Source organism: Lepus europaeus, chromosome 10 (assembly GCF_033115175.1).
Source record: "Lepus europaeus isolate LE1 chromosome 10, mLepTim1.pri, whole genome shotgun sequence".
Taxonomy (NCBI): domain Eukaryota; kingdom Metazoa; phylum Chordata; class Mammalia; order Lagomorpha; family Leporidae; genus Lepus; species Lepus europaeus.
The window spans coordinates 47082230-47154318 of record NC_084836.1 but is presented as its reverse complement, the minus strand read 5'-3'; the positions used below and the strand labels follow the sequence as shown (position 1 = coordinate 47154318).

General features: G+C 37.3%; 1 pseudogene; it reads left to right on the top strand.

Moving 5' to 3' along the window:
• Positions 1-26307: 26307 nt before the first annotated feature.
• Positions 26308-27008, top strand: LOC133767629 (small ribosomal subunit protein eS6-like; annotated as a pseudogene).
• The last annotated feature ends 45081 nt before the right edge of the window (positions 27009-72089 follow it).

Sequence of the window (72089 nt, the reverse complement as noted above, 5' to 3'; positions counted from 1 at the left end):
TGAGACAATCATATGGTTTTTCTTCTGCAGTCTGTTAATGTAGTGTATTACGTTGATTGTTTTGCGAATGTTGAACCATCCCTGCATACCGGGGATAAATCCCACTTGGTCTGGGTGGATGATCTTTCTGATGTGTTGTTGCATTCCATTGGCCAGAATTTTATTGAGTATTTTTGCATCTATGTTCATCAGGGATATTGGTCTGTAATTCTCTTTCAATGTTGCATCTTTTTCTGGCTTAGGAATTAAGGTGATGGTGGCTTCATAGAAAGAATTTGGGAGGATTCCCTCTTTTTCGATTGCTCTGAATAGTTTGAGAAGAATTGGAGTTAGTTCTTCTCTAAATGTCTGGTAGAACTCAGCAGTGAATCCATCTGGCCCTGGGCTTTTCTTTTTGGGAAGGCCTTTATTACTGTTTCAATTTCTGTGTCAGTTATGGGTCTGTTTAGGTTTCCTATGTCTTCCTGGCTCAATTTAGGTAGGTTGTATGTGTCCAAGAATCTGTCCATTTCTGATAGACTTCCCTGTTTGCTGGCATACAAGTCCTTGTAGTAATTTCTGATGATTCTTTTTATTTCTGCGGCATCTCTTGTTACGTTTCCCTTTTCATCTCTGATCCTATTGATTTGGGTCTTTTCTCTTCTTTTTTTAGTTAGTTGGGCCAATTGGGTGTCAATTTTGTTTATTTTTTCAAAAAACCAGCTCCTCGTTTGGCTGATTTTTTGTAATTTTTTTTGGATTCAATCCTGTTGATTTCTTCTTTGATTTTAATTATTTCTCTTCTCCTACTGGGTTTGGGTTTGGTTTGCTGCAGATTTTCTAGATCCTTGAGATGACTTGAAAGCTCATCTATTTGGTGCCTTTCCAATTTCTTGATGTAGGCACCTATTGATATAAACTTTCCTCTTAACACTGCTTTTGTTGTATCCCATAGGTTTTGGTATGTTGTGCTGTTATCCTCATTTACTTCCAGAAAATTTTTGATTTCTCTTTTAATTTCTTCTATGACCCATTGTTCATTCAGGAGCATGTTGTTCAATCTCCATGTGTTTGCACGTGCTCTAGGGATTCCTGAGTTGCTAATTTCCAATTTCATTCCTTTGTGGTCTGAGAAGCTGCATGGTATGATTCTAATTCTTTTGAATTTGCTGAGACTTGCTTTATGGCCTAGTATGTGGTCAATCCTAGAGAAGGTTCCATGTACTCCTGAGAAGAATGTAAAGTCCTTAGATGTAGGATGAAATGTTCTGTAGATATCTGTTAGATCCATTTGGGCTATAGTGTCATTTAAATCTACTGTCTCCTTGTTGATCTTCTGTCCTGTTGATCTGTCTATCTCTGAGAGTGGTGTATTGATGTCCCCCAGTACTATTGTGTTGGGGTCTAAGTCTCCCTTTAAGTCCCTTAACAAGTCTTTTAAATAAGCTGGTGCCCTGTAATTAGGTGCATATACATTGATAATCGTTATATCTTCCTGTTGAATGGATCCCTTAATCATTATATAGTGCCCCTCTTTGTCTCTCCTAACAGTTTTTGTGGTAAAGTTTATGTTGTCCGATATTAAGATGGCTACGCCCGCTCTTTTTTCATTTCTGTTGGCATGGTATATCTTTTTCCAGCCTTTCACTTTCAGCCTGTATGGATCATTGTTGGATAGATGGGTTTCTTGTAAGCAGCAAAAAGATGGGTTTTGTTCCTTAACCCAATCAGCCAATCGGTGTCTTTTAACTGGACAGTTCAATCCATTAACATTCAATGTGACTCTTGAGAAGGAGTAACTTTTCCCTGCCATTTGCCAAAGATACTTTCTAATATATGGTTTGAGATTCCTGTGTTCATTTTGTGTGAGGTTTCCTTCCTTTATCTTCTTTCATATTGGTGACCGTGTTTCTGTGTTTCTGTATGTAACACATCTTTAAGCATCTTTTGCAGGGCTGGACGAGTGGCGACAAATTCTTTCAATTTCTGTTTGCTGTGAAAGGTCTTTATTTCACCTTCATTCATAAATGAGAGCTTTGCAGGATATAATATTCTGGGTTGGCAGTTTTTCTCTCTTAGTACCTGGGCTATGTCTCGCCATTCTCTCCTAGCTTGTAGGGTTTCTGAAGAGAAGTCAGCTGTGAGTCTAATTGGAGATCCTCTGAGAGTAATCTGGCATTTCTCTCTTGCACATTTTAGGATCTTTTCTTTATGTTTCACTGTGGTGAGTTTGATTACGACGTGTCGTGGTGAGGATCTCTTTTGGTCATGTTTATTAGGGGTTCTATGAGCTTCCTGTACTATGATGTCTCTGTCCTTCTCCAAACCTGGGAAATTTTCTGCTAGTATCTCACTAAAAAGGCCTTCTAATCCTTTCTCCCTCTCCATGCCTTCAGGAACTCCTAGGACCTGAATGTTCGGTTTTTTAATAGTATCCTGTAGATTCCCGACAATATTTTTTAGATTTCTAATTTCCTCTTCTTTTCTTTGGTTTGCCTGTTTCCTTTCCTGTTCTCTGTCTTCTAATTCCGGTATTCTCTCTTCTGCTTCACCCATTCTGTTTTTAAGGCTTTCTAATGTGTTTGTCATTTGATCTATTGAATTCTTCATTTCATTATGGTTTCTCGTCACTATCACAGTTTCTTGTTCCACTAGTTGTTTCATTTCATTTTGATTCCTCCTTAACATTTCATTTTCGCGAGAGAGGTTTTCTATCTTGTCCATTAAGGATTTCTGTAGTTCAAGAATTTGTTTTTGAGAGCTTCTTAATGATCTTACCAATTTTTTGAGATCCGCTTCTTGCATTTCTTCGATCTCATCATCTTCATAATCTTGGATTGGGGTGCCTTTTTCATTTGGGGGCATGAGAGTGTCTTCCTTGCTCTTGTTACCTTGGTTTCTATGTTTGTTTGGCATCTTGGAGGTGTGGCCAAAGAGCTCTGTTTGGTTCTTCAGTGTTGCCTAGGCTAAAGAGTTTGTTTTTCTTATGTAAAGTGGTCCCTGCTCTTTGTCTTTCTGGCGTTTGTAAGGAGAGTGCAGAGAGGCTAGTGTCCCAGCTGGTTCCCCCCCCCCCCCCCTTTTTTTTTTCTCTTTCAGTCAGCCTGGTGTAGTTCCCCCTCCCCCCCGCGTGAGCTCAGACCATGGTCTAACCTTCGCGGCCAATGTCTCGGGTTACCTGTGCTTCCAGCGCCGGGGCTCAAATTCTGTGGGTGGGCTTCTGTAGCTGGGTTCGCTGTTTTCCCAACTCTAGTGGCCCCCGTGTCCATGGCGCGGCTCAGTGCGGGTCGGGTCGGGTCGGCGTGGCACAGTTGGGCGCTGCTAGGTGCGGCTCAGGGCAGCTCTGTGCGGCGTGCAGCTCGGCAGGGCTGGGCTCGGCGCAGTGCGGCGCGGCGGGGCAGTGGGCCACTTTACTCTCCTCGTAGGTCCTCCGTGTCACATCCACTAGATCTGGAAGAGTTTCCTCTGCAGTTTTTTCCTCTGAGTCTCTTCTTAAGGGTACAGTAACTCCACCCTTGTTAAAATTTCTTTTCCCAAACTGTTGTGTGCGCCCTCACTCTTCCGCCATCTTGGCTCCCCCCCAAACTCCAAATCTTACAAGAAATAAATTTCTGAATTTGAACCATGCAATCTATGATATTTTAATAGGAGCTCAAGGGGATTAAGATTTGGATGCTGAAAGAGGTTCTTGTGTAACAAATGTCTAAAATGGTGGTAGCAGCTTTGGAACAGAGTATTGGCTAGAGGCTGGAAGAGTTTTGAGGCGTATGCTAGGACTATGGACCTAAGAGGATATTCTGCTGAGATCTCAGAATGGGAAAGTCAAATTTGGTTACCAAATGCCTAGATTTCTTTGTGGATGGTAGAACTTGAGAACAACGAAGAATTTAGCAGAGGAACTTTCTAAGCAAAACACTGAAGGTATGTATAGCTTATATTCTTTTTCTGTTTATAGTAATATGAGAGGAGACAGATGAACTGATAAAAGAAATTGTTAGGCATAAATAAAGAATCTTGAGATATGGAAAACTTTCCATTTATGTATGTTATAAAAATGAGAAAGTTTCTCTGAAATTTAAGTAATGTTCGTTTGATAAAGAGATCTTAAGTTTGACTCATGGACTTAGCTATTTCAGCAGAAGTCATGAATGGAGTTGGGATTTTGCTAGCACAAACATTGCCAGCTGGGACTTAAGAGCACAGCAAAATAAAGTAAGTTATCAGAATTCTGGATCTAAGAGACTAGAATTTAGAGCCATTTGGCTACAAAAGTGTGAACTATACTTCAAGGAAAGGGAAGAATGAACCCAAAGGTAGTTCAGAGATCATCAGGGCTGCTTTCTTAGTTTCAGAAGTAGTCATTCTATTTTAAGAGAAAAGATGACTTCCAGCCATGGTTGTGGTGATGGGGATCCCTGAAGCCTTGGAGGTGCAACTGGAGGCATTGTCACCACTCATCAGAGCCAGAGGGCAGAACTGCAACCCCTGTGGATCTGGATGACGTAAATTCAATGAAATCAGGTTACTGTCATCCTTTGAGATTCAATTGGGGGCTGATCCTGCGGTGCAGCAGGTTACGCTGTCACCTGTGATGCTCGTATCATATATGGGCATCAGTTTGAGTACAGGTTCTCTACTTACACAGCTCCCTTTTAATGTGCCTGGGAAAACAGCAGAAGATGGACTAAGTACCCTGCACCCACGTGGGTACTCTGCACCTGGGTGAAGTTCCTGGCCTCTGCCTGGCCCAGCTCCAGCTGTTGCAGCCATTTGGGGAGTGTACCGGTAGATGGAAGATCTCTCTCTCTCTTTCTCTCTCTCTCTCTGACATGTGAGGACACAAGAGAGCAACTGTCTGCAAATCAGGAAAAGAAACCTCATGAGAAACTAAATCCTGCCAGAACTTAGATTTTAGACTTTTCGGTATCCAGAACTATCAGAAAAATGTTTCTTGTTTAGACAACAATTCTGTTTTGTCATAACACTGGAGCTAACACACTGATTGAAAACAACAATATTTATTAGTAAGCAGATTAAATAAAATGTTATATATTACTGACATAGTAAGTCTTATATTTGATATGAGTAACAAATATGAATATATTGATGCATATAACATACAGATTGAAGCACAGAGCTTTAAAAGCATCAGGCAACTTGATAATCAAATGACTAATTAAGAATAAAACCAAGTCATTTGACTTCTCCTGGAAACCTCTATTCATCCTCCAGTCTTCAACTTTCATCACATCTTCTTGAATGAAGTACAGGTATAACCACACACTAATTTAGATAAGCCTATTTTGTGCTGTTTTTAAAAACAGAACTTAATATTTAATTTGCATTTTGGTTTAGCAGTGTTAAGTCCTATCATTTTGGAATCTTATGAGAATAGAAACCTCTCTCTTCTTTGTCTCTCATTTTCAAGTAGGATAAAGGTAGCCATTGCTCACTAAATTTCAATAAATACTTGTTGAATAGATGAACGTTTGACATGGGTTTCAAATATTTCATTGAAATATATTCAGGGATTTGGAATTGTTGAGAAAACCTATCATTTATATGTGATGGTTAGTTTCGTGACTCAACTTGACAGGGTCAAATCCAAGTTAAACTTTATTTTTGAGTGTATCTGTAAGGTTGTTTATGGAAAAGATTATTATTTCAATCAGTAGACTGAGTAAAGCCAATGACAGGACCTACTGCAGCCCTAGGCTATATGGGACCACTGTTATATATGCAGTCTGTTGTTGATGGAGCAGTAATCACATGGCACAAATTAAATTTGTTTTAAATAAAAGAAAATGCTTGCATAAATGAAAATACCTGCAGTTACACTAGCAGTTGAAACAATTTAATAAGATACAAGCATATTAACACAATACAACATGGAGATATTAAGATATTATGATAAAGAAGTAAAAGTTAATGAAGCTGGTGGCAAGACTGATTGTAGAATGGAAATATACATGTTCTAATTCATTACCTTACTATATATATGTGCAAAAAGTCAATACTGATTAAATGCTTTTTATAAAAGAATATTTTAAAAATATTTTCGGGGCAGAGAGACAGAGAGAAAGAGACAGATAGGCAGAAATATAACTTCTATCAGCTGGTTCATTCCCTAAAGTTTCAAGTAGCTGGGGGTCCTGCCACAAATATGGAGACCTGGATTGAGTTTTCAGCTCCTAGCTCCCAATTTGGATTTCTCAGCTGTACTGAGGAGTAAGTGATAGAATGCATACCAAGTACTTAGCAGTGAACCTGGCAAACCGATAGTAAGTAATCCAAAAGTATTGACGAAAGCAATAGAAATAATATTATTATCATCAAATATTTTTATATATGTAGGTAAAGAAAGGAAGCAGAGAGCAATGGAAAAATGCAAATTGTTAGACTAGTATTGGAAATCATTTCTTTAAAAAATAGTACAATAATGTAATTTAAAACTCTTACATTAAAAAAATCAACTCTGTTGCAATGAAATTTTAGAGCAAGGACTTATCCCATCTCATACTACATGCCTTTCAAAATTGATTTGCATGCACACACAGATATAACACATACATACATAAAAATAAAGGCACTACAAGTTTCTGTTTATACAGAGTGTGTACCATTTTTTCAATCAGCTTCTTTGAGAAACCCAATTTCTAACCTACAAAGTTGAATTTTTCTATATTATGAAAAAAATGTATAAAAGAAGCTATTGTAATGACATGAAAAGCAGATACAAGAGTGTATCTCCAAGAAGCTTGTCATCTTGTAGAAAACCAAGTGTGAAATAACTGGCACTGAAAATGATGTAGGTGACACCATATACAAAACAATTTCTTTAGCCAGCTACTTTTCCTGGCTTGTAATATCACCAAAAGAAATAAATCAAATAAGTGATTCAGGGTACTAATATCTTTGTTGATTTTCGACACTTCACAAAATTCTTATGGGTTATTGTGAAAATAACAAATCTAGGGCCGGCACTGTGGTGTAACAGATTGAGCAGACATCTGCAACACAGACAGTATGAAGTTCCTGGTTCCTGGCTTCGGTCTGGTCCAGCCCCAGCTGCTGCAGCCATTTAGGGAGTGAACCAGTAGATGGAAGACCTATGCCTCCTATCTCTGTAACTCTGCCTTTCAAATAAATAAAATAAATCTTAAAGAAAATAATAAATCTAACATATTTACCTGGTAAGTTTGCTATACAAGTATTTCAACAAAAGGGATTCAAATTGTAATGTGATTTTAACCTCACAACCTATCTGAAGGTGGCTATATCGGTAATGCTACATATTAGGCAAAAAAAATCTAATTATAAGTTGTATGTGATGTGATTTTAATTCTAAAGCAAGAACACTTTCCTAACAATATACTGCCTACACATATAGGAAAAAGAGGCAAATGGAAAATTTGTGTAAGAAACAACAACAGCGAGGAGTTGTTTCTGCATAAAAGAATAAAAAAAATGTTTTTTGAAATGAACAAAATATCCCATGCTATCTTCAAAACATGTCATTTTGTGGCCGGTGCACTGGGTTAACGTCCTGGCCTGAAGCGCCGGCATCCTATATGGGTACTGGTTCGCGACCCGGCTGCTCTACTTCCAATCCAGCTCTCTGCTATTGCCTGGGAAAGCAGTAGAAGATGGCCCAAGTTCTTGAGCCCCTGCACCCACGTGGGAAAACCAGAGGAAGCTCCTGGCTCCTGGCTTCGGATCGGCGCAGCTCTGGCCATTGTAGCCAATTGGGGAGTGAACCATCGGATGGAAGACCTCTCTCTCTCTCTCTCTCTCTGTCTCTGCCTCTCCTCTCTATGTAACTCTGAGCTTCAAATAAATAAATAAATCTTTAAAAAAATGTCATTTTTCCCTTATGAATTAATCAGTATCCAATATAACTATTTTAGAAGAGATGCAAAGAAACCTCTCTTGGACATACAAAGAAGTTACCTTTGGTTTATTCACTGATATGCAAAGAGGATTGATTATTTTGAATATGAGTCAGTTTATTTTAGTCAGTGGACATTACTACCCATGAATAATGGCTTTGATGTGCATTTTTTGAAAATTGACTCTTTTCATTTGTTGTGTATTTGTGTGCCACATTCTTCCTAAGCCACATATCACTGTGCTCTCTTTCAGTACTTTTGAACTTGCTGATGTAGATTCATTTTTAATATTAATCATATATCCTTTTATTGTAACATTCATAGATTAGAAAATAAGAATTCTTATAATTCTAGAATAGAGAAATGAACAAAAATTTACCCATTGCACATTGTCAAACATTTCTTTTTCTTACAGCTCTAGTTGCAATTATACTTGCATTTATTTATTCTTTTTATTTTTTTAAGATTTGTTTATTTATTTGAAAGTCAGTTACACAGAGAGAGAAGGAGAGGCAGAGAGAGAGGTCTTCCATCAGTTGATTCATTCCCCAATTGGCCACAAGGACCATAGCTACACAGATCTGGAGCCAGGAGCCAGGAGATTCTTCCAGGTGCAGGGGACAAGGACTTGGGCCATCTTCTACTGCTTTCCAAGGCCATAACAGAGAGCTGGTTTGGAAGTGGAGCGGCTGGCACTAGAACTGGTGCCCATATGGGATGCCGGCACTGCAGCTGGTAGCTTCATCCACTATGCCACAGTACCAGCCTCTTATTTATTCTTTAAATAAATATTTATTGAACTGTGTGATTTGGGTATTTTTCTGGCCACTTTGGATAAAGCAGTGAAAAATCTTCACTCTCACAGAAATACATTTTATTTGGGGTAGTAAGCTAAAAAATAAATGAATAGACATAATGCATTGCTTGTTGAAAGTTGAATGATGTGATGAATGATGAGCAAGGGAGAAACAAGACCACTGGAGAGATGGGAGGACTGCAAGTTGCCAATGGCATGAGAGAAGACCTCTCTGAATGAGTCACAGAATGAAATAGAAAGTGAAGAAGTGATATCCATAGCTATGAAAAACAAAGGCCAAGAGATAAATCTATTAGGTAACTAGAGGTGAGGAAGTAGAGAAAATCTGATGGGGATGACAGTGGAGATGTAACAGGTGTCTGGATCAAATAAATTGTGAATTTTCTACATTCTGACTTAATTCTGAATATCTTGGGAACCATTGGAGAGTTGTGATCTGACATATGCTTACAGAAACACCCTGAATCCTTTTGAATATAAACTCAAAGAGAGCAAAAAGCAAAGAGAACAAAGAGCAAAAGCAGGGCAACCCGTGAGAGGCCTCTGCAATTATCTACACACACCCATAATAGCAAAGTTTATTAAAAATGTATGACTTAGGTAAATTTAATTTTCTTATACAAAGTTCATGTGCTTAGTTTTAAATCTCCTAAATCTTGAAGTCTTTGCATGAATATCAGTAACTTTCTTTCCTTATTTCACAGAGACAACCACTTTTTAAATCTATAAGTCACTTCCATCCCCTTTATATGTTGTTCCTTAGTTCTAAATAACATAGCTTTCATGAAAATATTTCTGGTCATGGATACTATACTGTCATTCTTCCATGGAAAATGAAGACTTAGGCTTCTCCCTATCCCTTCCCTACAGGCTAACAATCCACACATATTTAAAAACAATAGTTTTTGCTTTTTGTTTTGACATATAGTACCCTTTTTTGGTACTACATAGTTTTGACATACAGTACCCATTAGACCATTAATTAGCCCATTCTATCAATATAGTAAGTTTTGCGTAAGTGAATATTCAACATTTGTGTAATTGTGTTTCTGTCATAATTATTTTCTGTCCCAGCATGGAATACACTATGATTCAGTTTAATCCACTTTCTTATAACCTCTTATTGTCTTCTCAAAGTTTACAATTTTCTAGTATGCTTAGCTTTTTATGGACTTGCCAATTATTTGTTCCCCAAATCTTAAGAGAAGTAGAACTCTTATTTTTTTGTTTCTTTTTCATTTACAATATTATTCTAGTTTTTTGAGTTGTTGTGGGTTTATTATAACACTAACATACTTTCTGCATTTCCGGGAGTAGGTGTTTTCAAGGAAATGCTTTTGATTTTGGAAACTATTTGGGTAACTAGCTGTTAGGGCACCCATTTTTCACTTTGGAGTACTTGGTTGTATTTCCAGATCTGGTTATTGGATGTAGCTCCCTATTAGTGCAGGCCATGGGACAAGGTAATGGCTCATGTAATTAGTCTCCTGACACCCTTATGGAAGACCTGGATGGTGTTCCCAGGTTCTGACCCTGGGCCCTGCTCACCCCTTGTCACTGGGGGCATTTGGGTGGTCAAACAACAAAAGAAAACTCCTAGCCCACCTCCCCATTTCAAACCAATAAATAAAATTTTTAAATATTTCTGAATTTGATAGTCTGGTAGGTTTGTAATCACTGTTGGTCTGTGTTACAGTTTTTATTTCCTTGCGCCTTAATATGTTACATTGAGATGGCATTTAAGTGTTCACTGTGGTTATAAGTATGGCCAGAACCAACTTTCTGAATAAACACATGTTAGACACACACAAACACACATACATATACAAAGTACCATTTTCTTATATCTTTAATAATGTATGTGGGGTGAATTTGGTTATATACAGAGCTAATAAAGCAAATACTCATTTTAAAAAGTGAAATTAGTTATTATTTCTTACTGTTATATCACAAGTCATACAGGATTTCAAAGTAAAGAAATGCTACTTTTAAATTAAAAAATAAATTCTGTGCAATAATGGCATTACTATATTTTAATACTTAATGATCAAAACTTTCTTTTTTCCTTTTCCTGTTCCTTTTTGTTTTCTCTTTCCTTCCTTTCTAGCTCTGTCACATGCTATGTGTGCTTCTGGTAACGTGTATGCAGTACTTTACATGTAACTATTTAACTACAAGGTTGGCAGGTGGGACTTGTAGTGTTTAGCAGTTTCTGTGGTAAATCAATCCAGCTGTAGCTGGTATCAAGCTATCAACCTTAAATCACTTTGGAAAACAGAGTTGTGAAGAAATGAATAAAACTGACACTTGTGAGCAAATGAGAGGCAGTTCTGTAACAGTTATCATGCCAGATAGCTTTTAGATGTTTTCTAGTTTGTTGTTTGTATCTTATCTTTTGAAGTTTTTACTTTTATTTAAGAATTTCATTGTTCTCAGGCACAAAGAATTTTTTTTATTTTTTATCTGCTTTTGTGTATAAAAACTTCTTTTATCTTGCCTCTACTATTATGTAGCTCACTCATTCATATATTCTTCCAGCACTGTTATATCCAGCTGCAACTTACTGAGATACGAGGTATGGTGTATTTAACTTTATATCTTTAAATATTACTATCCCATCAACATTTACTGAATAATTCTTCATCTAAGAATTTAAAATATTGTTTATTTATACCTAATTTTTATGTTAATTGGACTATTCTGTGTTTTATTTCTCTGTTTACTTATTCTTGCATTGGCACTGGACTATTTTAAAATCTTGAGGTTTAAAGCATAATTTACTATCTAGTTATAATGTATCCTGTGTTATCTTTCTTTTCTGAATTATCTTTACTATTCTAACTACATTTTTTCTAATGATATTATATTTTCCAATGATACCGTATTTCCATTCATAGTCATGAAAGCCTGCATAATGTATTCATCCTTTTATGTGTCTTTGTAGAATTATATACCTCTAATTATATATATTCTAGACATAATTGGTTAGCTAGCTATCCCAGACATTATATTATTTCATTGCTACTTCAATTTTTTTCTATTTATTTTGTCTTATTATTATATATGAGTTTTAGGTATAATTCATAGTATAGACAGGAATAAGTTTCCAAAAATTTGTTCTTAAAATATTAAAACAAGTTAACTTTTTAGCTAATTTACTTCATTATTTCTCAGTATGAAATACTATCATTTGTAAATAATTGTCACTTTTTCCTTCTCTTTTTTAACTTTTTTTTCTTCTTATTTTTCTGATGTTACTGCATTGGTAAGAACATCATTGAAAAATATTTAATATTGTGAATAAGAAGGCACATCTACATTCAATACTTGTATTTACTGATTCATTGATTTATTCATCCTATTCAATTAGCTTTAAGTGCATACTGTATCCTTGAAAATGACATTTAGGTTTCACTATTGTGATGACCAATTTTTTGTACCAAATTAAAGATTGCCCAGTTCGTTGAGTAAAACACTACATCTAACTGTGTCTGTAACCATGTCTCTGCAAAACAGCATCTGGGTCAGAAGACTCAGTAGAGGAGACTCTTCCCCCTCACCTATTGGATTGTGAATCATAATATCCTGTGAGGTCTCAGACAGAACAAATCAGGCAGAAAGAGGATGAATTCTCTCTGTCCTTGAGCTCTGGAATCTATTTTCTCTGGATCTTGAACTATGGACTTCCTGGTTCTCAAACATTCAAATTCAGAAGAGATTACCCCGTTGGTTCTCCTAGTACTCCAGCTTGTAGATAGCAGATCCTGGAGGATTTCTCAACCTCCGTAATCACATAAGCCAGTTCCCGTTATAAACATTCTCTTCAGGGCAGGCGCTTGGAAGAGGGGTTAAGATGCTGGTTGGGATGCCGGCATCACTTATTGGAGTGCCTGAGTACAAGTGCTAGCTTCGCTCTTGATTGTAGCTTCCTGCTAATGTGCACACTTCTACCTTTTGTTTTCATGAGTTCAATATTTTAGATTCCACATATAAATGACAACATGCAGTATTTTGTTTGTTTTTTTTTCACTTAACATAATGTACTCCAAGTTTATCCATGTTGTTGCAAGTGGCAGGATTTCTTTTTTTCCAAAGGTGAATAACATTTCATTTATATATATATATTTACATATAATACATATGTTTATTTGTAATACATTTACAAGTGTCACATTGTCTTTATGTATTGATTCATTGATGAGCCATTAGCCTCCCCTACCATATCTTGGCCATTATAATAAGAAGAAATAACATGGTTCAAATAGCTTTTCAAGCTATTGATTTCACTTCTGTTGGATATTTACCCAAACATGAGATAGTAGGATCACATGGTAGGTAGATATTTTTTAACTTTTTCATTATTGTTATTATTGATATTATTTAATATCATTATTGATATTTGATAATTTGATCAATATTATATATTGATAATAATTATCAGTATTATTCTGCATAATGAATGTAGCAATTTACACTCCACTTGACAGGGTACAAAGGCTCCCTTCCCTCCTTTGTACTTGCCAACACTTGCTATTTTTTGTTGTTTTGATAACAGCTAGTTTAAGAGCTGTGAGTTGATATCTCCTTATAGTTTTTGTTTTTAATTTCCTTAGTTTTTTTTAAAAGATTTATTTATTTATTTGAAAGTCAGTTACACAGAGAGAGAAGGAGAAGCAGAGAGAGAGAGAGGTCCTCCATCCGTTAGTTCACTCCCCAATTGGCCGCAACTGCGGGAGCTGTGCTGATCTGAAGCCAGAATCCAGGAGCTTCTTCTGGGTCTCCCATGCAGGTGCAGGGCCCCAAGCACTTGGGCCATCTTCTACTGCTTTCCCAGGCCATAGCAGAGAGCTGGATGGAAAGTGGAGCAGCTGGGACTCGAACCAGCACCCATATGGGATGACAGTACTGCAGGTGGAAGCTTTATCCACTACAACACAGCATCGGCTCCTCCCTAGTTATTTCTGATGATTACCTTCTCATGTCCATCTCATCCATTTGCATGTCGTCTTCTGAGAAATGCCTAGTCAAGTCCTAAGCCCAATTTTTAATTGTCTTTTTTTTAAACTATTGAGTTTTTGGAAATTTTTTTCGGATTTTGGAAATGAACCATTAATAATTTTTATAATTATTGTGGATTAATACCAAATTTTGGAAGATTCATCATTACTTAAGATTTCAATTTTCCCTCAATTTTTGATATCTTTCTTTAAATAAACATTTTAAAAATTTTATTTATTTATTTTGAAAGAATGATACAGAGAAGAAGAGGCAGAGAGGGAGAACCCTTTCATCCACTTATTCACTTCCCAAAAGCCCACGACAGCTGAGGCTGAGCAAGGTTGAAGCCAGGATCCTGGAACCCAGTCAGGGAGGGGTGTCTCAGTTGAGGTCCCAGGACCCAAGCACTTAAGCTATTATCTGCTGCCTTTCAAATCACCTTAGCAGGAATGCTGGATCAAAAACAGAGTATCCTGACATCAGTTGTAGGCATCCCTAGTGCCTACACTTGCCCCCAGTTTTTGCTGTCTTAAAAAGTTTTGAATCAAGGATTTGTACACATATTTAGCAAGTGTATTCTATTAGTGCCTTATGATAACTTTATATAAATGAGATGGCTGATTACAAAATAAACACATTTTAATTGGGAATATATGGGGCCAAACTGCAATCCAGAGAGATTATATCAATTTAAAGACTGAATGGTGCAATTAATACTAGGTGATACTTCCTATTGAGAAACAGTTGCCCTCATCTAATTTTATAATCAATCCCTTTTTTTAAAATTCTAATTGTGATACATGATACCCTATAATTTATTTTTAAATTTATTTATTTTTATTAATTTTTGACAGGCAGAGTTAGACAGTGAGAGAGAGAGATAGAGAGAAAGGTCTTCCTTTTCCCGTTGGTTCACCTCCCAAGTGGCTGTTATGGCTGGCGCTGCGCCCATCCAAAGCCAGGAGCCAGGTGCTTCTCTTGGTCTCCCATGCGGGTGCAGGGCCCAAGGACCTGGGCCATCCTCCACTGCACTCCCGGGCCATAGCAGAGAGCTGGCCTGGAAGAGGGGCAACCGGGACAGAATCCGGCACCCCGACCGACCGGGACTAGAACTCGGTGTGCCTGTGCTGCAGGTGGAGGATTATCCTAGTGAGCTGCGGTGCCGGCCACAATCAATCTCTTTTTATGTAATATTTGATTCTGATTAAGTTTATAGTATAGATCGTTTTAACTTTTTAGGATGTTATTAATATTCTAGTTTCTGTACAGTTGGAAAGAAAATGAGCTTCACAATGCAAAACAAAATTGATAGACAAGTACCTAAAATTTTCCTTTAAAAACTTATATACTGTCTCAAACTAAGGAAGAATATTCCTCAACACTGGTGATTTCAAAACTGGAGAGACACATATCTGTTTGATTAGAAATGCAACTTACTTTATATATCAACATAGTTTGGGAAAGGATGATTTTAATTTTTCATGTAACACCAAAATTCTATCATTAAAACTATTTAGAAATGTATAGCTTACCATGATGAATTTTGATGTGGTGAAAATGTCATTCTTTATTCAATGTGTGGATGACTCTTCTCAGGCATTATGTGTGCATTTCATTCGTAGCCTCTCATTTCCCCTTTTTGTGATTTGGTTAGAGAAGAAAGGCGACCTGAACTTTAGTTATTTTCAAGTTTATTATTGTGACTTTTAACATGCAACAGACTAGTATGATTGTATACTACTTTTAAAGAGAAAAACAGATTCTTTCCTGAATAAATCATGGTCAAAAAATATGACAAGAAAATATGAGCATCTCATAAATGAACTGTGATAAATCATGTTTCAACTATGAAGGAGACAAACAGTGTCATCCTCGCCTTTTCCTAGTCAAGTACAGCACTTATTTCATGAGAAAAGTAATTATCTCGGTGACATTAAAGGCCCATTTTAATAATATTACAAGTCTTCTTTAGGTCTTTTCCAGTTATGTTCCATTTGCAGCATTTTTTACATTCATGCACTGAAATAGAACTTAACTTTAGATAGCATATGATGCACATTTCATTTTATGTTGTCCTTGAGAATATGCAAAGACATAGCAATAGAAGTGTTGATGGACCTCTATTCAAACTAACTCCTAGACCAGCTTTCAATTAACTTCTGAATTTACTTCTCAAGTATTTATTCTCAAGAATAATATGTATTTACTTCCATATTTATTCTCAAGAATACTTTTGGACTTGCATGCATTTCTATATGCGATTGTTTTACAATATTTTGGTACAAAAATTAGTTCTTTATTTAAATTTCTTTTTTTTGAAAGATTTATTTTATTTACTTGAAAGACAGAGTTACAGAGAGAGGTAGAGACAGAGAGAGAGTTCTTCCTTCTGCTGGTTCACTCCCCAAATGGCTGCAATGGCCAGAGCTGCGCCGATCCGAAGCCAGGAGCCAGGAGCTTCTCCCTGGTCTCCCATGTGGGTGCAGGGGTCCAAGGATTTCAGCTGTCTTCCACTGCTATCCCAGGCCACAGCCAAGAGCAGGATTGGAAGAGGAGCAGCCGGGACTAGAACCGGCGCCCATATGGGATGCCGGCGCTACAGGCCAGAGCATTAACCCGCTGCACCACAGCACCGGCCCCTCTTTATTTAAATTTCCAGAATTATTATTTCAATGTGACAATTTATGCTTATTCTGTCTGAAACAAAAAGTAGAACCAAAAGAAAAAATTCACTACTGCTACACAAATAGTCAGCTTCACTTCAAAAATGAAGGGGGATTTTAGATTTTGCTTTGTGAATATACTGTGTTGTATTTCCATCATGAACCTATCCCTTATCTGTCCAGTTTTCTACAGGTTTCACCAATATTCTACAAACTGATGCTGAAGCTACACACTATACCTAAGCCAGAGTGGACTCTGCCAGGTCACAAGTAATTCAAGTTGTTCATGAATGAGTCTTGCTAAGAACAATTACTGTAATCATGATTTTTTAAAAATTTATTGGTCTTTAAAGACTTGCACAAATAAAATATAACATAAAAGTCAGAATCCAGGTACCACAAAACATTACTGTAAATTGATTGATGAATGTCAATAATTCAGTGAGTATTTAAGATAAAACATTTCATAAAAAACTTGAAATTCTCTGAATTTCTATAGCTTATGTATGAAAGAAATTTGATGTTTCTTTAATTTGACAATAATCCTAAGGGTTCTGTGATATTACTAATTTTGAGTGATAAAACTGAGATAAATTGTCTCAAAGTATTAATATTAATTTGTTTTGGCCGGCGCTGTGGCTTAACAGGCTAATCCTCCGCCTTGTGGCGCCAGCACACCAGGTTCTAGTCCCGGTTGGGGTGCCGGATTCTATCCCGGTTGCCCCTCTTCCAGGCCAGCTCTCTGCTATGGCCCGGGAAGGCAGTGGAGGATGGCCCAAGTGCTTGGGCCCTGCACCCGCATGGGAGACCAGGAAAAAGCACCTGGCTCCTGGCTTCGGATCAGTGCGATGCGCTGGCCGCAGCGGCCATTGGAGGGTGAACCAGTGGCAAAAAGGAAGACCTTTTTCTCTGTCTCTCTCTCACTATCCACTCTGCCTGTCAAAAAAAAAAAAAGATTAAAAAATATTAATTTGGAAGGAGCGGCAAGATGGCAGAATAGGCAGGGAGCACACTATTAGTCTGGGGGAGAGACAGTTTAATATAAGTGGAGATACTGCAGGGACAAGGAAGAGTAGGGGATGAAACAGCAGAGGAAACTCTTCCGGAACTGGTGATTCACAGTGTACCTGCATGGAGAGTGTGGGAGCCCAAGTTCGGGACACCAGCGGCAGACTCAACACACCAGCGCTGGAACACGAGGTGAGCCGAACCTCAATAGCCCGAGACACCAGCGGGCAAGCGGAAAGAGGAGGCTAGAGGGAACGAGGCTTGAAACTCCGTGGGGAAAATTTCACCAGGCTAACTAGAAGAGAGAGAGGAAAAAAATAAAAAAAGTGACCGATACGGACACAAGTTTCTCTCTCTCCGCTCACCTCTCAAAGGCGAGCAAGACAGAGCAGGCGCCATTTTGGACATACGTCATAAGCAGGGCGACCTCAGGTCTGCACCAGCCCTCAGCCTAGCAGAAAAACCTGACTCTGGGGGGAGGGGTGAAATAAGAGGAGATTAGCATCTAACTTGGCAACCCAGTGGGAGACTGCAGGAGAATTGGAGCCCACACTGAGGGCAGCACAGATTCCCTGTGTGGTCCTTGGGAAAGAGCTTCTGATCTCTGGCTCCTGTGGGTATATCTTTTGCCTGCTAACTACCTCCAATTACATTCAGCTGTGCAGAATTACTTCCCTTTTAAATCAAAAAAAGAAAGAGAGATTTACCACACCTAACCTGAGAGTGTCATCTTTGACACACCCTCAACCCTGAGGAACCAAACAGAGCTCTCAGGCCAGACTCATCTCAAGCCTCTAAGGCTCCACTGAAAGCAGACAGTCCACTTAATATAGAGCCATAGTGTAACAAGAAAAAAAACCACAGTGAAGAAACCAAATATCTCCAACATGCCAAACAACAAACGCAAAAACCAAGCTAACAAGAACAAGAAAGACACTATGACGCCCCCAAATGAAAAAGACACCCCAATTCAAGATTATGAAGTTGATGAGATTGAAGAAATGCAAGAAGCAGATCTCAAAAAATTGATAAGAACATTAAGAAGTTCTCAAAAACAAATTCTTGAACTACAGAAATCCTTAGTGGACAAGATAGAAAATCTCTCTCGTGAAAATGAAATATTAAGGAGGAATCAAAATGAAATGAAACAACTAGTGAAACAAGAAACTGTGATAGTGATGAGAAATCATAATGAAATGAAGAATTCAATAGATCAAATGACAAACACATTAGAGAGCCTTAAAAACAGAATGGGCGAAGTAGAAGAGAGAATATCAGACTTAGAAGACAGAGAACAGGAAAGGAAACAGGCAAACCAAAGAAAAGAAGAAGAAATTAGAAATCTAAAAAATATTGTTGGGAATCTACAGGATACTATTAAAAAACCCAACATTTGGGTTCTAGGAGTTCCTGAAGGCATGGAGAGGGAGAAAGGATTAGAAGGCATATTCAGTGAGATACTAGCAGAAAATTTCCCAGGTTTGGAGAAGGACAGAGACATCTTAGTACAGGAAGCTTATAGAACCCCTAATAAACATGACCAAAAGAGATCCTCACCACGACATGTTGTAATCAAACTCACCACAGTGAAACATAAAGAAAAGATCCTAAAATGTGCAAGAGAGAAATGTCAGATTACTCTCAGAGGATCTCTAATTAGACTCACAGCAGACTTCTCATCAGAAACCCTATAAGCTAGAAGGGAATGGCGAGACATAGCCCAGGTACTAAGAGAGAAAAACTGCCAGCCCAGAATACTATATCCTGCAAAGCTCTCATTTGTGAATGAAGGTGAAATGAAGACTTTTCATAGCAAACAGAAACTGAAAGAATTTGTTGCCACTCATCCTGCCCTGCAAAAGATGCTTAAAGATGTGTTACACACAGAAACACAGAAACATGGTCACCAATATGAAAGAAGGTAAAGGAAGGAAACCTCACAGCAAAAGATCACAGGAAGCTCAATTTCTCTTTGACATAGAATTAAACTCTTGATGCTCTGTTAAATCAATGTGTTAAAGTAATCTATTATGTTCTCTTGATGTCTGTTAAATTCTAATTGTTCAAAAACAGCTGAATTTTTATTAAGAGCTATGGGTTATTTAAATATGTGCTCATTTTCAAAGATTTGAATAATCACCTTGTAACAATGATCAGATTTGGTCTATGTTATGTCATGATTTTAAGGAATCTTATTTCAACCAGATATTTTGGATTTTGAGCCTTTTTGGCATTCTTGACAGGCATTCAAAAAATCAAAGTTTCAAACAATCTGGTCTCTAAAATTTCCAGTAATTCCTGGACTTTGGTTTTTCCAGTTTGGGCCCAACTGAAAAAATCGAAGGACCTATGTCTCTCATCTTATAGAGACACCAACTAATCAGTCTATTTGGATTATATTAGAAGGACTGTCAAGATGTGATGTGGTACCAGACTTTAAGTTTCTATAATGGAAAATGCTATTAATACAAATGTTTGAGAATTAAAAAGTCTAATGATCTTGTGTTACTAGACATGATAGTTATCTTAATGAGAAAGCCCCAGAGGCCTAAAGGGTTAAATACTTGTAAAATCCTACAGGTGCTTTCAAAAATACTGTGAAGTAAGCAAGTGCCTCTTGTTGGTTGATGAGTTTATAAGTTTAAACATGGCGACTTAAAGTCTTTTGTCATCCACAGTTATAGATGATGTGCTGCTCATAAAACTAAAGCGTTGTTGGTTCTGTGTTTAGCTGTCCTCCTATAGGTTCCTGTGGACTTTTTCCAGCCACTTTTATTGTATTCAGTACTTTGGGATGGCTCTGTAAACAGATGAAGCCAATAATGTATTAACAGTACCAACTGAGAGAAAGTATGGTTAACTGAGGTTACTAAAAACAAAAAGCAATTCAAATCAATTGGCAATCTACAAAAAGAGTTAAAGATTTTAAAAGCTATTATTCAAATTGATATATTGGTCTATTATGCTATGTTATATATGTGTACATATTGTATGTCCACATGGGGAAATTTTATTAAGAGTTTTATTTTAAATGGCTTATAGATAAGATTGTCCATAAATTTAAGCTGCTAAAATCAATCAAAGATACATTTTAATTTGTGTGACCTGAATCTGTGTATCATATGTTTTAAACGTGTTGGTAGAAAGAAACTAAAAACATTTTAGATGGTTGTGCTTAAGTTTACTGGTTAAACAAACTGCACCATGTTAGATATTTAAGAGGTGTTTCCAAATATATGATTCCTAAAATTTATAGAAGGCATTAGACCCTCTGGTAAATGTTTTCTTAAGTTGTTATCTAATGGTTGAAACTGTTTGCTAAGTATTCATGTAATATTGCTATTGTCAGCAAGCAATCTAGGACTTGCTCCCTCATTTCTCTATTCTAAGCCCAACTTGTTCTTTCATTTCTCTATTCTCTTCAAGGTAGGAAACTAATTCTATTATGAAGGAATCTGTAGGACGCACAATTTAATCTTCAGACCTTATAAAAGAGATGGCTAACATTTTTCTGTAATAGCATAGCCAAAATAAGAACTTAAATAATAATCTCATAGCTAGATTCACTTCGCCATCAGCGAAGTATACAGTAAGTAGAAAAAACCTCCCTTTCAGACCAAAGGGAAAGAAAGTTTTAAAGTGAGAATATAATTTTCCTCATGGGCATTGTCTACCTTAGAAAAACTACTACAGAACATGCCTGTGACTATAGACTTGTAGTTCAGGTCACTGAAGATTAGAGATGGGACTTGGGCACTCCCTTGACTTGCATCCCCTGGTCTGCTTTAACACAAACCAGGAGGAAAAGAAAGCTAGGCATCAGAAGCAATGGGTGGCAGGCCTATTAATGGCTGATCTGTACAGTGATCTGCCCTCAAGGAGACCCAACAGGCCAGTCCACTGCAGTGGCATTCAAAGTGGTAAGCCTGGGCTTCAGCAGAAGTCAGCTTGTGAAGAGCCCTGGCAGCTCTGCCAAGAGTTGGATCACTGGAAATGGACCTGCCCTGGAGTCGAAGGATGCCCAGGTCAGAGCCACAGATCTTATTGGCTCTAAGCTGAAAAGCCCTTCACTCAGCCCAACTTCCAAAGTGACCACTGCAGCTGAGGGGATGGTCAAGTAGGGTCAGCAACATTGCAGGCAGAACTGTAAATTTCTTGTTAGAGATGCCCCCTGCCTTTACCTGGCCAGCTCTCCTCCCAGGCCAGCCAAGTAATGAAAGTCAACAGAGTGCCTTCCCCTAGGAGGTTCACACCTCCCTTAGGATGTACCCCATGTGAAGAGATAGATAGGTCTGGGCCTCTTAACTTACAAGGCCTAAAGCCCACCAGATTATTATCAAGCCCCTTCTATCAGGTTCTATTTGCCTCTCAATCAGAAAAATTACTTGTAGCTTAGACAGCACCTTTCTTAGCTCCTCTAATAATGACTCTGTCCTTTGTTCTAGGCCCTGTCTAATGTACTTGGGCCTCATTCCTTTGTAATCATAACCTCTACTCTACCACCAATGGCTCTACTCCCAACCTGTGTGTACTGATGGTCCTCTTCCCCACTTAATGCTGTATAATTGTTCAAACCTGGTAAATGCCACTCTTAGGATCATTGGTTACTATCCTCACTCTGTCTTTTATGACCTTGTCTAAATATGATCAGAGTCGGCAAACTTGGAAGGCTTCCATAGCCTTGGCAACTCATGACGACAGCCTAGGATGGTTACTGGCGCCCTAAACTAGAGTGTCAATTTGTTGGGTCAACAACAGGAGCCACTGTGCACTTGCTCCTCATGTGGGATCTCTGTCCTTAATGTGCTTTACATTTTGATTTAATGCTATAACTAGTACTCAAACAGTATGTTTCACTTTGTGTTTCTATGTGGGTGCAAACTGTTGAAATCTTTATACTAAATTGATCTTCTGTATATAAAGAGAATTGAAAATGTATCTTGATGCAAGTGGAAGGGGAGAGGGAGCGGGAGAGGGGAGGGTTGCGGGTGGGAGGGACATTATGGGAGGGGGAAGCCATTGTAATCCATAAGCTGTACACTGGAAATTTATATTCATTAAATAAAAGTTAAAAAAAAAGCAGCTAAAAAATTAATTTGTTTTGGCCAATTTTTCTAACAGAAAAGCTTAATTACTTTTAAGAAACGATATCACAAAATTGCTGTCAAATGAGACATATTTCAAAGGTAAATCAGCTAATGATTATAAAAATCAGTGATGAGGCCAGTGCTGTGCCATAGCAGATTAAGCTTCTGGTGTCCCTATGTGTACCAGTTTCTATCTAGCTCCCTGCTGATGGCCTGGGAAAGCAGTAGAAGATGGTTCAAGTGCTTTGATTCACACAGAATACCTAGAAGAAGCTCCTGTCTCCTGGCTTCAGATCTGCCCAGCTGTTCCTGTTGCAGCCATTTGGGAAATGAATTAGTGGATAGAAGACCTCTGTTTATGTCTCTTCCTCTCTCTATCTCTGCCTCTCAAATAAATAAACAAAAATTTTTAAAAAACAGTGATAATATAAGAGTTTGTAAATACTGTGAATTTACCATTCTATATTTTGAGATTATACGGTGACTAAAATGTTTTGACATTCTCCTCATCTTGACAAAACTTTAGAGAGGCTTCTTCCTGAATATAGGCTCTTGACCTCCAATTTCTTAGAGCCTTTACTTTAGAAAATCTGCAGTTGTGACCTCCGAATCAACCCTTAAGTCTCCCTGGTCTGGCTGAAAGGCCTGTGAGAGCATTTCAGGAATGGCAATCCAAGACACTGTGGCAAAAAATATCCTACATGAATGATCTCTCTGAATGAGACCCAAGGGGGAAAGAAGGGACCATCAAAGAAGGATGTACTTTTCTCTGAAGGGAGGAGAGAATTTCCACTTTGCTAATGGCCTTGTCCAAATACTGATGGAGTCTGTGGCCACAAAAGGCTTCCATCGCCTTGGCAGCTCAGGCAAGAGCCTCAGGTGATCACTGATGTAATAAATAAGAGTGTAATTGTTAAATAAACAACAGAAGATGGCTGGCACCGCAGCTCATTAGCTAATCCTCCACCAGCAGTGCCAGCACACTGGGTTCTAGTCCTGGTTGGGGTGCCGGATTCTGTCTCGGTTGCTCCTCTTCCAGTCCAGCTCTCTGCTGTGGCCTGGGAGGGAAGTGGAGGATGGTCCAAGTGCTTGGGCCCTGCACCTGCATGGGAGACCAGGAGGAAGTTCCTGGCTCCTGGCTTTGGATCAGCACAGCGTGCTGGCCATAGCGGCTATTTGGGGGTGAACCAACAGAAGGAAGACCTTTCTCTCTGTCTCTCTCTCTCTGTCTAACTCTGCCTGTCTAAATAAATAAATAAATAAATAAACAACAGAAGTCACTGTGTACTTACTCCCCATGTAGGACTTCTGTCGTTAATGACTTGTACTGTGAGAATTAACTGCAAAACTTGTTCTCAAAATGTACTTTATATGTTGTATATGTGTGTGGGTGCAAGCTGTTCAAATCTTTACTTAGCATAGAGTTAGTCTTCTGTATATAAAGTTAAACTAAAAATGAACCATAATGAAAAATTGGATGGGATAGGGAGTAGGAGGTGGGACAGGAGTTGCAGTGGGAGGGTGGGTATGAGGGAAAGAACCACTATATTCCTAAAGTTGTATTCATTAAATAAAAATGCATTCATTAAATAAAAGCTTTACAAAAAAAGGGGAAATCTGCAGTTGTAAATTCTTTCTCTACTCCTTTTAGAGGTAAACTACCCCCAGAAATGTCTTTCTCAAGGACCTGGGAACTATTTCTTTGAAAGAAACACAGGCACCCTTTCTCTCTCAGCCTCTGCAGAGGGTAAGAGCCTAACTTCTAAAAGCAACAATTAGCAAACACAGATGACCCCATTACATTAATCAAACCCCAAGTCTTACAACAATTTCTCCTTAATTCTGCTGTTGGTTCTAACAGAGTTGTGTTCAGTCACTCCCGTTTTGCAATATTCTTGTCCCATGGTAATAATCTTAGTCTTTCTTGTCATTTTTAACAAATGTTTAGTTTATGATTATTTTCTGTGAATCACACCCTTCAAGTTTTCAAAATGTGTCATTTCTTGCAATTGTGTTCTCTTCACAACTAGTCACCTTTGTACCTAATTTGTATTTGTACTTTTTTTTTTTAAAAAAAGAATAATGTGCTTCAGTTTTGTCAGCTCCAGACTCCAAAAAACTAGATTCCTCTTTCTTTCCTCTTGATTATCAGCCTAATATCAAGTATCAGAGAATATATTTGAGGGCTGGCATTGCAGTGCAGCATCCCATATGAACATTGGCTCAAGTCCTGGCTGCTCTATTTCTGAGCAAGATCCTGGTTAAGGCTACTAAAAGATGTTTGTCTCCATCTCTCTCTCCCCCTTCAACTCCGCCTTTCAACTAAATAAAATAATTCTTCAATGCCTTTATTCAACATCCACTCAAGTTTTTTTTACATATTCATTTACTAAAGTACAACCAATTTACAGAAGATTAATTTTCCTCATTTGTGGAAATATTCTATGATCCTTCAACTGGAATTATGTCTTATGTCTTTTTCCTCCTAAGCTTCCTACTGTTGCTACTATTTTAGTAATAAAAGTTTATCAGTCTACCAATTAATAGAACTATTTCTACGGTTACCCACTTTTATAGTAGAGACTTAAAGTTTTAGACTGCAACACACTTATGTTCTTTTAATCACCTCATTACCTAAAACAGTAGATGTAAAAATATATGTGGAATTAAATTGCTGCAACACGCATTTCTTTGATTTAATTTGAAATTTGATTTTCATCAAAGAAATACTGAAGACTCTCCCAAGATAATAAGCTATTTGAGAGCAAAAGTCATAATAGAGGAAAGAATATTCATGAAATCTTGTCATGTATCTTAGGGAGATAACCTTCCTGACGGGTCAAAATTGAGTTATATTTTTTCTCTTTCTTTGAAGATTTCCATGACATTGGATAGCCAGAGATAAACTTATTTATTTCTTGGTATGTTGAATATTCTCTTAACTCTATGATTTCCCTACAAACTAGGAATTTATGAGGTGATAGGCACTGTTCTTACTGGCTTCTTCTTCCTCAAGCGTGGTATAGGACTTTTCACATAATGAGGTACCTGAAAATACTTAAGGAGAAAAAGGAAAAGGTGAAAGAAGGGAGGAGGGAAATAAGAAGAAAAAAGGATGAGAGTATGAGAGAGAGAGAGAGAAAGGTAGTAACCAAAAGTAATCAGATTTGTCCTCATCTTTGTGAGATTCTAATGCAGTGATCTCTTTTTTGGTAGCAATGTCTCCCATTAGAAGACCAAGAACCAGCTGCACAGAATACTTAGTTTTGCCACCAATTAAGATGCCAAAAAAAATGTAAGCACTAATGAAGACTATGAATCATTTCCCTTTTCAATGTAAATTACACAGCAATCAGCATAAACGAGTGTAATGTAAGACCTATAAAGAAGTTGCCTCAAAAACCCTACAAACCTTTTCCTCCCACGCCCTTCAGTTGCATGTATACTACTCCAAATGTTTTCTTTGTAAACTGAAGCACTCCTCTTTAGCAAGGACACATTATAAGCAAACACAATTTGCCTACTCACAAATGCATTTGCAAACCTCTTTTTCCTATTATTTACATGTGTTCTTTTCTAGTGCAAAAATGTACTTATTGTAATAAAAATTATTAATAAAATACATATTTATTTTATAAAATTTAAAAGAACAAAAAGTAAACTAAACTAGTCCAAAAGTTCAGCTGAGAAAATCCTCACACAGGATTCTTTTATGATTACGCCGAAGTACCGGCAGTGGAGACGTAGAGAAACAGAATCATGATGTGTACCGATTTTATTTTTCACATACTGATGGCATATTATAATGGGTTAGAAATGAACGGTGGACTCTTTTCCCTGCTGCCTCCGAGGTGACAAGCTGCATCAAAATGAAGCTGAATATCCCCTTCCAGTCTGGCTGCCGGAAACTCATTAAAGTGGATGATGAATGCAAGCTTTGGACTTTTTATGAGAAGCATAGGGCCACAGAAGTTGCTGCTGAAGCTCTGGGTGAAGAATGAAAGGCTTATGTGCTCTGACTCAGTGGTGGGAATGACAAACAAGGGTTTCCCATGAAGCGAGGTGTCCTGAGCCAAGGCGAGGGTCCGCCTCCAGCTGAGTAAGGGGAACTGGAGAAAGAAAGCACAGATCTGTTCTGGGCTGCATTGTCGATGCTGATTTGAGTGTTCTCAACTTGATTATTGTAAAAACATGAAGAGAAAGCTATTCCTAGATTGACTGATACCATGGTGCCTCGTAGCCAGGGTCCTAAAAGAGCACAATTCGCAAACATTTCAATCTATCTAAAGAAGATGATGTACGCCAGTATGTTGTAAGAAAGCCCTTAATCAAAGAAGGTAAGAAACCTAGGACCAAAGCACCCAAGATTCCAAGTGTCCTCAACACAAACGCCAGGCATATTGTTCTGAAGAAACAGCGTACTAAGAACAAGGAAGAGGCTGCAGAATATAACGCACTTTTGGCCAAGAGAATGAAGGAGGCCAAAGGAAAATGGCAGGAACAGATTGCCAAGAGATACGGGCTGTCTCTGAGCACGTCTGCTTCAACATCTGAGTCCAGCCGAAAATAAGGTTTAATAACAACAAATAAATAACTGGGTTTCAGATCTCCAATACATAAGTGAATAAATAAATAAATCAGGGAATGGTAGAATTAGAATCAAGGTTAGCTGTCTTAATCTGCTTGGACAGCTATAACAAAACGTAGGTCAAGTGGCTTAAACAATAGTCATTCAAGTTTGGATTCTGGGAAGGCTGAGATGATAGGCACTGGCCTTGTTGAGAGCCTCTTTCTGGTCTGCAGAAGTTTGCCCACCTTCTCATTGCCGATTCATGTGGCAGAGAGAGATCTGCTGTCTGTCTTATCGTAGGAAACTGATCTCTGCATGTAAACTCTACCTTCACGATCTCAGCCAAACCCAATTCCCTGCCAAAAGTCCCACCTCCAGACCCCATTGCATGGGGTTTAGGGTTTGAACACATAAACTGCAGGGAGGGAAAGACAAGTATTCCTCCATTACAATGGTCCTTGCATAGATGGCCACTGCACTTGTAGGCAGTTTCTTTATGGAAAGGAACAAGTTTGGGAACATGTCAAGCGTTCCATTTTTGGGGATGCGAGTGTCTAATATTCAAGGAGCCTATGATATATTGCAGTCAATATGTCACTTGACACTCTTAGGAAAACAATCAAAGCTGGTCTTTTAAAATTGGTTGAAAGCCGGTGAGTTTTGGCTCAAATGCTTGGCTCCCTCCTGGATTGAGTTCTTGGGTCCTGGTTTTGGTGTAGCCCCGCCCAGCTATTACAGGCATTTGGGCAGTGAATCAGCAGGTGGAAGATATCTCTAGCTTCTGTCTCTCTGCATTTCAATAAAATTAAAATAAATTTTTATACTTTTTAAATGATAGGAGCTAATACAAGACAATATTTTGTATTTGAACCTGCTCAAATTTCAGAATTTGGCATCTTAAACACAAGGAAGCTATCTTTCATTTAGCTACTTTTTTTTTTAAAGCATCTTTTTCCCATCTGACAGTCATTTCACTTTGAATGCTAATGTCCCTTTCTGGCTTTTCTAAAATATTGTAATTTAAATATTGAGAGAATGTGTGTAATATTCAAGAATTGAGTATATAGCTGAGTTTCTGGAGAGATATTTTTCCCTCGATACTTGAGAGCTTATTTCATATTTGTGGAATAACTGGCTTTTATGGAGCTACATATTTCTTCATGTGAGATAATAGATTATATATATAATATATATACACACATATATATTTATATATATACACACACATCCATATATATATGTATTTCTTCCAAAGAAATAAATTCCACAGGAATATACTGTTATCTGGTGTCTGAAGAGAGGGGCTAAATTTAAATAAATAGCCGTTTGTCAAATATAATGGTTGTTTATTTGTAATCAGATTCACATATCAATATCAATATACTTATTGCACATCAAATGGCAGACTAAGTCTCATGAAGCTGTGGGAACTTCCTATACTTCAGAGTGTCCATTATTATAGACTGTTGAGACATTTGTATAACAAAGTGTTTTCCATTTTTGATTTCTCAACTATCTCTAATTTTGGATTATTTGGTGATGTCATAGCCCAGTGTCTGTGATATCTGAATTGATTACTGAGGAAAAACACCATGGTGAGAGTGTGCATACGAAACTGGAGGAACAGCCTGCTGATTACACAGAAGAGAATTTCTATTTACATGCAAATATCTTTGTAATCAGCAGTGAGAGGAAAGGAAACGTAAGAGAATCTAAAGCATTTAGTTTTGTAAGAGTTCCAACTTTCCCTAGACCCTACCTCAGAAGACATTCCCTGATATTAATGACATAGCTTAGCTCATCTAACACAATTTTATATTTTTTGAAAAAATACATATTAATGAATCTTCTCTCAGTTCTTAGTGAAGCTCTTATATTTTTGGATTATCTCTGGTTACATATTTTCTAGTCAATATTATAGTTTTAGATAAAGCTTTTTTAGAATGAATGCTTAAAGTCTTACCTTTGTTCTCTTAAAAGGGAAAACTACTGACTGCCCAAGTTATTCTCGGGTTTAATTAAAACAACACATCATGGGGCTGGCACTGTGGGGTAAGCCATCACTCGAGATGCCAACATTCCATATCAGAGTACTGGTTCTAGTCCCAGAAACTACACTACCCACCCAGATTCCTGTTGATGCATCTGTTCAAGGCAGCAGCAGATGGCCTAACTGCTAGGGCCCTGACACCCATGTGGGAGATCAGTTCCTGGCTTATGGCTTCAGCCTGACTCTGAAGTTGTGGCCATTTGAGGGAATGAACCAGTGGATGAAAGATCTCTTTCTCTCTCTTTCCATCTTTCCTTCTCTCTGTCACTGTGCTGTTCGAATAAATAATATTTAAATTAAATGTTGCATATTTTAGTACCTCTCTGAATGCTTGCTCTATCAAACACTCAAAAGTGATGGCATTCATGTCCTTTAATTATTTTAAGTTCTATAAACTTATTTATTTGAAAGTCAGAGAGAGGGAGAGGTTAGTTTCCCATTCATTGGTTCTTTCCTCCAAATGCCCAGAAAAGCTAGGGTTGGGCCAGGCCAAACTCAAAAGCCAAAAACTTGTGTTTCCAACATGGGTGGCAGGGACTCGAGTACTTGAGCCAACATCTGATGCTTCCTAGGGTGTACATTAGCAGGAATTTGGAAATGGGAATTGAACCTGGTCTTAAATTCATGCATTCTAATACGGAATATGGTGTCCCAAGTGGCATCTTCTTTACTGCTAACCCAAATGCTCAACCCTTTTTGTTTGCTTTTGAATAAGCCTGAAATGATGTCTCAGCTCATGTGATCGTAAGAAACTCTGTAAGGAAAATAATATTTCATGCCTATGATTTTATAAGCGGTTTAGTGCAATTGGTAATAAGCTATAATGTTAGCACAAATCTAAGATTTCAAAACCAGAGGTTCATAAACATTTAGAGGGAATGGATTTCTTACAAGTAATATTGTCACAGGAAAAAAATGCCAGTTGATCATAATTATAGTTTAAAAAATGAAATCCTAAGAAAAATTTCAGGTTCTATTTAGAAAATTAGCAGATTCATTCTTTTGTCAACTGTCATTACATGTGATCATTAGTCTACATTTCCTTGACTCAAAATAATATAAGATGGATATATTACTTATATGAGATTTGAAAAACTATGTGCTAAAGAAGATTAGAAAGGTAAGGTTTTCGATGAAAGCAGTTGCTGTAGTGTGGTGATACTTGGGGGTTATACAGAAGTTCTCAAAGAGTGGTTCAGGATACCATTCTGGGAGTCCATGGGATAAAACACATTTTCAATGTAATAGTAGATTCAACAAATGCTGCTGCCAATTTGATGCGCACATACAAAAAATATAAACACGGCACGTACCTTACACTAAGATTAATTCTAAGTGGGTCTTAGGGCTAAAAGCAAGCACTAAACTGTAAAACTCTTAAACAGAGAAGTAAATTGGAATGAGCATGAGTTAAGCAATGACTTCCTAGATACAATACCAAAAGCACAGAGAACAACGATTTCACAAGTTGAACTTAATCAAAAATTTTAAAAATTATGTTTCAAAGGACACTAAAAAGAAATTGAAAAGATAAAGTAACATAGGAAAAATGTGTACAAATCACATATCTGTTTTTAGAAAACTGCATTAGGACTTTCTAGTGAAGCAGAACAAGATATATAAATAAATATAGAGACAGAAATTTATTTTAAGGAATTGGTGCAAGTGATTATAGAGAATTGATGAGTCCAAAATCTGCAGAGTATGCTAGAAACCAGAGAATAGTTACAATCTGTATCCAAAGACAGGCTGCCAACAGAATTCCTTCTTAGTGGAGATTAATATTTGTTCAAACAAGACCTTCAATTAATTGGATGACTTTAGTTGACATGAAGGAGGGTAATGTTTATCTAGTTCCATCTATTTAAATGTTAATCTCATCTCAAAAATATCTTCACAGAAGCACTGAGAATAATGTTTGACCAGATATCTGGGAACCAGTTATCCTGCCTCATTCACACAAAAAAATTAGCCATCATGGCTTCTTTCCAAAATATTCAGAGTTCTTACAATTCAACAGTGTTGACACTTAACTCAATTGAAAAAGGGACAAAGGGTTTGAATACACAATTCTTTGAATGATATATATAAATGGATAACAAGTGCATGAAAAGATGCTCAACATTATCAATAATTATGAAAAGTAAGTCAAAACCATGAATTACTACTGCTTATCCACTGACTGTCTCAAATAAAGAAAAACGACAGTAGCAAGTATTGGTGAAAATCTGGATAAATTGGAACCCTTAGGCATTGCTGATGGAAATGCAAAATGGTTAAGCTGCTGTGGAGAACATTTTGCCACTCCGGGAGATGCTAAACATAAAGTAACCAGTGACTTGGCAATTCTCCTCTTATGCATCTAAGAGAAGTAAAACTACTCATGTGTCCAAACAATATCCTGTGTACTAATGTTCATATTAAAGTTATCCTTAATAGAGAAAAAGCACAGAAAACCCTAATGTCCAACAACTAATGATGAACAAACATGAGGTATAGCCACAAAGGGACACATTATTTTGCAAACAAACAAACTAAAATGAATTGAGACTGAAAGAATTCGGTCACGAATCAAATGTCTTAGAATATTATTTAAGTAAAATGATCAGAGTAGGAAAGTCTATATAGATAGGAAGAGAAATAGTAGTTTGAAGGTGCTGTACAAGGGAGATCAGAGCAACAGGTCACAAGTGTAGTTTCTTTTTTGCATTGATGAAGTGTTCTATAATTAGATTATAGTGATTATTAGATAACTTACTAAATATACAGAAAAGCAATGAATTTTATCCATAAACAAGTAAATTTGTGATTGTAAAGTTATAAAATTGATATTAGCATAGAAGTTAAATTTCCTCTTACTTCTTAAAAAATAGAATTTTCCAGAGACAACATAACATGTGATATCACAACAGATTAATGCTAGATCAGATATACAGATTCTAATGACTTCTAAATCAAATAATAGTGAGATTTGCAAAACATAAAACAATGATTTGGAAAATCTAAAAAAAATCTTGAGAAATGTTTTTCACAAAATATGTTACTTTTTTAATATCTATGTATATTTATTATGTTTAAATGCATCAATAAATGAGTATATTCGAAATGTTCTAAGTTTTAATTTCTAATACAAATAAATACCTAAAGTTATACTTTACATAAACAAAAACTCTTAGGATTCTTTAATAAATTTTAAGAATAGAAATAGATTCTGAAAGCAAAATGTCAGAAAACTGTGGGAGTAAGTTAATGAACACACATAACTGGTTGAGATATTGCACTAGAGTATCACCTTCCTATGTAGCATGCTGTGAGTGAAAACGGAGTATAAATTGCACTGTAGGGAAATCCTCTTTTTCTCATATATTATGATGAATAAATATTGCAATGAAATTTTTTGGTGATTACAGAAGCATAAATATAGGAAAGGGGAAATTATTATTTAGTTTACTTTAGCTTTTGTTTGGTTTTACTTTGTAAATGAACATAAGGCAACTGAGCAAAAAGATTGCCATTTTCAGAACTCTTTGTCTCTGTAAAATCTCTCCGTGAAATAGTTGATGGTAAGGAAGCACTTTGGAAATGAGCCCATGGTAGTTGTCTTTTGTGATCAAAGAGCATTTTACTCAGAGACATACAAAAGAGCATATTTCAAGGAGTATAACTCCAAACAAGAAGAGCGATATTTTCTGAGAAACAGAACTAAGTTTAGTCAAAACACACACACACAGGCACACACACATTCAACTAAGAAATACTCAGGAATACATCCATACATTGGCTGGAAATACATAGCAGAAGGAAGATACCTTATGGTGGTTCCTAGCATTTGTTGCTCTTTTCTATTATAAAATTCTAATAATGAAACTCTGATGAAATTTCAAATCTAGGTTTGGCTCTGTGACTTAAAATCTCAGATTTACATAAACTCTTTGTGTCACCATTTCCAAGTTTGTGAATTTATGAAAATAATGCAAATCTCATAAGGATGCTGAGAGAATTAAACAAAGTAACAGTAAAATAAATATAATTTAGCTCACTTTCCATTGCATAGATAAGACAATCAAGGCATGAAAGATTAGCAACTTGCTTCAGGTGACACAAGTACTGATAATAGGTCTCAGCTTAGTTACTGTTAGTTCAAATCTGAATTTTAAATACTCTGACTCATTTTTACAACAGTATGCTTTATTTGTGAAGTGGAAAGCACTACACAAATAAAAATTGTGCTGGTTTTAAAAGTAAACTAAAATTAATAGGCACTTTGTTAAATTTAAGAAACATAAAATTACAGGACTAAAAAGGTCTCCTAATGGCTGTTTCAGGACTGCACTCTAAATAACTTCTATAGCTATCTTTACAGTTGTTAACAATGTGTAATAATCTTTTAATATTTGATTTTTTTAACTGTTCAATAAAAATTGAGATTGTTGTTGCCAGGAATATATAGCATTCATAAGCCACATTTGCTTATGCTTGACCAACCTTATCCAATGTCCTTTCATTTTGCAATACTGTGCAAGTTGAGGTCCATCTCTCTCTTACATTATCTCAAGTTTCATTGCACTGTAAAAGGGAGCAATATTCACTATTCAATGAGGCAAAATCTCAGTCCCAAAGAAAGAAGTAATTATTCTCCACCAAGGCATTCTGTATACCTTGTTTCACCTAGTGGAACTAGAGGGCTGAATGTTTTTGGGACAATTATTAAGCATAAGGAGGAAGGGAGGGAGGAAGAAAGGTATGGGGGCACATTCTCTAATTTATTCTGTATTCTTTTTCATTCTACCTTATGTTTTGGCAATCTATTCATTTTAATGTATATAGTTCACTTCTTTTAATATTCCATTGGATAGATATATTACATTTACAGATTCCTCTACTAGAGAAAATTTTAGTTATTACCAACTTTTGTTGCTTCAATAAATATGCTTGTTCAAGTTACTGATCCAAATGTTTCTTTTATATTCCTGGAAGTCAAGATGCTGGATCATGAAGAAGACAAATTCCTAATTGAACCACATCCCAGAAGCACTATTTTTTCAGTTTACTGACAATATCACAATCATGTGCTTATTAGAAAGATATATATTTCTTTTATTTTTGACACATTAATTTCTTTCTGTGAGTTTAATGTATGTTGTTTAAATATTTTAATTGTCCTGTTATTAATTTGAAAATTTGATTTTCTTTTTTTTAAAGATTTATTTATTTATTTGAAAAGCAGAGTTACAGAGAGGCAGAGGCAGAGAGAGAGAGAGGGAGAGAGAGACAGAGAGACAGAGAGAGTCAGAAAGGTCTTCCATCTGCTGGTTCACTCCCCAGGTGGCCACAATGATCAGAGCTGTGCAGATCTGAAACAAGGAGCCAGGAGCTTCCTCTGGGACTCCCATGTGAGTGCAAGGTCCCAAGCTCTTGGGCCATCTTCTACTGCTTTCCTTGGCCATAGCAGAGAGCCTGATTAGAAGTGGAGCAGTTGGGACTCAAACTGGTGCCCATATGGGATGCTGGCATTGCAAGTGGCAGCTTTACCCACTATGCCACAGTGCCGGCCAATACAAAATTGATTTTCATGGTTAGTTTTATATGTGTTGTACACATCCTATAGAGGACTATTGCTAATATCTTAATTTTTCTCCCATTTTCTTATAATCATATTTATCTAATACATGTCGTTCCCATCTGCTAAGGAAGCCCAGCTTATCCCAAGTTGAAAATATTTTTATGTTTTCTTCTTTTAGCAAAAAAAAAAAAAAGTAAAGAAAAATATAGAGCAGGTTTATGTTTACGTCAAAAAGGAGTGGACTGTACAGAGATGTTCCCACCCATCCTGTGTCCCCAACATGCATATCCCCTATTATCAACATCCCTCCATACAGAGGTACATTTGTTCCACTTGATAAAACTACTCTGAAACATCACTATCATACAAAGTCCATAAGTAACATTCAGGTTTGCTCTTGGTGTTGTACATTCATTTTTGTTTAATAATTTTTGTGTGCTCATTAAATTCCTTTAGATAAACACAAACTATAATTGCAGGACTGAATTTTGTTTTATAAGAAAGTTCCAAGGTGTCTTCCAAAATCATGTTACATCCCATAAGCATGAATGAGAGTTCTATTTTGTTCATTTTTTTTTTTAACTTGACGGATAGATTAGACAGTGAGAGAGAGACAGAGAGAAAGGTCTTCCTTCTGTTGGTTCACTTCCCAAATGGCCGCTTCAGCAGGCGCTACGCTGATCTGAAGCCAGGAGGCAGGTGCCTCTTCCCGGTCTCCCATGCGGGCGCAGGCACACAAGCACTTTGGCTATCCTCCACTGCCCTTCCGGGCCACAGCTGGACAGAGCTGGACTGGAAGAGGAGCAACCAGGACTAGAACTCGTGCCCATATGGGATGCCGGCACTGCAGGCAGAAGGATTAGCCAAGTGAGCCACAGCGATTGGCCCCTTTTGTTCATTCTAATAGTAGTGCTATTTCATTATTTTCACTTACATTTCCCTGATGGCATGTACTGTGGGACATCTTTTCATGTATGCCTATTTGTTATCTCTAACATATCTGGCCTGTTCTTAAGTTCTGTTTTTGTTTTTTTTTTAACTGTTGAATTTAAGTGTTCTTGTGGCTAGTAAACCTTTATCAAATATATCTTTTGCAATAATATTTTTGTTTGGCTTATCTTCTCAAGCTGCAGTTGAATATTCCTATTCCCCCAGGTCGTCTTGGCTCTGTTAAAATCCCAGACTACACTGTGGTCAAATCATCTTTCCTGAGGTCACACCTTGTTAAGAAAAACAGAATGCTTGGTGCATTTCAGAAAGGTTCATTTCCTCTCTTTATAGAATGTACCAGATGTTTCCCCCATATTCTGTAGGAGAACATTGGGACATTCCAGGAGATAAAAGTCACAAATTGTTCCCCTTTCATCCTTCCATGACTAGGCCCCACAGAAATGTGTATCTCTCTAAATTATCCTGTCTGAGATTTCTCGATTTCTCAGTTACATTTCTGGGTTCCCTTCCCAAACTCTGGTAGGTTTCCTGCAGAAGTTTGTCCTAGTGAGTTTCTGCACAACCAGGTTGTGGCTATCTCACTTTGCTTGTTGGTCTTTCCAGTTTTCAGTACAGCATTTTGCCCCATATCTTTCTCTCCCATAAATCAAAGAATTGCTGAATTTTCCTTTTTTTAAACCTTTTTATTTGTTATTAACATGGAGTGGTGATTTCTTAAGTGCCATACTTTATAAAGTATACTTTTTACATATACTTTTTTTTTTTTTAATTTTTGACAGGCAGAGTGGACAGTGAGAGACAGAGACAGAGAGAAAGGTCTTCCTTTGCCGTTGGTTCACCCTCCAATGGCCGCCGCGGTAGCGCGCTGCGGCCGGCGCACCGCGCTGATCCGATGGCAGGAGCCAGGTGTTTATCCTGGTCTCCCATGGGGTGCAGGGCCCAAGGGCTTGGGCCATCCTCCACTGCACTCCCTGGCCACAGCAGAGAGCTGGCCTGGAAGAGGGGCAACCGGGACAGGATCGGTGCCCCGACCGGGACTAGAACCCGGTGTGCCGGCGCCGCAAGGCGGAGGATTAGCCTATTGAGCCGCGGCGCCGGCCCATATACATTTTTGACAGTAAGATTTCATTTTGGAATGAGATAAGCAAGACAGAATTAATTTCTTTTAAAAGTTCATTAACTTGTCTTCAGTCAATTCATTTCACAGTTCATTTCTTTCCAATATATCTAAGCCTCCACCTACATCAGATACAATGGCCAATATTTGTGTATATTTGCCTCCATATTTTGTTTTCCCACTGCAATTGTCTAGTCCTTCACAAAAGCCATAGTTGTAATTAACATGTATTTTAATATGACTTCATACTTAAGAAATATGATCTCCCTTACATTAGCTTTTCATGTTCTTGTTAAAATAACAAAAGTAACTAATCTTTGTAACCTGAAAATATTTGAATGTTCAGTGAACACTCTTAATTTTGTCTCTTTATTAAAAGAACCTTTTTTTTTTTTTTTGAGAGAGAGACAGACAGATAGATAGTGAACTCCCACATGAAGGTTCATTCCCCAGCTTCTCACAATGGACAAGAGTATGCCAGGAACTCAAAACATGTCTCTAGCAAGGGTGGCAGGAATCCTGATACTGGTTCCATTAACACTACCTCCCAGGGATTGCATTAACAGAAAACTGGAGACAGGAACTGAAGCCAGGCATTGAATCCAGGTACTATAACATAGGACGTAGGCCTTTCAAGGATTGTCTTAACTGCTAAGCCAAATGCTTGTCCAAATGAATACTCTGTTATTTTTATAGATTGCTTATAATTAGAAATAAACTTGAGAAAACTTATTGTATTTATGTTGAACCTATATAAACATATTACTAAACATTTATTGATATAGTCACTCTCATGCATGTTCTTCTGTAATTAATATTTTTTCTCAATAAAGTACTTACAATTTGTGCTATTTTTATTAAATTTGCTCTTCAGCATTCAGATTTGTGTCTTAATTTTTCTTATTCAATTTCATTTGCTAATTAGTTACTGTTGCTATATAAGAATTCTCTAAACTTTTAAATATTAACCTTGAATTCTGTTTTGATAACTTCTTCAAATGTCACATCATTTTACAAATGTCATATCATTTTATAAAATTAGGGAATCAGCATTTGTTATTTATTCAATAAATAACCTTTTGAATTTCATTTGTGCACATGGCACTTACTAGGTGCTGAAAGATATACACACATGGAATAGATACCTTTTTTAGAAATATTTTACTAGCTAAAGTAAATAAGCAAGTCTTATGAATGAAACGAGTGGAATTTCAAAACCACCCACGTGATCATATTTTATTTTCTAGTATGGAATGACTAAACAGTGAGTTGGATAGCAGTTGGCATTCATTCTTCTGGGGAGATGAAGAAGCAGCTAATCGCTGTTCTTGACTAGAACAGTCCCCTTGGTATAGGACCAGATCTTGTTAGCACAGAAGGAGTCATTAATTAAAAGCAGGAAAGATGTCTCCCTAATCCAAAGTCTTTCATTAGTATGTGCTAAACTTTTTCATTATTTCCAAAAAACATATGTTAAAGTAAATGGACAGGGCTTCAGCTCCTGTTGATGAAGAAAGTCAAATTGGAATGGAATATAAAATTAGGAGACCCAGATTTATTCTTACTTCTGGAATTAATTGATACGCTGCATTAGTGCACAGAGGGTCAAGATCTCTGGCATTTATAAATATTATTGGATCTAAATTTATGAAATTGAATGAGTATGGGAGCGGGCACTATGGTGTAGCCGGTAAAGCTGCCGCCTGCAGTGGGGGCATCCCATATGGGCACCAATTCTTTTCCTGGCTCCACTTCTGATCCAGCTCTCTGTTATGGCCTGGGAAAGCAGTGGAAGATGGCCCAGGTGCTTGGGCCCATGCATCCTCATGGGAGACCCAGAGGAAGCTCCTGGCTCCTGGCTCCTGGCTCCTGGCTCCTGGCTTCGGATCGGCGCAGCTTCAGCCATTGCAGTATCTGGGGAGTGGACCAGCGGATGGAAGACCTCTCTCTCTCTCTTGCTCTTGCTCTCGCTCTCCCTCTCTCTCTTTGCCTCTCCTTCTCTCTGTGTGTAACTCTGCCTTTCAAATAAATAAATAAATCTTTAAAATAAAATAAATTGAATGGATATGATGCCGAGATGGAGATGAGTAGAACCTAGTGATTGAGGACTATTCCTTTGCTAGTGAATTTTTTGTTTAAACTATGAAATAAATTGCTCAGTTGGGACACATGGAAAATAGTTATTAGAGTAGAAGGCTGCTAAGGAGATGTCCCATGCTTGAAAGACGGTAATGCTAAATTTTGTGATTTTTTTCCCTTATAAATTAGAGATCATCTGCCCATTAAAAAGTGAGTATTGATCTTATGCAAACTCTTGGGATTTACAGACAATAAGTGAATGTTTATTTGCTAGAAATTGTTGGACAAATTGTAACAGAGATGAAGAACCTAGATGCTGTCATTAAGGAGCTCAGTGAGAATCACAATATACAGAAGACAGTTTTCATAATACACGAAGCAAAAAGTGCTCTACTAAGTAAAAGTGCAAGGGATGCTCTAAGAACACAAAGGAGAGTAGATAACTCAGTCTTTTGCTTTATTCTAGTTTGGAATGATCTAAAATATGACTGTTGGGCTGCCTTGAATAGTTCACAGCAGAAAGGGTAAGTTGATGGGTGAAGTATGTCTGACGGAAAAAACAGGCTTGTTTTTTAACCTGCACTTGAAGGAAATGGAAGATATATTCAGAGAAACGCAACTGGTTAAGTGGGATAGATACAAGGGAAGCATCAAATATGAAAAATGAAAGATGACTGTTAGGCAGGTCATATCACTGGGGCCTGCTCAAAGAGATTTCCATATATTCCAAAGATACACAACATTCAATAGATATTTTATGAATTTTTATACTAAGCTTATTATAAAAATATAGTCCTCATTAATTTAACTTTTGTATATAGTCACAGAACTGGGTATTTAAAACATATGGTGAGCAAAGATTTTGCTTTAACAATGTCACTGATCACATATTTTATTACCTTTAGTTATTATGTTAAAACACCATACTGTGTTTGTACTGTTCAGATTTTTACAGAAGTTTTGCTTCATTTGCTTGAAGGTATGACTATGAATAACTCTCATTCATTCTTCTTCCTTGTGAATAGTTTTAGAAAGGTATCCCACTCACTCATGTTTCTGGTTCACTAACTACATCAACGAAAGATATTTTAAAGGCTGTATCTGTCTTTGAGATGCAATAGAACTATACATATGAAAATCATTCCAATGTCCTCATTTCCATTTAAACATTCTCTCTTATGAAGTAATCATGTGTCCCACTGCTTTGATCTTCAATAAGTTTCAACATGCTTAATTAAAAGAAATATAATTTTTAATCCCTATTTCTAATATTTTAAAATAATGAAAATGAAACATTAAAAAGCAATACACAAATACAAAAATAAAAATAAAACTTCAGCCTCTGCTTTTGAGTTCTTTATTTCTGAGAAGTAAAAGCTCCTTTTAAAGATTTATCTATTCCTCATTTTATTTGAAAAGCAGAGAAATAGAGATAAAGACACAGAGACAGAGAGAGAGAGCGTGAGATCATTATCTACTGGTTCACTGCTCAAGTACCCATAATAGCAGGCTGGGCCAAACCCAAGTTAGGAGCTGGGAAATCAATCTAATTCTTCTACGTGGTGACAAGGAGCCCATGGTGGGTTGGGTGGTAGGACCTCATGTTCCTGGGCCATCATCTGTTGCCTATCAGGCTATACATTAGGAGGAAGATGGAATGAAAAGTAGAGATGGGACTCAAAACTATGATCTACAACATAGAATACAGGTGTCCCTAGCAATGTCTCAACCACTGAGTCAAATATTCAACTCATTGCTTTTTAAAATTATATTTACAGAGACATTTGCAATCATGAACTTTAAAAATGGCCAGTCTATTGCAATTATAAATTTCATATATATGATCATCCATGCATTTTTTAAAACATTAATACTTGTTAGAATTAGAAGTAGAAAACTCCTGAATACTTTATAAAACTTCAATCTTTATGTGTAATACACTAACACAAAGGATAAATAAACTCATAAAAGTAAACATTCACATATTTGTTGGTACCTTCTTTCTTATTGTAAATTCTACATGAAATTTATATTTATAAATTAGAAGATCTAATATTTTGATCAGCTTGTTTAGATCAACATTTCACAATGAGCATGACTTATGCTCCAAAATTATTGAATAAAAATTTTCAATTGCAAATAATTTTAGAGTTTATTTCACCCATTTCTATTTTATAATAAAGGTTTAAAATGTTATAGCCTTGCATTCTGCTTATTTAGTTATCACATATGGAGATGTCTTCCATACAGTCCTCCATATGTGCAAGATTTTGCACATCTTACCCCTTTCCACATTATTTTTGATGTATCATTGTTTAAAGAAAGTTTTCTGAAATTTCATCTTAAAAAAGAAGGGATGATTTTGTATCACAATACCAGATTTAAAGACATGCTACATGGAAGTTATAGTCAAAAGAGTCTGGTACTGGCACAGAAATAGACATATAGACCATGGAAGAGAATACAATCCCCAGAAATCAATCCCCACTTTTATTTATTTTTTTTGACAGGCAGAGTTAGACAGTGAGAGAGAGAGAGAGAGAAAGGTCTTCCTTCTGTTGGTTCACCCCCCAAATGGCTGCTTAGGCCGGCTCACTGTGCTGATCCAAAGCCAGGAGCCAGGTGCTTCCTCCTGGTCTCCCGTGCGGGTGCAGGGCCCAAGGACTTGGGCCATCCTCCACTGCACTCCCGGGCCACAGCAGAGAGCTGGACTGGAAGAGGAGCAACCGGGACAGAACTGGCACCCCAACCAGGACTAGAAGCTGGTGTACCGGCGAACAGTGGGGAAACTTTCAAGACATTGGTATAGGCAAAGAGTTCTTGGCTCAGACTGCAGGATAAGACCCCAGGTACCCTAATCCACTGTTGGTGGGGATGTAAACTATTACAACCGTTGTGGAAGACAGTATGGAGATTCCTTAGCAAACTGAAAACAGATTTACCATATGACCTAGCCATCCCACTCTTGGGAATTTACTTATACGAAATGAAATCAGCATATAAAAGTGTTATCCATACCTCCATGTTTATTGTAACTCAAATCACAATAGCTAAGATATGGAATCAACACAGATACTCATCAACTGACTACTAGATTAAGAAAACGTGGTACATATTTACTATGGAATATTACTCAGATGTAAATATTACTCAGATGTAAATTCCTGTTTTTCATAATAAAATGGATGCAACTCGAAACCATTATACTTAGTGAAATAAGCCAGTATCAAAAAGACAATTATCATGTTTTCCCTGATCTGTAGTAACTGAGTACAAAAAACGTAAAATATAGTTATTTGCATTGTAATCTACATAAAATTATTCCTGCACATAAACTGTTGAGTGGGAATGGCTTAAAGTCTAAACTTAATTATTATCACCACACAGGAAATATTTAGATGTAATACATCATTCCTTACATTTCATTGAAAAAAATTATCAATGACTAATTAACCAAAAGACCTGTATATGGGTGAAATGGTCATTTATACATTCAATTATTATTTATTGTCAATGTCTATATTCCTACTAAAGTAGGGTGTTTTTGCTTTTTACTTGTTAAACTTCTTATTCAGTGAAGTATTAAGCTTTTTTGTGTAATGTAAATTTAAAATGTTATCTCACAAACCGAAAAAAAAAGATGAGTAAGGAGAAAGTAGGGTGAGAGGGAGAGAAGGAGGAGGAGAACATCATGTGCTTAGACTTGTATCTACAAATCGTACTGAATTTGTTAAAAAATAATTAAAATGAAAATAAAAATAAAAAAAGAATAAAAGTCCAATAGTGAAGGTTTTTTGTGATGGACCCCTTTCGATCTTATGGTATTTTAGGATATCATGAAGGGCTCAAGTCTACATCTTATAAATGCTTCAGAAAACTGAATTTTTAAAATATAGAACCCAAACATGTGCGACAGAATATCTAACTCCCCACATACATTAACCCCTCAGACATACGGTGACCTTCTGATGCTAGGTTTTATGGATATTTGTACCAAAGATGATTTTGACATAGAAAGTTCTACTGCAGTTAGTTACAAACTGTCCAGTCTGTCACATATAGTGAACTGTTCTCTACCAGATAGAATGCATGTTTACAATATTCAATTAATACATCTGGCTGACTTTAATTGCATTGGCTTTGTCACACCAGAGGTGGCATAACTTTCATGTGAGATAATTAGGTTTGCTCAATCTAAACAGACACATTAATGCAGCTCAGCAAGGCTCAATTAAATCTGTTTTCAAAGCAAAATCACAAGGTGAAGCATTGTGGGTAATGTTATGCAAATTGTCATATTGGCAGAGAAACTGAGTAAGGTTTCTGCAGTGCCTATTGGCACAAAATGAATTTTCCCGTTTGGATCATCAAGGCAAAAACAGCAAGATGCCTGTGCTGTGATTTCTCTCTTTTAGAGCTTATCAAAGTGATGCAGCTGTTGGCCTAGTCAAATGAATTGTTTTATCACTTTGGTTTCCTTTACATAATTTTTAGAAGATTTTATTATAACCAAAGTATCTATTGTTTAAAAATGTAAACACAATTTGTCTTCTTCTAGACAGAAGACATAATCACAGATTCATCTTCTTTATTGTATCTCAATAAATATATTTATCAAAAGCAAGATGGCTCACATCTAGCCATATTGAAACACTTACAGTTACCATTCTCAAATGGCGGCGTCTTCTTAGTTGTATCAATCTGTTTACATGTGTCACAACTTGGCATTTGAAGAATTACCTGAATTAAATATGTAAAATATGTCAACAATATTTGCAACAATAATGATTTCTGACTGGTTTCTTAGCTGAAATGACTATCCTGAAAGTTTATAGATTTTAATAAAAATTTTAAATTTTTCATGAAAAATTTAAATTCTTTGAAATCTGATATGATTATGAGGAGTTAATTATTCTTTCATTACATATAAACAAATATCTTGAAATAAATAGGTATAAAATATTTATAAGATACATTAAACATTGAATATATTAAACAAATTAAATAATATATACTAATATGTAACATATATGTATGTGTACATAAAAAATAGCTCTCTGGGTGAAATTATAAAATCCTCTGCAATCTTACACCATTAGGTAGAACTGTCCCTTCCTACTTGCCTTTAATTCTATTGTGAATTTAGATTACATTTGATATTCTTTTCTTCTGACTGTTAAAATATTAAAAATTAGATGATTCAAGTCTTTTCCTTTCTACTTTAGATAATACACAAAGATCTATCAAGAATAATTCATAACATTTAGTTATCCTCTGTAGTCTTCAAGGATCACCATTTACATTTTAAATTAAATAGAAAACATCAAGGCAGGGATGTTAGCAAATGTATACTACATTTATGTTAGCAAAGAAGATTGTTAGAAATAAGGAGATCAGTATGATATGAGAATATATGCAGTAGGGATGTTATATATAAGTAGGTACATATTGAATAATTTTATATTTTTCTTTTATAATTTTACTATAGAGTATATATTTTTATGTTAGGATCTCAGAAAAAAATCCTTGAAAAATAACTCTCCTTAATGTAGTATAATTTTTATTTATGTGAAATTGGAATGGTTAATAGATTTAGATAATATTTCTTTTAAAGAAATAAAGACCTTACAATAAAAAAGTTTTGTAGGGTACATGATCTGATTTCAGATATTAAAATTAGTGGAACTCATGCCTGATATTAATGTTTATTAATACTTTGATTGCATATAACATTGCAAAATTTTTGTGATGCTATAGAAAGCCAATTATTGTGCCAAAATTTTATATGATAAAATTTAATCCTGATCAAAAATAAATAATAGAATGACTATTAAGAGCTTCTCACTTTGTTCTACACAGAATCCTCATAAATATATCCACCACTGTTGAAAGTTAAGCTCTCTTCTATTAAACTGTAAAAGTGTAGAAAACATCATTCTGTATCCCATAAATTTATACAGTTATTACATGTCAATTGAAAACAAAATACAACTACAGAAATTGTTAGGATCTTAGGGTAGTTTTTGAAGGTAATTATGAGCACAAGTTTGTACAGTTGTTTTATTTTAGTTAAAACAGCATGTAGGTTTTGAACTACTAGTTATTGGTTACAATGTAACAGGCAGCTTGTTAGATTTTAGGATAATAGTGAATGAGATTGACTCCATTCCATTAATGAAATTATAGAGTGCAAGTGGGATTTGTTTTTAATTTTTAAAATTTTGAGATAAATGTAGATTCACACACAAATGTAAGGAATAATACAGAGAAAGTTCACACATTAATGGTAGTGTCTTATAAAACTATAGCACAATATCAGAATCACAAAAATTGACTTCGTCTTAGTTTTCACTAATGTTAACATGCAATGTATTTGTGTGTGTATGCAATTCTATGCAATCTTAGCACACATGGAGCTTCATATGACCACCTCCATCACAGTTAAGAAACAGAATAATTCCATTACAAGTGAAAGTGTTTTTTAGAAAAATATAGAACCATATTTTGTTGTTTAGACAATTTTTTTTTAGATTTTTATTTATTTATTTGAAAGGCAGAATTACAGAAAGACAGAGGCAGAGAGAGAGAAAGACAAGTCTTCCATCTGCTGGTTCACCCCCTAGAAGGCCACAGTGGCTAGAGCTGGGCCAATCTGAAGCCAGGAGCCAGGAGCTTCTTCTGGGTCTCCCACATGGATGCAGGGGCTCAAGTACTTGGGTCATTTTCTACTGCTTTCCCAGGTCACAGTAGAGAGCTGTACTGGAAGTAGAGCAGCTGGGATCTGAAAGGGCACCCATTTGGGATGCTGGCACTGCAGGTGGTAGCTTTACCTGCTATGCCAGAGTCCTGGCCCCTAGACAATTTTTTTAATTTCTAAAATATTTAACCCATATCTCTAGTTAAAGGTTATATACACACACATATCAAATAATTTTGTTTTGAATAAACTTTATAATTGCTTTATGTACAGGTATTTTCTGCTCCCTCAAAATGTCATTTCTTTTGTGGTTATGGTTTCCTTCCTAATTCAACACCTTCATTACTCTACCTGTTGAATACATGAATTCAGAAAGTCATAAATTGAATAACCAAAAGGTATTGAGTCACTGTTGTCCTCAAAGGTAACATGTCTGGCTGTGGTATGATTTTTTTTCACAAAAACCTTTTTGGTTACTATATTACTTTTTGTGAAAAGATGTTTAATCTTTTGATTTTTTTTTCAATATAGTAATAGGAACAAAAACCACCAGGGATTAACAACGTCTTCAAAGAGAATAGAGTAAAAAAAAATTAAAATTAGTCTGTTCTGGATGGACTAGGATGGACAGTAAAATTATATATTTATTAAATGTTCCCAATCCAATGGTTTTCAAGTGACCATTAAGTAATTTTTTATTAGTTTTCCTTTATGCAATATGTGCCAAGTAGTATACTAGGTACTTTGCAGAGAACTGGCAATTGTGAAATAAAGGGATAATTGAAATCACAAAGTACAGCTAGTGTCATAGTTAGAGACATGAGATTTTACAATGAGTGAGTTAACTTAATCTTGGGGTCCGATTTCCCAGGAGGAAACAATATCCATATTTGAGCTGAATAATAATGCATGAACCAAGTAAAGAAGGTGGAAAATACATTCAGACTGTGTGAAGGACATAATACGCTTATTCAGGATATGGTAAGAGCTCCCTTATATCCATATAGTAGAATAAAGATAGCAATTTACTATGTAAAAACGAATGGACACTCTGGAAGCATGTAAGAAGAAAATTGCCTCATACTTGGTTTACTGCTTACAAAGCAATTACCCAGCCATATCTCATTTGAACTCACATATTCAATAGATGGGCATACATTTGTGGAGAAGATACCATTTTATATTGTGTTAATATAGTAATATAGCTAGTACAGAATATTCTTTGTTAGCTGAATGTAAATTAGGTTTCAACTTAAGCCATTTTGAACTCTATTACAAGAATGTTTCAATTTCTGAGATTTCAGAAAAAAATACATTGTGATACAAGCAAATATTCTCTAAGGATTTACCTAGAGAATTCTCATTTAACATTTTGAGACTTAACAATTGTGGAAGCACCAATCTCCACTCAAGATTGTCCAAGACCGCACTGAAAGTTTTAATGTTAATTTGCTGTGTTTCTGATAATGTATTTTTAAGTTTTTATTTATTTATTTGAGAGGTAGACTTACAGAGAGAGGGAGAGACAGGAAGGTTTTCCATTCACTGGTTCACTCCCCAAATGGCCACAACATTCAGAACTAAGCCAATACGAAGCCAGGAGCCAGTAGCTTCTCCCAGGTCTTGCATGCAGGTACAGGGACCCAGGGACTTGGGCCATCTTCTACTGCTTTCTCTGGGGTCATAGCAGAGAGCTGGATCAGAAGAGGAGCAGCTGGGACTAGAACTGGCGCCCACACGAGATGCCAGCACTGCAGGAGAAAGCTTAGCCTACTGTGCCACAGCTCTGGCCCTTTCAATCATATTTTCCAAAAATTTCTCATCCACATAGTTATTACTCAAAAAAAAAAAAAAAACCCACAAAGAAACAAGCAAACCAAAAAAAAAAAACCTCGCCAGATGGCTGCAATGGCCAGATCTGAGATGATCGGAAGCCAGGAGCCAGGGCTTCTTCCAGGTCTCTTATACGGACTCAGGGACCTGAGGACTTGGGCCATCTTCTACGGCTTTCCCAGGCTATTGCAGAGAGCTGGATCAGAAGTGAAGCAGCCGCGAGTGGAACTGGTTACCCATTTGGGATGCCAGTGCTGCCGGCAGCGGCTTTACCTGCTGTTCTCTGCCGGTATTTATTTAAAAGGCAGTGTTACAGAGAGAGAAGGAGAGACAGAGATCTTTCCTGAGCTCGTTCACTTCCCAAATGGCCACAACGGCCTGGTGCTGGGCGGGGCTGAAGCCAGGAACTAGGAACTTCTTCCGGGTCTCTCACAGGAGTGCAGCGGCCCAAGCACTTGGGCCTCTTCCGCCGCTTTCCCAGGTGCCTTAGCAGTGGGCTGGACCAGAAGTGGAGCAGCCCGTTTGACTGGGCGCCTGAGATACCGGCGCCTCAGGCAGAGGATTAACCTGCTACACCACACACCAGTCCCAACTCCAACAGTGAGTTTTCTGCCCTTTATTGCATTTAATTTGTACTGACTTAAAAAATTTTTGTCAGGGTTACAGAAATTTACCTTAAACTTTAGATAGTTTAGATATCCCAAAAGATTAATTTTAGAAATGAAATATAAGCACATATTTACTAAGGGCAGAATTTTTCAATTTAATATGTGAGGCTGAGGTGTATTTCTTTTTTTTTTTTTCTTTTTTAAAAATTTATTTGACAGGTAGAGTTATAGACAGTGAGAGAGACAGAGAGAAAGGTCTTCCTTCCGTTGGTTTACTCCACAAATGGCCGCTACGGCCTCTGCTGCGCCAATCCGAAGCCTCCTGCGCCAACCCAGCGCCTATAATGGATGCTGATGCCACAGGCGGAGGATTAACCAAATGAGCCATGGTGCCGGTCCCTGAGGTGTATTTTTTTAATATTGAAAAATATAGCCGGTGCCGTGGCTCAAGAGGCTAATCTTCCGCCTGCGGCGCCGGCACACCAGGTTCTAGTCCCAGTCAGGGCACCGGATTCTGTCCCGGTTGCCCCTCTTCCTGTCCAGCTCTCTGCTGTGGCCCGGGAGTGCAGTGGAGGATGGCCCAGATTCTTGGGCCCTGCACCCCATGGAAGACCAGGAGAAGCACCTGGCTCCTGCCATCGGAACAGCGCGGTGCGCCGGCCGCAGCGCGCTACCGCAGCAGCCATTGGAGGGTGAACCAACGGCAAAAGGAAGACCTTTCTCTCTCTCTCTCACTGTCTACTCTGCCTGTCAAAAAAAAAATATATGTATATATATATTTGAGTACCAAAGTTTTATTTTGTTAAATATTAAAAGTATTGTTAAATATTAGAAGCAGGAGCCGGCACTGTGGCTGGAGCTCTGCTGACAGTGCTTGCATCCCGTGTGGGCCTTGGATCACGTCAGGCTGCTGCTCCTCCGACCTGGCCCGCTGCTTGTGGCCTGGAAAGGCGGTGGAGGATGGCCCAGGTGCTTACGTCCCTGCACCCACACTGGACCCTGGAGGAGGCTCCTGGCTCCTGGCTTGCAGCTTCTAATCAACGCAGCTCCAGCCCTTGAAGCCATTTGGGGGATGAGCCGGTGGGTGGAGGACCTTTCTCTCTGTCTCTTCCTCTGTCTGTAACTCTGCCTCTCAGAAGGAGTTTATCTCCAGCGCTGTGGCTCACCTGGTTAAAAGCGGCGCAGCTTGCAGCACCGGACTCCGTATGGGTGGCAGTTCAATCTCCGGCTGCTCCACCTCTCATCCAGCTCCCTACTTATGCGCCTGGGAAAGCAGTTGAGGATGGCCAAAGTGCTTGGAGCCCTGCACCCACCAGGAAGCTCCTGGCTCTTTGCTTCGGCTTGGCTCAGGGCCAGTCATTGTGGCCATTTGGTAGTGGACCAGCAGATGGAAGATCTCTTTCTCTATCTCCTCTCTCTCTCTGTAACACTGCCTCTCAAATCAATCAATCAATCTTTAAAAAAGAAGTAGTTTAAAATCCTTCAAAGTTGGGGCGGGCATTTGGCATAGCTGTTAAGATGCCATTCGGGATACTCATATCCTGTATCAGTGTACCTTTCCACCCAGCTTCCTGCTAAAGTACACTCTTAGAGGCAGCAGGTGATGCTTTAAGTACTTCGGTCCCTGTTAAAGTGCACTCAGAAAGGCAGAAAATGATGGTTCAAGTACTTAAGTCTCTGCCACCCACATGGGAGACCCAGATTCAGTGCCTCACTCCAGGTTTCACCCTGACACAGCCCTGGCTATTGCAGGCATTTGGAGAGTGAACCAGCAGAAGGAAATTCTCTTTCTGTCTTTGTCCCTGGCTATCAGACCAAATGAAAATAAACACAGAGTTTTAAAAAGAAATGTAAAATATGAAAGATATTTAGCAAGTCACTAAAATGGATTGATTTGAATCCTAGATATTTTCTAACTAGAGCAGTCTGATGGCCAGCATTTCCTTTTTTCTGGTAATCCATTTTTTTGTTAAGAAGATAAACATTTAATATTGCCTGTCCAGAAATCTATCCATTTCTTCTAGATTTCCCAATTTGTTAACATGTAGCTGTTTGTAGAATTTACTCATGATTCTTTTTATTTCTGTCATATCCATTGTAGCATCTCCTTTATCATCTCTGATTTTAGTGATTTGCTCCACCCCTCTTTTTTGTTGATTAGGCCAATGGTGTATCAGTTTCACTTATTTTTTCATGAAAGCAGCTCTTCATTTCACTGATTTTATGTATCACTTTTTGTTTCAATTTTGTTTACTTCTCTAATTTTTATTATTTATTTCTTCCTAGTAATTTTGGTTTGGTTCTTTTTTCCTAGGACTTTGAGATACATTGATAGCTCATTTATTTGGCACCTTTCCAATTTCTTCATGTAGGCACCAATTGCTATAAATGTCCCTTAACACTGCTTTTGCTATATCCCATAACTTTTGATATGTTGGATTTTTATTTTTAATTTGATGGCTTCTTTATTTTGAGAATCTGGACATATGAATGTATCATAATTTTCCAATAAATAATTTTAACCAAAATATTCAATAAGCACTAAACATTTAAAGTACATTAGGTATTGAATTTAAGAACTACTTTGATAGTATCAAATTACTAGTAAACAATGCTACCTATTGTTTTTGAAACTCAGAGTAGCTTTGTAATTTGACTTTTTCTTAAAGTACTTAATTTTGATGTATTCCATCAAGTAAATGTCTTTTAATTTTGTAACTTTTATAATGATGAACTACCTATTATCTCGCAAATAAGCACTATTTCCTTTTTTTTTTTCTTTGTTTTGTTTGTTTTTGACAGGCAGAGTGGATAGTGAGAGAGAGAGAGAGAGAGAGAGAGAGAGAAAGGTCTTCCTTTTTGCCGCTGGTTCACCCTCCAATGGCCACTGCGGCCGGCGCATCGGCGCATCGTGCTGATCCGAAGCCAGGAGCCAGGTGCTTCTCCTGGTCTCCCATGCAGGTGCAGGGCCCAAGCACTTGGACCATCCTCCACTGCACTCTTGGGCCATAGCAGAGAGCTGGCCTGGAAGAGGGGCAACCGGGATAGAGTCCGGAGCCCCAACCGGGACTAGAACCCGGTGTGCCAGCGCCGCAAGGTGGAGGATTAGCCTGTTGAGCCACAGCACCGGCCAGCACTATTTCCAAAGAATGCATTTTGTTTTATGAATGTACACAGTGTGTATATCCATTAACCAAGGAAATGTATCTTGTTTGTTTCCATTTGTTGGTGGTTATGTATAATGCTGCTATGAAAAATCCTTTCTAATGAAGATTTAAAAACTATTTGACAAATATAAAGAAGTATGATTGTTGCATAACATGAGTAACTTTAGTCTTGTAAGAAATTATCAGTCTGTTTTCCCAAGTATGTGAACCATTTTACCTTCCTTCCAGCAATGAAAAAGTTTCTATTGCTGTATATTAAGTTTCTATTGCTGTATAATCAAAATTAAGTACCTTGTTCAAAATTGACGGTATCAGATTTTTTTAAGCGTCCCTTTTAGTAAGTGTATATGGGTGTCTATATCTTAATTTGTGATTACCTGAAAAGTGATATTGAGTATCTTTATTATTGTTATGATTTTTTTTTCATTTTATTTATTTATTTATTTTTTTAAACTTTTATTTAATGAATATAAATTTCCAGTGTACAGCTTATGGATTACAATGGCTTCCCCCTCCCATAACTTCACTCCCACCCAAAACCCTCCCCTCTCCCACTCCCTCTCCCCTTCCATTTGCATCAAGATTCATTTTCAATTCTCTTTATATACAGAAGATCAATTTAGTATAAAGATTTCAACAGTTTGCACCCACATAGAAACACAAAGTGAAACATACTGTTTGAGTACTAGTTATAGCATTAAATCACAATGTACAGCACATTGAGGACAGAGATCCCACATGAGGAGCAACTGCACAGTGGCTCCTGTTGTTGACCCAACAAATTGACACTCTAGTTTATGGTGCCAGTAACCATCCTAGGCTGTCGTCATGAGTTGCCAAGGCTATGGAAGCCTTCCAAGTTTGCTGACTCTGATCATATTTAGACAAGGTCATAAAAGACAGAGTGAGGATAGTAACCAATGATCCTAAGAGTGGCATTTACCAGGTTTGAACAATTATACAGCATTAAGTGGGGAAGAGGACCATCAGTACACACAGGTTGGGAGTAGAGCCATTGGTCGTAGCATAGAGGTTATAATTACAAAGGAATGAGGCCCAAGTGTGCTAGACAGGGTCTAGAACAAAGGACAGAGTCATTATTAGAGGAGCTAAGAAAGGTGCTGTCTAAGCTACAAGTAATTTTTCTGATTGAGAGGCAAATAGAACCTGATAGAAGGGGCTTGATAATAATCTGGTGGGCTTTAGGCCTTGTAAATTCAGAGGCCCAGGCCTATCTATCTCTTCACATGGGGTATATCCTAAGGGAGGTGTGAACCTCCTAGGGGAAGGCACTCTGTTGACTTTCATTACCTGACTGGCCTGGGAGGAGAGCTGTCCAGGTAAAGGCAGGGGGCATCTCTAACAATAAATTTACAGTTCTGCCTGCAATGTTGCTGACCCTACTTGACCATACCCTCAGCTGCTAATATTTATTTAGGAATTTCACCTGTATATATATACATACATAATATTTAATATTTATTTATTTTGAAGGTCAGAGTTTCAGAGAGAGAGAGGGAGAGACAGAGGTAGGGAGATCTTTTAACTGCTGGTTGACTTCCCAAATGATGCAATGGCCAATGCTGTGCTAGATTGAAGCCAGGAGCCAGGAGCTTCAGTCAATTCTCCCATGTGCGTGTCAGGGGCTCAGACACTAGGGCCATATTCTGCTGATTTTCCTAGGTGCATTAAACAAGGAGATGGATTGGAAGTGGAGTAACCAGGACATGAACCAGAGCCCATTTGGAATGCTCATGACACAGGTGGCAGCTTTACCCACTATGCCACAACACAGATCACTCCACTACATTTTCATGAAATATGATCTGTATTTCTTTTCTTGTAAAATCTTTATCTGGCTTTAGTATTAGGATAATGCTAATTTCCTATTCAAAAAGTGTTTTTTATTCTATTTTCTAAAAGAGATTGTGGAATATTGGAATACTTTTCTGTAGTATTTGGAATAATTCACAAATGAAGACTTCTGAGCCTGTTTCATATTTTGCAATTTATAAGTTATTGAATAATATTTTAGTCACTAGCGACCTATTTATAGGCTACAGGCCTTTCCAGATTGTCTATTTCTCCTTGTGTGGCTTTTGGTAATTTGTGTCTTTTAGAAAATTAGTCCATTTAGTGTAAGTTTTCAAGTTTGCCTCTATAAAATTATTCATAGTATTCCTTTATATTCCTTTTGATGTTGATAGTATGAATCGTGGAGATCTCTTTTATGTATGATGTTGGTTGTTTATGGATTCTGTATCCTTGGTTTTCTAGCCCCTAGATGTGTCTTTTTTTCCCCCTCACAAAGCTTTTTATTTCATTAATTTTCTCTGTTGTTTGCCTCTTTACAATTTTGTTGATTTCTGCTCTAGGTTTTCCTTTTTTTCTTCCTGTATTCTTCAGGCTTAAATTACTTTTTCTTTTGTTTCCTAAAGTGTGACACAGTGATTAATGATTGTAGACTTCTTTTTTCTAATATTAGTATTTAATGTTCTAAATTTTCCTCTAAACATGCTGTTTGCTAACTTCCACAAATTTTGATAAGTTGTATTTTAATTTTCATTGAGTTGAACACATTTTTTAAATTTCCTTTGAAACTTTTTCTTTGATATATGTACTTATTAGAAATATGTTTTGTGGAGGGTGTTGTGGGGTTAACCCACTTCCTGCAGTGCCAGCATCCCAAATGGGTGCTGGTTCAAGTCCTGGCTGGCTCCACTTCTGATCCAGCTCACTGCTAATTGCCTGGGAAAGCAGCAGAGGATGGCTCAAGTGTTTGTAGCCCTGCACCCAAGTGGGAGACCCAGATGAAGCTTCCAGCTCCTGGCTTTGGCCTGGCCCAGCTCTGACTGTTGCAGCATTTGAGGCGCAAAACCATGGATGGAAGATTTCTCTCTCTCTCTCTCTCTCTCTCTCTCTCTCTCTCTTTCCCCTTAGCTCTCTGTGTAACTCTACCTTTCAAATAAATAAGTCTTCAAAAAAGAAAAAAATGTTAACATCTAGACATTAGAGATTAAAAAGCTATTTAAAATTTTTTCTAGTTTAATTCCATTGTAATCTGATAGCATTCATAATGCAATCTCTGTTTTTTTTTTTAAAGATTTATATTTAATCGAGAGGCAGCGTTAGAGAGAGGGAGAGACAATGTCCTCCATCCACTGTTCACTCCCTAAATAGATGGAGCTTAGCTGATCTGAAGCCAGGAGCCAGGAGTTTTTTTTTTTTTTAATTTTTATTTAATGAATATAAATTTCCAGTGTACAGCTTATGGATTACAATGGCTTCCCCCTCCCATAACTTCACTCCCACCCGCAACCCCCCCCCCCCCGCTCCCTCTCCCCTCCCATTTGCATCAAGATTCATTTTCAATTCTCTTTATATACAGAAGATCAATTTAGTATAAAGATTTCAACAGTTTGCACCCACATAGAAACACAAAGTGAAACATACTGTTTGAGTACTAGTCATAGCATTAAATCAAAATGTACAGCACATTGAGGACAGAGATCCCACATGAGGAGCAACTGCACAGTGGCTCCTGTTGTTGACCCAACAAATTGACACTCTAGTTTATGGTGCCAGTAACCACCCTAGGCTGTCGTCATGAGTTGCCAAGGCTATGGAAGCCTTCCAAGTTTACCGACTCTGATCATATTTAGACAAGGTCATAAAAGACAGAGTGAGGATAGTAACCAATGATCCTAAGAGTGGCATTTACCAGGTTTGAACAATTATACAGCATTAAGTGGGGAAGAGGACCATCAGTACACACAGGTTGGGAGTAGAGCCATTGGTGGTAGAGTAGATGTTATGATTAAAAAAGGGATGAGGCCCAATTGCACTAGACAGGGCCTAGAACAAAGGACAGAGTCATTATTAGAGGAGCTAAGAAAGGTGCTGTCTAAGCTACAAGTAATTTTTCTGATTGAGAGGCAAATAGAACCTGATAGAAGGGGCTTGATAATAATCTGGTGGGCTTTAGGCCTTGTAAATTCAGAGGCCCAGACCTATCTATCTCTTCACATGGGGTATATCCTAAGGGAGGTGTGAACCTCCTAGGGGAAGGCACTCTGTTGACTTTCATTACCTGACTGGCCTGGGAGGAGAGCTGTCCAGGTAAAGGCAGGGGCATCTCTAACAATAAATTTACAGTTCTGCCTGCAATGTTGCTGACCCTACTTGATCATACCCTCAGCTGCAGTGGTCACTTTGGAAGTTGGGCTGAGTGAAGGGCTTTTCAGCTTAGAGCCAATAAGATCTGTGGCTCTGACCTGGGCATCCTTCGACTCCAGGGCAGGTCCATTTCCAGTGATCCAACTCTTGGCAGAGCTGCCAGGGCTCTTCACAAGCTGACTTCTGCTGAAGCCCAGGCTTACCACTTTGAAAGCCACTGCAGTGGACTGGCCTGTTGGGTCTCCTTGAGGGCAGATCACTGTACAGATCAGCCATTAATAGGCCTGCCACCCATTGCTTCTGATGCCTAACTTTCTTTTCCTCCTGGTTTGTGTTAAAGCAGACCAGAGGATGCAAGTCAAGGGAGTGCCCAAGTCCCATCTCTAATCTTCGGTGGCCTGAACTACAAGTCTATATTCACAGGCATGTTCTGTAGTAGTTTTTCTAAGGTAGACAATGCCCATGAGGAAAATTATATTCTCACTTTAAAACTTTCTTTCCCTTTGGTCTGAAAGGGAGGTTTTTTCTACTTACTGTATACTTCGCTGATGGCGAAGTAAATCTAGCTATGAGATTATTATTTAAGTTCTTATTTTGGCTATGCTATTACAGAAAAATGTTAGCCATCTCTTTTATAAGGTCTAAAGATTAAATTGTGTGTCCTACAGATTCCTTTATAATAGAATTAGTTTCCTACCTTGAAGAGAATAGAGAAATGAAAGAACAAGTTGGGCTTAGAATAGAGAAATGAGGGAGCAAGTCCTAGATCGCTTGCTGACAATAGCAATATTACATGAATACTTAGCAAACTGTTTCAACCATTAGATAACAACTTAAGAAAACATTTACCGGAAGGTCCAATGCCTTCTATAAATTTTAAGAATCATGTATTTGAAAACACCTCTTAAATATCTAACATGGTGTAGTTTGTTTAGCCAGTAAACTTAAGCACAACCATCTAAAATGTTTTTAGTTTCTTTCTACCAACAAGTCTAAAACATATGATACACAGATTCAGGTCACACAAATTAAAATGTATCTTTGATTGATTTTAGCAGCTTACATTTATGGACAATCTTATCTATAAGCCTTTTAAAAGAAAACTCTTAATAAAATTTCCCCATGTGGACATACAATATGTACACACATATAACATAGCATAATAGGCCAATATAACAATTTTAATAATAGCTTTTAAGATCTTTAACTCTTTTTGTAGATTGCCAATTGATTTGAATTGCTTTTTGTTTTTAGTAACCTCGGTTAACCATACTTTCTCTCAGTTGGTACTGTTAATACATTATTGGCTTCATCTGTTTACAGAGCCATCCCAAAGTACTGAATACAATAGAAGTGGCTGGAAAAAGTCCATAGGAACCTATAGGAGGACAGCTAAACACAGAACCAACAACGCTTTATTTTTATGAGCAGCACATCATATATAACTATGGATGACAAAAGACTTTAAGTCGCCATGTTTAAAATTATAAACTCATTAACCAACAAGAGGCACTTGCTTACTTCACAGTATTTTTGAAAGCACCTGTAGGATTTTACAAGTATTTAACCCTTTAGGCCTCTGGGGCTTTCTCATTAAGATAACTATCATGTCTAGTAACACAAGATCATTAGACTTTTTAATTCTCAAACATTTGTATTAATAGCATTTTCCATTATAGAAACTTAAAAGTCTGGTACCACATCAGATCTTGACAGTCCTTCTAATATAATCCAAATAGACTGATTAGTTGCTGTCTCTATAGGATGAGAGACATAGGTCCTTCGATTTTTTCAGTTGGGCCCAAACTGGAAAAACCAAAGTCCAGGATTTACTGGAAATTTTAGAGACCAGATTATTTGAAACTTTGATTTTTTGAATGCCTGTCAAGAATGCCAAGAAGGCTCAAAATCCAAAATATCTGGTTGAAATAAGATTCCTTAAAATCATGACATAACATAGACCAAATTTGATCATTGTTACAAGGTGATTATTCAAATCTTTGAAAATGAGCACATATTTAAATAACCCATAGCTCTTAATAAAAATTCAGCTGTTTTTGAACAATTAGAATTTAACAGACATCAAGAGAACATAATAGATTACTTTAATACATTGCTTTAACAGAGCATCAGAGTTTAATTCTATGTCAAAGAGAAATTGAGCTTCCTGTGATCTTTTGCTGTGAGGTTTCCTTCCTTTACCTTCTTTCATATTGGTGACCATGTTTCTGTGTTTCTGTGTGTAACACATCTTTAAGCATCTTTTGCAGGGCAGGATGAGTGGCAACAAATTCTTTCAGTTTCTGTTTGCTATGAAAAGTCTTCATTTCACCTTCATTCACAAATGAGAGCTTTGCAGGATATAGTATTCTGGGCTGGCAGTTTTTCTCTCTTAGTACCTGGGCTATGTCTCGCCATTCCCTTCTAGCTTGTGGGGTTTCTGATGAGAAGTCTGCTGTGAGTCTAATTGGAGATCCTCTAAGAGTAATCTGATGTTTCTCTCTTGCACATTTTAGGATCTTTTCTGTATGTTTCACTGTGATGAGTTTGATTACAACATGTCGTGGTGAGGATCTCTTTTGATCATGATTATTAGGGGTTCTATAAGCTTCCTGTACTAAGATGCCTCTGTCCTTCTCCAAACCTGGGGAATTTTGTGCTAGTATCTCACTGAAAATGCCTTCTAATCCTTTCTCCCTCTCCATGCCTTCAGGAACTCCTAGAACCCGAATGCTGGGTTTTTTAATAGTATCCTGTAGATTCCCAACAATATTTTTTAGATTTCTAATTTCTTCTTCTTTTCTTTGGTTTGCCTGTTTCCTTTCCTGTTCTCTGCCTTCTAAGTCTGATATTCTCTCTTCTGCTTCACCCATTCTGTGTTTAAGGCTCTCTAATGTGTTTGTCATTTGATCTATTGAATTTTTCATTTCATTATGATTTCTCGTCACTATCAGAGTTTCTTGTTCCACTAGTTGTTTCATTTCATTTTGATTCCTCCTTAATATTTCATTTTCATGAGAGAGATTTTCTATCTTGTCCATTAAGGATTTCTGTAGTTCAAGAATTTGTTTTTGAGAACTTCTTAATGTTCTTATCAATCAATATTTTGAGATCTGCTTCTTGCATTTCTTCTATCTCATCATCTTCATAATCTTGAATTGGGGTGTCTTTTTCATTTGGGGCATCATAGTGTCTTCCTTGTTCTTGTTAGCTTGGTTTTTGCGTTTGTTGTTTGTCATGTTGGAGATATTTGGTTTCTTCACTGTGGTTTTTTTTCTTGTTACACTATGGCTCTATATTAAGTGGACTGTCTGCTTTCAGTGGAGCCTTAGAGGCTTGAGATGAGTGTGGACTGAGAGCTGTGTTTGGTTCCTCAGGGTTGAGGGTGTGTCAAAGATGACACTCCCAGGTTAGGTGTGGTAAATCTCTCTTTCTTTTTTTGATTCAAAAGGGAAGTAATTCTGAACAGCTGAATGTAATTGGAGGTAGTTAGCAGGCAAATGATATACCCACAGGAGCCAGAGATCAGAAGCTCTTTCCCAAGGACCACACAGGGAATCTCTGCTGCCCTCAATGTGGGCTCCAATTCTCCTGCAGTCTCCCACTGGGTTGCCAAGTTAGATGCTAGCTCCTGTTATTTCACCCCTCCCCACAGAGTCAGGTTTTTCTGCTAGGCTCAGGGCTGGTGCAGACCTGAGGTCGCCCTGCTTATGACGTATGTCCAAAATGGCGCCTGCTCTGTCTTGCTCGCCTTTGAGAGGTGAGCAGAGAGAGAGAAACTTGTGTCTGTATCGGTCACTTTTTTTTTTAATTTTTTCCTCTCTCTCTTCTAGTTAGCCTGGTGAATTTTTCCCCACGGAGTTTCAAGCCTCGTTCCCTCTAGCCTCCTCTTTCCGCTTGCCCGCTGGTGTCTCGGGCTATTGAGGTTCGGCTCACCTCGCGTTCCAGCGCTGGTGTGTTGAGTCTGCCGCTGGTGTCCCGAACTTGGGCTCCCACGCTCTCCACGCAGTTACACTGTGAATCACTAGTTCCGGAAGAGTTTCCTCTGCTGTTTCATCCCCTACTCTTCCTTGACCCTGCAGTATCTCCACTTATATTAAACTGTCTTCTCCCCCAGACTAATAGTGTGTTCCCTCCCTATTCCGCCATCTGGCTGCTCTCCTAGGAGCCAGGAGTTTTTTCTGGGTCTTCCACATGGGTGCAGGGGTCTAAGCATTTGAACCATCTTCAAATACTTTCCCAGGCCATTAGCAGGTGCTGGATCAGAAGTGGAGCAGCCAGGACTCAAATGCATATCCCTATGGGATGCCATTGCTGCAGATGGAGGCTTAACCTAGGGTGCCACAGCACTGGCCTCAATTTCTATTCTTTTAAGTTTGATAAGGTATGTTCTGTGGCCTAGAGTAAGATCTATTTTACAGAAAATTTCACAGGAGTTTGAGAAGAATATATTTCTGCTAGTATTGGATGGGGTATTCTATAACTGTCAATTAGATGCAATTGAATGATAGAGTTGTTTAGGTCAATATATTCTTACTGACTTTTTTTTCCTGCTGGATCTTTCAATTACTGACAGAGGTGTGTTGAAGTTTCTAACTACAGTACTGAATTTTTCTGTTTCTCCCTGCAGCTCTGTGAGTTTTAACCACCTATTTTGATGCTAAGTTGGTAGGTGAAGACATGTTTAGGATTTTTATGTCTGTTGAACAGTAGTCCTTTTTTTAAAATATAATTTTATTTATTTGAAAGGCAGAGTTATATATAGAGAAATGGGGCAGAGAGCAACAGAGGTCTCCCATTCCCTGGTACTCTCCCCAAATGGCTGAAACAGCTGGGGCTGAGCCAGGCTGAAGCTGGTAGCCAGGAGCTTCTTTCAGGTCTCCTATGTGGGTGCAGTGGTCCAAGTTCTTGGGCCATCCTCCACTTTTTTTTCCCAGGAGCATTGGCAGGGAGTTGAATCCGGATTGGAGCAGCTGGGCCTTGAACCAGTTCCAATATGGTGGAGGCTTAAGCTTCTTTGACAGAGTGCCTGCCCCAAGACTAGATCTTTCCTTTTTTTTTTTTTTTTTAAAAAAAAGATTTATTTATTTATTTGCAAGTCAGAGTTACACAGAGAGTGGTGAGGCAGAGAGAGGGAGCCGTCTTCCATCCAATGGTTCACTCCCCAATTGGCCGCAATGGTTGGAGCTACACCCATCCGAAGCTAGGAGCCAGGAGCTTCTTCTGGGTCTCCCATGCGAGTTCAAGGGCCCAAGGACTTGGGCCATCTTCCACTGCTTTCCCAGGCCATAGCAGAGAGCTAGATGGGAAGTGGAGCAGCTGGGACTAGAACTGGCGCTATATGGGATGCTGGCGCTTCAGGCCAGGGTATTAACCCGTTGCACCACAGCACAGGCCCGAAGAATAGACCTTTTCATCAGTGTGCAGTTCTTAATTTAAGTGTGATAATCTTCCAAATTTGAATTTATTGAAATTAATAAAACTACTTTAAATTGCTTTTGATTAATGCTGTTAATCTTATAATTGTATATCTTTCTCAATTGCTAACTTTTAATTCTTGTGCATTTGTATATATAAAGTAGGAGTTTTTCAGAATAGATAAATTTGTGAATTTTTAAAATCTACTCTGAAAAATCTGCATTTTAAATGTGTTTAATACACTCATAACTAAAGTGACTTTTTCCAGTAGTGCTAGTCCATCCTCTTGTAATTCCTACATTTTTATGTATATTATTTTAATTCTCTTGAATAATTTCTTTTTAATATTTTTACATGGTAGATGCACTGATGGTGACTTCTCTAGGTTTTGTTTATTAGAGAAAGCTTACTTCTTCATTTCTGAGGAATAATGTTATTAAACAATTTTTTGTGTATGATTTCTCTCCTAAAAATTTAATAGTTTTACTTCTCTTTCTTGCTTACATAGTTTTTGAAGAGAAGGTCATTGTAATTCTTATCATTTCAAGCTGTTATATCAGAATATAATCTTATGGGAAATGGTGATTTTGTAAATATAAGAAGGTAAAGATGAAGATGAAAAAAATAATTAGTATGTGCACTAAGACTATCCTTATATGGGAGATAACAAGACATATAGACAAAAAAGACATTGTAAAGATTGAAGCAAAGATTAGGGATTTGCATTTAGAAGCCAAGGCATTCGAAGAGTTGCTACAAAAAACCAGAACCTACTTGAGAGTCATGGAATGGTTTCTCCTTCAGAGTTTCCAAAGAGAAATCAGCCCTGTAAACAAAAACACCTTGATTTCAGAATCCTGGTCTCCTGAATTGGGAGAGAATAAATTTCTGTTTAAGTAGCTAAGTAAATAGCATCTTGTTACGGAAGACCCTGGAATAAATACCTCTTAGAAGGCACTTTTTATTTCCATTACAGTACTCTTTATTTCCAAAATTTATACTTAATTCTTTATAGTGTTTCTATATCTCTCACCTCATATTACCCTTCTATTCTTACATGTTGTCTACATTTCTTGTGAAAATCTCTCATAGTTACTTTATTTTCCTATCTTATAATCCAACATCTTTATCATATGTGCATCTTGTACTAAAGCTGTCTTTGTCTCTTCTGGATATTTTTCTGTCCATGCTTTTTGTAATTCCTTGTAGTTCATTCTTTGTTTCTTAAAGCTGTATATATTTATTGAGTAATAGGAACTATGGTAAGTAGGTCTTAGGTGTGAAGACATATGCTACTCTGAGCAGGAATTGGGCTATGTTCTCTCCAAAACTGTAGGAATCATAGGTTTGTGACTTTCCAAGGTCATTGATTCTGTCACTCCTGTTAGCACTGGGTTCCCCTAAATCTACCTTCTAAGGGCCTTGTCTTCCTCTTCAAGGCCAATATGAGGTCTTTGTCTTCTGATCACCAGAAGACCTTGCTAGAGCTCCTAGAGGAATTTGCATCTGTTAGGGTTCCAGGGGATTTTACCTAGGCTTTAATATTGACACCTCCTCCCCCAATTTTCCATCTGGAACTGGCACATACCTAGCATCTTCACATTTGTCACATTACTATTTAATTGTTCCTATCGGTTTATAACTCAAGAAACTTCTGTTACAGGCCAAACAACAAACGTAGAAGCAGAGTTTCTACAGTGACTCTTAATTTGCCTTTCTGCTAGATTTTAGAGTGCTGATTTGCTTATGATTCTGTAATATGATAAGTCAAAGAAAATTTATTGATCTTCTTATACTATTTGTTTTTAAGAGTGAGAGGGATAACTTCAAAACCCTTCACATGTTTGATCTTAACCTGAAATTAAAATTGGGGATGGATGTTAGGTACAGTGATTAAGTTGACATCTGAGCTGTGTGCATCCTATATAGATGTGTCTGGTTCAAGTCTTGCCAACTTCACTGGTTTTGGCCTGGCCTAGTCTTGTTGTTGCAGACAATTGAGGAGAAACCAGTAGATGTAGAATCTCTCTCTCTTTTTGCCATTAAAATAAAAAGTTTAAAATGAAATTGGCCCTTAAATTTCACTAATTATTACATGTAAAATGCCTTTGTACTGATAATTTGTCAAAGCTTTTCATCAAGATTGCCTACATGTTCTCAGTAAGAGAATTATTCAAAATGAGTATTGCATAGGCTTTTTGTAGCCTTAATTTTTATTATTGTTTAGCTTCTAGAATTTGTTTTCTAATTTTGTTTAATTTTTATTTCCTTCTGACATTTTAAATTCTATATTTCATAACATGAAACCAAAACTCTTTGATCAAGGGATCTTTATTTGTTAGTTTATTTATTTGAAAGGTAGGGCAAGAGCAAGAGTGGGAGAGAGACAGTGAGACCTCCCATCCATTGACCTACTTGCCAAATGTCCATGACAGTCAGACTTAGGCCAGCCCAAAGCTGGAAGCCAAGAACTCAGTGGCAGCTTCCCATATGGGGGGCAGGAACTCAATCTCTTGAACTATCCCTGCTGACTCCCAAGATGCACATTATGTGCACTCCCAAGGTGCCTGTCTTAACCAATAAGACAAATGCCTGATGACTAAGTGATCTTTGAAATGAAAGGATTTATTGAGTTATTACTGATGCTAGCCAGAAAAAAAGGCCCAGGTTCTGGGGCAGTTTCCTAAATTTACCAACAACAGTTGGCAATTTGTCTGCAGGACCAGAGCTATGATTCATTATTTTTATAACAACAATTTATAGAAGAAGGCATAAGATGCTTTCATGGAAACCACATTGGCTACAGATAGGTAAGAGAGGCAGGATAATGACAAGTAAGGGAAGCACTGGGGCAGTAGAGCAACCCATTAGAGGTATTTGCTGTTTCTGGATTGGCTGGGGTTATAAACAAAATGTGGCAGCACTTATAGGGTCACGATGAGATTTCAGTTAAGGTTGTAACATACATTTAAAAATATGAAATTGTCTTTTGCTCTTGTCCTGTAGCTTTTTTACTGATTAATATTTAGCAACTCTCCTCTATGCTCTGAGACTTGTAATTAAATTTAGAACATATAAGAATTTTGTTCTTATCAAATATTTTAACATTTCAACTATGGTTACTTTATTTTTTTAAATTTATTTTTATTTATTTGAAAATCAGAGTTACACACAAAGAGAAGAGAGGCAGAGCGAGAGATAGAGAGGTTTTCCATCCGATGGTTCACTCCCCAGTTGGCAGCAAAGGCCGGAGCTGAGCCGATTCGAGGCCAGGAGCCAGGAGCTTCCTCTGGGTCTCCCATATGGGTGCAGGGGCTCAAGGACTTGGGCAATCTTCCACTGCTTTCTCAGGCCACAGCAGAGAGCTGGATCGGAAGTGGAGCAGCCGGGACTAGAACCAGTCCCCATATGGGATGCCGATGCTTCAGGCCAAGGCGTTGATCCGCTGAGCCACAACACCTGCTCCAGTTACTTTATTTCTTTTGTCTAATCATTTTATTATGGAACACCTTTAAATTTAATCCTGAAAATGGAGATTTTCATTGTTTTTGTTTTAAAATTTTTGGATTTGATGATGGATTCATTCTATCAGTCACAAAGGATTTCATTGAAGTTCTGTTATTCTAAAAATAAGTTGTGTGTTTTGTTTGTTTTGTGTTTGTTTTCCCAGCTCAAGAGCAAATTCATTCATTTATCCATCAAATATTTACTAAACACCTGATAAGTGTAACAGATTGTTTTATACTGCATCTTAAACATCAATAACATCAAAAAATCTTGCCATAATGAAGCTTAACTTTTAATAAATACTAATATTCTTTGAATGACATATTCTCTAAGAACTTCCCTCTTCAGTATAGATAATATTCAGTAAATCTCCAAAGCCACATGAAGGAGGCTTATATTTAATAGGAACTTTCTTTTAGCTGATGCAATGATAAGGCTGAAGCAGTTTTTTTCTCTTGCTATCTCCTTTTTGATGATTAAATCCTCCTATAGTTCACCCATATACCTGGAGTAAACTCTTTTGAGAAAATTGGCTTTATGTCACTTTCTAATTCCAACTTGAAACTTTTCATGGTTTCAAGGTCTTGTTCTCCATTCAAAAAGCAGTCTTTAAAAGCAAAGTTCCTTTATTATATATGTTTTGATAAACTTATGTCAGTTGTAATAATACTTTTCCGTTTTGAGTTCTTGCTCCTTTTAGCTGTATGTACCATTTTATTCAGATTTTTTATGTATTTTAGAGTTTAAAATTGTGATGAGAGAGTATTTAAAATATTTACTTATTTATTTCTGTCTCTTTTATTTACCTTTATATCCTTACTCATTGCTTTCTTCTAAATAGTTGTGTAAAGTTTCAATTATAGAAATTATTCTATGCCACATAACCATAAGAGCATTCAGAATGTGAGTGGGAATGCTATGAGAATATTCAGTTTCTATTTCCTGAACATAATATAATTTAAAGGTTGGAAATAGTGATGCTATAAATGTATATTTTAAAGTATATGATTGAGGCCACAGTTGTGGCATATGTGGGTTCAGCTGCTGCCTACAATGCTGGCCTACCATATGTGTGCCAGTTCAAGTCCTGGCTGTTCCACTTTCAATCTAACTCTCTGCCAGTGTCCAAGGAAAGCAGCAGATGATGGTCCAAGGGCTTTGCCCCTACCACCCACATGGGAAACCCAAATGGAGTTCTGGGCTCCCTGGCCATAAGGAATAATTGAGGAGTATACCAGAGAATAGAAAATTAGATGATTTCTCTCTCTCTCTCTCTGTCTCTCTCTGTCTCTCTCTCTCTCCCTCCCTGTGTCCCTCTTTCTTGGTAACTCTGCCTTTCAAGTAAATAAAAATATCTTTTCTAAAAAGTGGGTTGTTTTTACTTTACTTTAGCTAACAATCTTCATTTGCAAACTGCTCATCTTTTATTAAATTATTTTTGATAATGCTTTGTTAATTAATGCTTAAGTTTTATTTTGAAGGTATTTTAATGTGGTTCTAAAACTAAATACTAAGCAATATCTACATATATTATATCCAGAAAATAGTGTAGTTTTTAAAAGCAAATTTATAAATTCTAATAATTGTTCTTGTAAACAATTGAAACACAATATTTGCTTTGCTTGAAGAGCAGAAATTAAGTGGACAGTAGTAGTCTAAAGATAATTATGGTTTAAATGTTTTTTTAAATTTTATTCCAAACAAGTATAAATAATATATTTATTTGGTAATAATTATCTGATTTTCCAGTTACATCAAGAGTACATCTGTCTCTGAATTTTAATATAGTTGCATTAAAACTTAATAGAGGCAGTTTATTATTTGTATAAAATTTATTTGCACCTTAATGAGAACTGTGTGAAAATCTGATAAAGTATTGTGTTATGAATAAATATTTTCCACAGACACTGAGGCTGAATGTGCAAGCCAAAATACTATAGAGAACCCTACACAAGAACTTTTCCCTTTGCTATGCAAACATATAAAGTGCATGTGAGGTCTTAAAATGATGAGTCTACTCACTAGAAGAGAGATTATAAGACTTTTCTTTATATATCAGTGCATCAGCCTGAACAAACATCTTGTACCACTTTAAACTTGACTACAAAGTGTTTTATAAGCTTCTCTACAGCCTTTGCAAGTTATTGGGGTTAATGGTCAATGCAATTGCCATATCTTATGCAATAAACTACTTTATTTTGTCTGTGAGTTCTCTAAGGAGTAACACAAGCATAAAGGGTGTATTCAGCATACATGAAATATAACCCTATTAGAGTAGCCAACTAAATTACAGAATCTCTGAAGCAGAAAAGCTGCCAGCTCTGTAAAATGATGGTCTTTCTATTCTTGAATAAAACGAAATGATAAGGCTGCTGATTTCAATACAAGTATTTGAACCAAAAATCCAGAGTCATACAAAATGAACCTAATAAAATCAAAATAGTAGTACACATAATCTATTTGATGATTGCTTTGAAAAGAAAAAAAAGAGTTTGATAAGAATGGCTATGAATGTACTAGCTCCTTTTGAGAAAGAATAAATGATTGGAAAAAGAATAGTAGAGCAATACTACTTTGTCTCAGTGAATACTATCTCAATCTGCCTGTTAAAATACAGCATTATCATTGCACATATAACGTAGTCATAAACGTGACTAGTATGATGGTAATAATATATCTATATTCTAGAAACTGGATTTTAGCTAGAAACCTAAAACTGTGATGCTAAGTGATCTTACTAATCATATACATAAAAATGGTGATTTACTTTACACTGAATTCATTTGATGACTTGAATGGTCATCTGTATTGTAGTTGAAGTCTTTACAAATTTTATGTATTTGGTGTACTACAATATTTACTATTTAATCATCATAAGTTCCTTCATTCTATTCTAAAATCTTTTATTGACTTTTTTCTCATTCTTTCAAACTATACATCACAACTAGCCTGAAACATAATCTGCGAAATACTAAGACAAAATAATATATAAAAGCAAGTAAGTCAAGAAAAAAAAGAGAGGAGATCCAAGATGGCCAGAGTTCTCTTGCTCTTCCACTGGGGAAGACCTGAATCAGCTCCCTCTGGAAGTGAGCGCCTAAGGAAGAGCACGTAAATGCAGTAAGAGACCAATGGGAACACAACAGGAAACTGAGACCAGGTTTAGCAGAGTAGAGAGAAGCAGAGTCAACCTGCAACTGAATCCCTGGTCCCAAGGCAACAGGGGTTTTCTATTTCAGGGGCAAGGGTGAGCAGGAGAACCTGAGGGGAGCCAATTTTCATAATCTTTTATGTGGGAAATCCTCTCTAGAGGAATTCAGTCACTGCAGAAGAGCAGCTCAGTATGGAGAGCTTCCTATAAAACTGAAGGCCCCTTTGCTTTAGAGGAGGAATTCATGCTGTTCTCTCCACCAGCTATAAGAGCATAAATGACACCATCTTGAAAAAGACTCACTGTCAGAAGCTATGCTGTCCTAGGAGAGACAGTATTCACATGTTGCCTTCCCAGGAATCCCTTGGGTATTCCTGCATGTTAGCAAAGAAGATTGAGCCCCATAGTTCCAACTGGTCTCAGCAGAGCATGGGTAAACCCAGGAAGGCAACCACACAGAGCTCTGTATTTCAGGGGACAGTGGGAGCAGAGAAGCTGTGATATTCAGCTCCCTATTCAGAAGTGAGAGTGCATTCTCTTTTAGTCTTGAGGATAAACCTCCCCTGCTGCCCCTCCTTCCATGACTGCTTCAAACATTAGTCATTGTTGCCAGACATGTGCACAAAGGGTCTAGATCAGGATTCTTGTGCCCCACCTAGTCTGACCAAAGAGGTTCAGTGATTCTTGCACACAAGTCACAATTTTTGGAATAGGATGAGCATACAATAGGGAGTGTGCCCATGCTCTAGCTGATTTGCACATCTTGGAGGGGAGAGCTCACCTGGAACGGTGTGCTTGCTTTGTACAGTGAACCAGCCTGCTCCCAACACCAGCACAGCAAAGGGTTCTGCACTCAATACCACTTGACTGCACCCCTCTGACTGCAGTAGCTGTGGTTTCTGGAACCCATCCATCCTGGGAATCACTCTGAATTCTTGTCCCTCCCATGAGAAACCACCTGAATTTTCTGTTTTTGGCATGAGGGTTCTGTGTCCCATCTAGCATAGCACATAGCTTGCTTGCTGGGGTTTTGAACTGTGATTTCTATTCCAAACGCAGACCAGCACACTACTAGCTTCCTAGGAGCTCTGGACCAGGCTTTCCTTGCTCTGTCTAGCCCAGCACACAAGGCACTAACTCTAGGTTCTGGAGTTGGCTTTTCATGCCTCTCTTAGCTCAGCATACAGCATGTTCATTTGGAGTACTGACTTGGAGCTTGTGTAGAAAGCCCAGCACAGCACACCATTTACTTGCTGGGGGGGTTGGCCCAGGGTTTCTGTACTCTTCCTAGGCCCAATGTGGGGATCACAGCTCCAGTCTTATCCATGAAAACTGCCAGATTTCTATGCCTTCTCAAGGATAACCCATTGCTGCTCACTTGCAGCTCTGGATTGGGGTTCCTATACCCTATTAGGCTCAGCAATCAGCCTACAGAGACTGGAAGACTGCATTTTCTGCTTCTCCAGAGCCACAATCACTATCAGATGCAGCCACGGTCCCAGAGAGCATGTGGGGAAACCACCTCCTCTGCTTAGTTTTGGTGTTACTTGCGACTCTGAATTTGGGCAGAGGCTTGCAGTCTAAGAGATTGTCCTTATTTCAGAGCCAGTGTTGATCTCATAACTCCAGATTGTAACATGTGTATCGACTGAGAGTCTGTGTGCCAAGCCCATTAACAACATGAGCAGGGTGAGCACCCAAAGGCTGAGAAGCTACTGACTGTAGTCTCTTCCAGTGATGATTGTTGGGGACCTCCATGACAGGATTTCCCATGGCCATACAAAGCCATGGTAGGGCACAGATCCCTACTAATGTTGCCATCAACTACAGCAAATGAAGGTATAAGGAGACTATACTATGAAGTCCAACTGGGACTGAAGCCAAAATAGTTTACTAAAGAAATACTCAAAAGCACATTTCTAAGAAAAAGACTTCAACCAACAAATCCTCCAAAAATAATAAATAATGGATCCCCCAGATGTATTAAAATCTACATAGAAACATAAGACATGAATAAGGAAGATAGTATGATTCCTGAAAGCACTAAAGTAATACATTAGTATCAGATATGAAGAAAAGGAGATTAATGAAATGCCTGAGAAATAATTTCAAAGAATGATTTTAGGGTTACTTAAGTAAATACAAGAGAATAGTGAATAATAATTAAATTAGGAAATCAGAACATGACATGAATAAGAAATTCAGATATCAATAAAGAATCAAATATTAGAGTAAAATAAATGAAATACAAATATAATTTAAATATATAAATCAATAGACTAGTTCAAGCAAACAAAGAATAGCTGATCTTGAAGTCTTTTGAAATATCTGTCATACAAAAAATAGATGAGAATCTTAAAAAAGAAATGAAAACAATGTCATGAATCTATGAGAAACTATCATATAAATATTAAAGCTTTTGGAATTTTTGAGGAATGGAATAAAAGAGTCACTTAGATAGATTATTCAAGGAAATAGCAGAAAATTTCCCCAGTATGGAAAAAAAAGATCCATATTTCCTAAATACAGGAAGCTCATAAGATCCTAAATATACATGCTCAGATAAGAACCTCACCACCACACACTATAGTCATACTTTCAAAAGTATAACACAAAGAAAATTCTAACATTTGCAAGAGAAAAGTAACAGGTCCCCTTTAAATAAACTCCACTAAATTGACAGCAGATTTCTCAACAGAATCTTAACAGATTCAGAAAGATGGAGAGATACAAAGTTTTAAAAGAAAACAGCTGCCAACCAGGAATACTTTATTCAGAGAAATTATCTTTCATAAACAAAGGTGAAATAAAGATCTCCCAAGACAAGCAAATACTGAAAGAATTCATTGTCATTTGAGCAGCCTTACAAATGAGACTTAAACAATGTACATAAACAATAAAAGGTAACCTGCATTGTGAAAGAGCATGAAAAAAATGACAGTGTGACACTGACTAGAAAAATAACTAAGAGTATTTAAAACAAGCAAAAGAAATGTCCAAAGAAATATAGCAGGACCAAGTCATTACTTACTAATAATAACCTTGAATATTAATGAACTAAAATCCTTCAATTAAAAGACACAGGAGGGTAAAATGGACTTTAAAAAAAATAACCAACAATAAAACACACACAGATGGAAATGAGAGGATACAAAAAGATATTCCATGGGCATAGAAATCAAATATGAGTGGGAATAGCTATACTTAATATTGAAAAAAATAGACTTTAGGACAAAAACTTTTAAAATAAACAAAGAACTCATTATTTACTAGTCAAAGGATAAATTCAACAAGAAAATATGACCACTGTAAATCTATATGAACCTAATGCTGGAGAACCTAGTTGTATGGAACAAAATGTAATGTACCTAAAAACATAAATAAGCCCAAATAAACTGATATTGGGAGACTTCAGGATAACACATTCATCAATGGACATATCAACCAAACAAAAAGCCAACAATCAACAGAGTTAAATGTATTCTGTAGACCAAATGGACCTAACAGACACTTAGAGTGCATTTCATCCAAAGTGGCAGAATATATTTTCATCAGAATATGGAACATTTTCTAGGAGGGAGTATATATTAATTGATAAAATGAATATCAACAAATTAAAAAAAATTAAAGCTCAGTTTTCCCATTCCCATCCACTCACCATACACATAATGGAAATAGATTACGAGGAGAGATTTACTTAGTGGCTTCACCCTACCGTATTTCAACTCAGTTATTAATAATAACTGTTTAGTCAGTTCACACATCTTGCAAAGCAATGATAATGTATAAGGGAAGAAAATTCCTGCTGTTTACCAGGATTCTTTTTTCATCATGTAACTTCATTTTTAAGATGTTTTCCTCATGTTTACATGGCTACTCTTTGAAGATGCCACTTGTTAGTGGCAATTGACTGTTTATATCTACTATTTATGGTGCAGGGACTGCTAGTACAATAAATGCTGAATCTTTGTTCTCTGAAATTGACTGCAACAGTAGAGCCTCCTATGATTTGTTTTAGAGTTTTAGGAGAGGCAGATAATCTCCTTTCTAGACCTTAAAGTCATAACTCTATGAGGAAGTGGGGAATAGAAGAAACAGGGGTAGCAATCTCTCCGGGGCAGCATAGAGACAATAGCAGCTTGCGGCCTTGTTTTAACAACAGGTGATGGAGGTGATAATCACAGATGGAGTTTTAGTGCTGATCTTAATCCTGAAAAGTCTCCAGAGGCCACTGGAATTGTATCTAGTTCATTTTTTTTTTCATTAATTTTGAATCTTGTCCTTTAAACTATGGCCTTAATCTGTCACATAGTAGCATGTATAAAAAAAGAGAGAAAAAAATAAATAGAAATGAAAATATTGTGACAGCACTTCTCTGTTCACTTTTCTGGAATAAAAGTAGAAAAGATGCAAACTGGCTGCAGTTTACATAGACAAACAGCCTTTCCCTTGATGTGATGAATATACTGGCTGTGTTTTGTTAGGAAGAGGAAAGATGTCTACTTGATTTCTTGCCCTCCCATATCATCCCCGCCATTTCATGTATAACTGATAATTTTTTTTTCTGATTTTCTCAGAGCCTTATTCTGTAACTGTGAAATCAAAAAGAGAGGGGGAATGAAATCAGTAATTCATTTTTTTTCTATTTAAAAGTCCATCTGCAGGCATCTCCTCATTATCATCTAACATGCAAAAGAAGTGGTTATAAATTACAATCTGGAGTCAGATTTTGCAGGTTTGACTCCTACTTTGCCACTTTCCGGC